At 39.0% G+C, this 60,948-nt stretch overlaps 2 protein-coding genes across 2 annotated transcripts; one reads left to right on the forward strand and one right to left on the reverse strand.

Annotated features, from left to right (window-relative positions):
• Window positions 1–23,832: 23,832 nt before the first annotated feature.
• LOC117328696 (beta-1,3-galactosyltransferase 5-like) lies at window positions 23,833–35,318 on the forward strand. The gene is made up of 2 exons (XM_033886184.1): window positions 23,833–24,121; window positions 33,674–35,318. The coding sequence occupies exon 2, from the start codon at window positions 33,782–33,784 to the stop codon at window positions 34,961–34,963; it is 1,182 nt and encodes a 393-aa protein (XP_033742075.1). The 5' UTR covers window positions 23,833–24,121; window positions 33,674–33,781; the 3' UTR covers window positions 34,964–35,318.
• Window positions 35,319–52,942: 17,624 nt separating this feature from the next.
• Window positions 52,943–60,602, reverse strand: LOC117328697 (microsomal glutathione S-transferase 2-like). Its single transcript, XM_033886185.1, has 5 exons — window positions 60,389–60,602; window positions 59,866–59,965; window positions 56,491–56,561; window positions 53,765–53,846; window positions 52,943–53,435 (listed from the first exon to the last, which is right to left on the reverse strand). Exons 1-5 carry the CDS (start codon window positions 60,459–60,461, stop codon window positions 53,294–53,296), a joined length of 468 nt encoding a protein of 155 aa, XP_033742076.1. The 5' UTR covers window positions 60,462–60,602; the 3' UTR covers window positions 52,943–53,293.
• Window positions 60,603–60,948: the final 346 nt, after the last annotated feature.

The raw sequence follows: 60,948 nt of genomic DNA on the forward strand, positions 1-60,948 counted from the left end.
TTGTAGTTTCAATGTAACATGTGATGTGTTCATGCGATTGTTTGATTTGAAGTAATAAATAATTAATGTTATTTTTCATTTCGATCTTCTGACGAAAAAGAGCGATGTTAACATTGTAAACACATTTGTTAAGTAGATCATGGGCTGTTGATTAATATATTACACTTAGGGTATCACCGTCACGTGAGGTCTTTATCGCTATAAAATCGTTAGGGAAATCACCTGTACATTTAGAAGCCGATATCTACCTGGACTGTCCTTGTAGGCAATACTGAGCAACACATCAGGTATGTATTGTATAACGTCCTGCTACAGAACTACCTACGGTCCTCTAAGGACGACCTCCCTTGTGTGTGAGATACATGTGTGTAGTCAATGTGTATCTTTTAAAAGAAGCACAAATCTTTAAAAGCGGATAGGACCAGGTGTTCCGCAGTGTCAACCGCTTCATCGGTAACACCGACACTGTTAAAGTAATTTTAAATGAAAGCAATGTCATGCTTTAGCAATAACATACAGATCACATACAATATTTCAGCACTTTTCAATATACAATAAATTAGAATGCGCCACAGCTGATTTGTCATTCCAGAACTCGTCAGTAATGCCAAGGGTCTAAACTGTTGACGCTAGCGGGTTAATAAAACCTCATAATTGGTGGACAGAAATGTAAGGTAGATAGAGGACAGTTATGTATGATAGATAGAGGACAGTTATGTATGGTAGATAGAGGATATCTATGTATGGTAGATAGAGGACAGTTATGTATGGTAGATAGAGGACAGTTATGTATGGTAGATAGAGGACATTTATGTATGGTAGATAGAGGACATTTATGTGTGGTAGATAGAGGACATTTATGTATGGTAGATAGAGGACAGTTATGTATGGTAGATAGAGGATATTTATGTATGGTAGATAGAGGACATTTATGTATGGTAGATAGAGGACAGTTATGTATGGTAGATAGAGGACATTATGTATGGTAGATAGAGGACAGTTATGTATGGTAGATAGAGGACCTTTATGTATGGTAGATAGAGGACAGTTATGTATGGTAGATAGAGGACATTTATGTATGGTAGATAGAGGATATTTATGTATGGTAGATAGAGGACATCTATGTATGGTAGATAGAGGACAGCTATGTATGGTTGATAGAGGACAGTTATGTATGGTAGATACAGGACATTATGTATGGTAGATAGAGGACAGTTATGTATGGTAGATAGAGGATATTATGTATGGTAGATAGAGGACAGTTATGTATGGTAGATAAAGGACAGTTATGTATGGTAGATAGAGGATATCTATGTATGGTAGATAGAGGACATTTATGTATGGTAGATAGAGGACAGTTATGTATGGTAGATAAAGGACAGTTATGTATGGTAGATAGAGGATATCTATGTATGGTAGATAGAGGATATTATGTATGGTAGATAAAGGACAGTTATGTATGGTATATAGACGATATCTATGTATGGTAGATAGAGGACCTTTATGTATGATAGATAGAGGACAGTTATGTATGATAGATAGAGGACAGTTATGTATGGTAGATAGAGGACAGTTATGTATGGTAGATAGAGGACAGTTATGTATGGTAGATAGAGGACTGTTATGTATGGTAGATAGAGGATATCTTTGTATGGTAGAAAGAGGACATTTATGTATGGTAGATAGAGGATATTATGTATGGTAGATAGAGGACATTTATGTATGGTAGATAGAGGATATTATGTATGGTAGATACAGGACATTTATGTATGGTAGATAGATGACGTTTTTGTATGGTAGATAGAGGACAGTTATGTATGGTAGATAGAGGACAGTTATGTATGGTAGATAGAGGACAGTTATGTATGGTAGATAGAGGACATTTATGTATGGTAGATAGATGACATCTATGTATGGTCGATAGAGGACAGTTATGTATGGTAGATAGATGACAGTTATGTATGGTAGATAGATGACATCTATGTATGGTAGATAGAGGACCTTTATGTATGGTAGATAGAGGACAGTTATGTATCTCTATCAGTTATGTATGATAGATAGAGGACAGTTATGTATGGTAGATAGAGGACAGTTATGTATGGTAGATAGAGGACAGTTATGTATGGTAGATAGAGGACAGTTATGTATGGTAGATAAAGGACAGTTATATATGGTAGATAGAGGATATTTATATATGGTAGATAGATGACATTTATGTATGGTAGATAGAGGATATCTATGTATGGTAGAGAGAGGACATTTATGTATGGTAGATAGAGGACAGTTATGTATGGTAGATAGATGACATTTATGTATGGTAGATAGAAGATATTTATGTATGGTAGATAGAGGATATCTATGTATGGTAGATAGAGGATATTTATGTATGGTAGATAGATGCCATTTATGTATGGTAGATAGAGGATATTTATGTATTGTAGATAGAGGACAGTTATGTATGGTAGATAGAGGATATTTATGTATGGTAGATAGAGGACATTTATGTATGGTAGATAGAGGACAGTTATGTATGGTAGATAGAGGATATCTATGTATGGTAGATAGAGGACAGTTATGTATGGTAGATAGAGGACAGCTATGTATGGTAGATAGAGGATATCTATGTATGGTAGATAGAGGATATCTATGTATGGTAGATAGAAGATATCTATGTATGGTAGATAGAGGACATTTATGTATGGTAGATAGAGGACAGTTATGTATGGTAGATAGAGGACAGTTATGTATGGTAGATAGAGGACAGTTATGTATGGTAGATAGAAGATATTTATGCATGATATATATAGGATACTTATGTATGGTAAATATAAATACATGTTTATGTATGTCAACAAGATTTGCAGATAATAAACATACCTTATTCTGCGATTATACAACCGCAAGAAATACGACACATAATCTGCTATTTTTCACTTATAAAAGTCGTTTTCTACAGCATAAGTTTGCCAGGGGAAATTGTTTTGTAAAAGAGAAAAGGCAATTTTCAAAGTGAAATGTGAAAATTTGTTCCAACTGGCCAGACTGTGCAGAGATGTTTGAAATAACCATGCAGTATTCAGCCACATTCACGGACGGTAAAGATCATTGAAATATCGCTGCTGTTCGTGCGCTATATTAAAAATAAATGAAGATAGTATTTGGAGCACAAGAAACACCTTCCCTAAGCTAACCTACTTTTCTGCCGCTTCAAAATACATACCCCCGTGTTCCCAGTTCTGAGACCCCGATGTGGAGCTTGGACACGGTGTAAGATGTCAGACGACAGAATGATTTGCCATTTTCTGACATTGTCTGATTCTGATATCAAGGACTCCATTAACGCTGGCAACACAAGGAAGTCAGTAAAGACAGTTGTCCGCCGATATCCTGATGAGATACGTATCCAAACTGACTTCGATACACCTTTCATGAACCGCTTATCGTTATGGTCGTATGGTCGTTTTCCGCTGATAGTTATTCCCACGGTACCAAAATGGATCGTTATGGTCCATTGGCGCGCTGTGCGTTGTGAACGGATTATGTATTATAGGAACCATATGAAATAAAATAAAATTGACATATTAAATCGGAATTTTACACTACACATCGATGTATGCCTCTTGTCGACAATTGTAGTTTGTTTATATTTTACTTTGAATGATATAGGGTAAATCGGTTATTTTAGTCTACTCATTTTTGTTTATCCAATACTCATCTTCGTGATTCGAACTCTGAACCTGCAGGTGCTAGGCGGTGGTTCTACCATATGAGCTATGTCAAAAATTGATTGATTGACTCGAAAGTTGCAAATGGCCCGATGATGCAACTTTACAGTCATTTAATGAAACATTGATTGCAAATAACAGGCACATTTTTCATAAATTAAACTATCTATATGATATAGATTTAGGTTTGTATTCAAAAACTGAGTTTTTAACACTTTTTTTAACGATCAACGTTAGGTCGAAACAGGCCAATATGTGTCATACAACATGTACCTCTTTTCAAGTATCTAAACTAGATTCTACGTACAGTTATTCGTTTTAAAGGTAAGGAATACAAGTAACACAATGTTACTAATCTTTGTCAGTGGAGACGAAACGTTACAGATAGCAGTATAGTAATCGATTACAATATCAGTAGGCCTACTGCTAGGTAATTAATTAAATCATTGAGTCAAATCCTGAACATTATCATATTTTTGGTATCTATACAATATGCGTTAAAATGTTTATTGAAGAAATTGAAGAAAACTACTTGATTATATAACATGTGCCTTGCATTTTATCATGTGTTGAAGACTCTCTATGTTTTCACGACATATAAATTATGACAATATATACCCTAATGATGATACGATTCGAAAATCAATACCGTAGTTCTTTACGATTACAATTAAAACTGGGAAATTCCCCACTAATTACGGGGGATCTCGAATGCGGTGCTCCACTCTCTATATCCAAATGATCCACAGAAAACATATCGTACACGCATGCGCAAACCGGTTTGTTTTGAAAAATGACGGTGGTCAAAGTCACGCATCAGAAGCCCTGAATTGATCAGACGTACTGGTAGGTGCCAGAAGAAAAAGAAAATGAAGGGGTAAAATTGTAATATCATCTACAACTTAAAGCCTCAACGTGAGTGTGTTAGACAAAAAGTACAGATAGGTTGAACGTGAAAAGCCACCATGAATTGGTAATGAATCGTCTCGGTATCAGTAAACATACATTTGTACCCATGCTTTTCTTTTTATCGTCTGGGCGCGCGTAGGATTGGTTCATGTTCTATTTTTTGGTGTCTTTTACATACTTCACTTATGAATTATTGACGTAATCGAGAAGATTTGACGGAAATTTCTTTTGATATAACGGACACATATAGTTGGTTCCTGCGACTTATCATCATCAACTCATATAATGAGTTTATTGTAATTATTGATCTGTTAATGTTTATAGATATCTGTTATCAGGTGGTTTATAAACCAACACGTTGGCTTTTGCTCTCCTACTTCCTGGTCCAATGTGTTTGTCACATAGTGATAAGACAAACTCACTTTTCATGGTCGTGATGTCTACCTGTACCAGCCAAACCGATCCGCATAGTGTTTTAAACATTCCACCAACTGTGTTCACTTTTTGGATTGACAAAACAAGAGGATGACTTTAGATAAATCGCTACTTTATAGGTAAAAACACACAAAACAGAGAAATGAGGGTGATACTGCTGTGTGTTTTATTACTGTTGTCTGTGGAAAGTCAATGTGAAATCCACAAAACGTATTTGTCCAGACAACAAACATGGAACGATGCCTCACGCGAACTTGGGTGTTCAATGTTAGGCCTCGACCTCACAGGAGATGCTGAGAAAGAAATTGGCAATATTAGCAGCACGGTCTTGGGGGCGCATCAGACGGCGTGGATCGGAGCGTACGTTAAACGTGTTTGGATTAATTTCGGGGGCTGCTTTAATGGAACATTTAAACACAATGACAGCGGAATAGCAATGACGTCACCTGGAGACCCGGCTAAGGAATGTTTACGATATTGTAACAATAGCGGGTTTGTCCTGACAGTAGATAGGTGTGTGTGTTACAATGATGTTACAGTCACAACTTCTGGTTGTATTGCGGGGAAATGTTACAACACAAAGTACACTTATTGTGGGAAAGGAACTGCTCCAAATTCAAACAATATATCAAATAATTGTATGTGTCAATTTAGTGTAGAAAACGATTCAAGCTACAAATCTGGTGACGGTAACTGTCTGGCAGTTACTTACAAACCACAACAACAGTTTATTGCCAGGAGCTGTAATGAAAGTTACCAGCCTCTATGTTATAGATCATCACACACTACCAAGGTTGTAGAAATATTGAGTTCGTTTGATTGGTTTCACTCCCTATCGGAATGCTACAAATTCAAATCGCAGTTTGCTTCTACATCCATCAATGTCGGAAAATATAACGACCGTAGTACCTATTGGGTTGGTGGGTTTGCGGTGACATACAAGTTATGGGGCCATCCCCCGAGTACCAATGACAGATGTGTAGCAGTCAACATCACCAACAATCACCTGATACCTGTTGTCTTACCCTGTGGTACTTTACTTCCAGTGTTATGTGTGAACACTTCTCTATCTACACAAACTACTACGGAACTCAGCATCCTAGATACCACATCTATAATTACCACTGACGGTGTGACAGCAAATCAACAAACTACTACGGAACTCAGCATCCTAGGTACCACATCTGTAATTACCACTGACGGTGTGACAGCAAATCAACAAATTACTAACAACATTATTCAGGACACCAACAGTTCTAAGAAGCAAACAACTCGACGTGGACGTGTAGTAACAACTCATAGCGGGCTTTTGACTACATTTAAAGAAAGTGTGAGCAATCTTGATCTGTCTCCATCAACAAGGCCGGAGCAGTCGTCTGTACCAACAGTGGTGGGATCAGTGGTAGGGGGCGTGGCAATGTTAATCATCATAGTCGTTGTTATTTTATTATTACGTCGTCGTGGAGTGTTAAAAAAGCTTACTGCTGCTCAAAATAGCAACATAGCTGACGACATAGAAATGAGAAATCCTGATAAAGTGGATCAGAGCTATTCGGAGGTTATAAGTACACCAGATAATGTTTATAATCACCTCGGGGAACTGAAAACTAAACACATTGTGTCAGGTGAGGATTTGTATGACCATACTGGTGATCAGAGTGAAACATACGGTCAGCTTCACACACACAATAACAAGTATGACGATGATAGCGAGTATGACCATACCTTCAATCATACAGCACGGGACACATACGGACATTTAAACAGTGTGTATCCACGTGACGATGATAGCGAGTATGACCATACCTTTAATCATACAGCACGCGACACATACGGACATTTAAACAGTGTGTATCCACGTGACGATGATAGCGAGTATGACCATACCTTCACTGGTATATCTGATGACACATACGGTCGACTTCATGCTGGTAAACGTCGAGATAGTGACGATGTTTATGACCATACTGGCGAATCAGGCAACACGTATGATCACATAAACATTTCTAAACGTCCACCTGAAGTTGAGAGTGATTACGACCATACACGTCTTTCTTGATAGCGGACAAAAACAACAGGACAACATGACAATATAGGATGATATGGAGGAATATAGAAATAATATAGAAATATAAATTACCTAAAGGTTGAAGTTATCGATTTAAAATAAGTTTGTTTGTGATATGCGATTGTTTGTTTTGAAGTAATAAATAATTAATGTTATTTTTCATTTCGATCTTCTGATGAAAAGGAGCGATGTAACAATGTAAACACATTTGTTCAGTAGATCATATGTTTTTGATTAATATATTGCACTTGGGGTACCACCGTCACGTGAGGTCTTTATCGCTATGAAATCGTTAGGGAAATCACCTGTACATTTAGAAGCCGATATCTACCTGGACTGGCCTTGAAGGCAATACTGAACAACACATCAGGTATGTATTGTAAAATGTCGTCCTACTACAGTACTACCTACGGTCATCTAAGGACGACCTCCCTTGGGTGCGAGATACATGTGTGTAGTCCATGTATATCTTTTATACGAAACACAAATCTTACAAAGTGGATAGGACCAGGTGTTCCGCAGTGTCGACCGCTTCATGGTAACACCTATACTGTTAAAGCAATGTTAAATGAAAGCAATGTCATGCTTTAGCAAGATCATACAAATGACATACACTATTTCAGCACTTTTCAATAGACAATTATTCAAAATGTGCCACACAACTGATTTGTCATTCCATCAATTCCACAATTCAGTAAAGTCAAGGGCCTAAACTGTTGACGCTAGCGGGTGAATAAAACCTCAAAATTGGTCGACAGAAATGTCCAAATGTAGATTGGGGAGGCGAAATAGTCCTTTGATTGTATAAATTTCATCAGTTTTTATTATTGAAAATATTTGAAAAAAGGTACTGACAACAAGAGACCTGCATTCTACGCAATATAAATATTTCAAATTAGGTCCTTACCAAAATTTGAACTAATTTGAACTGCAGTCTTGTCATTTTATCACCGTTACTCAATATCTATATCAACAATAATCAACTGGGATATTTGTGTATTATATAATTATATAGAACATTTAAGTATTGTAAATAGAGGAATTTATGTATGGAAGATAAAGGATATTTATATATTGTAGATACAGGATATTTAGGTACAAAGTATGGTAGATAGAGGATATCTGTGTTTGATATTTTACATTTTACAACCCCAATAAAGATGGCTTTAAGTGTTTGACATGTTTTCTTTTGATAAGGTGATAACATCTACTACTATCGTCTGTCCTTTTTGATAACGGTATTGATTATATAACGACGTACAGAGGAAATATACCTCGGACCGGCCTTCTGTTGTCACGTATACTGTTAGGACTACATGTATTACGGGGGGAAACGCAGGTAAAATGGCATGTTTATCGACAATCAGGTTAATCCAGGCCTTAATACTCGTCTACTCTGGAGCCCATCCTGTTTCGGGAAACTACAGAAAATGCATGTGTGAGGAGGGTAATCCTTTATACTGTTCACAGGTTCGATGTCCAGGAAGTAAATGCGGTGACTTTACTTTCTCGGATAACCTGAACTGTACTTGTAAAACTGTAATGACAACAGCTATCGGCTGTCAGCTACTGAGGATAAATGGATGTGATCTGGAATTTGAGTTCAGGTCTTGTAGTGAACTTCATCCATTTATTTGTTCTGACTCTAACTACAATTTCCAAATCTACCAGGATGAGAAGAAGAACTGGACAGAAGCTGTAAAGACTTGCGAATCCCGTGACTTACAAATTGCCAGGATAAACTTCAGTGTAATTCACAGTTCGAATAACGTCTCATTCTGGACAGGAACGTTTTACGGCTTGGCATCAGAAAACGACACAGATGTATCACATTGTCAGATACTAACACCTGAAATCAATACTACCTCTACAGGTGTCAAATGGAAAATAAAACCCGAGGTGTTCCGAATGACAACAACGTCAACCACTCCATCTCCTAGAACAACAAGTGCGAATGATGTGTCCATATCAACATCCTCGGATGTTATACACACATCTAACACTGTTACCACACATAGAGCTAGTGGTGACGACACTGAGGGAACCACGTGGACGACACCATTGGCATTCACTCACACGTCAACATCCACGGGAAGGTCACGGGACGACAAAGACAGTCACCATGGAAACGTTGCGGCCATAGCTGGAGCCATATCGGCGGTTACAGTGTTGGTTATAGTTGGGGTACTGGTGATTTATGTCAGGAAAATCCGAACAAAGAAAAAATCTAGAAATAACGATATACAACTATCGGATATTGGCTTCGCGGAACACGCCGATCAGTTATCGAGGGGGAGGTCACGTGATAACGGACGATCTCAGTATTACCCGGAGGAACACATCAATACTTATGAACAAAGGTACAAGTTGCAGTAACAGAATCTTGCGAAAATGTGTACGACCATTTTAAAAGAAAAAACACACGGCGGGATGTTGAATCAGGTGTTGACACGTATGGCCATGCAATAGGATGCGCTGCTCAGGTTGCCTTAAAAGACTGATATGGTGTTCTACGTCAGAAAAACGACAGTGACTTGTGAAATGACGTGTACGATCACGTGGGTGGTTTGAATGAAGGAATCTATGGATATCTTAACTTAATGAAATGCACAATATCGTCACAAGCGTGATGACACCAATAATATTTGTGATATCTTATCTCTTTTCAGTCCGATGTAGATACTGTGCAACTATATATCTATCAGATATCATTGTCAAATACAAAAACTTTTTATTCTTTATTTTATTATTTTTATTCCTATTTCTGTACAGACTATTTTTATTGCCCAGGGTATCCATACATATTTAGACAACTTCCAGGGTTGGAACCATGGATCCAGCATTCATACAGATCAGTCCTCTTACAAGACGGCTCTCCCTCAACGTAGATCGCCAACCGATAACCGAACACCGGAAACCCCAATCGTTACCTCCAAAAGGGGAATGAACATACTTTATACAAAATGTGAACATGTTCGTTTGTCCTAATTAGGGGTTAATATCCTTCAAAGATTGTTACAAATAAAAAAAATCTTCTTTTTTTTTTTTTTTTTTTTTGGAAGTGTTGTTAATATTCGTTTTTCTCTTACTCTGGACAGGGATATCCATAATTTTCTCGGTGTAAGATTTTCTTACCTCGCCATAGGTAACACTACGACTGACTTATAAAACAGATCATTTTAGGTCACCTGACCTGAAAGGTCAAGTGGACTTACAGTCATCGTGCTCTGTCCGTTGTCATGCGCCGTCCGCGGTGCGCCGTTCGCCGTTCGCCGTCTGCCGTTAGACTTTTACTTTCAAAACGCTACTCCTCCTTTACCCCAAAGCGGATAACTACCAAATTTGGCGTAAAACATCATTTTGGAAGAACGAGCACATTTCATATAAATGAGGCTAGGGGAAACTGCCAGCGATATTTGTCTATATGTCCTAACTCAAAACATCCCCTGGTGGATTCATCTGCACTGCATTGACGGAAGTCTTCAAGAGCTTAAGGTCTGGGAGGTGAGATTCCCAACCTAAGTTTTGCATTTCCCCAATAGTACTAAGAGAGAAAAACAGGGAGCTATCTGAGTCTCCCTTGAATCAACTCTCTTTGGAAAGAATTATTGAAGATGGAGGATTGGAGTTGCACTTGTAGGTTGTATCCATAGTTGAATGTGTGACCAGGATGATCGATGTATCTTTTGAGGAGGTGGCATTCACAACCTACAGGAATGTGAGGGAATTGTACAGTCTGTGCAGTTGATATATGTCGAGGAAATCATCTGTATTTTATATGTATATATAACATAGTGTTGCTGCTCTGTATATGTGAGTGTACACATGTGTATGTTGTGTATGTAACTGTACTATCACAATGACAATTTTTTTAAATGACTATTGATAATGTGTGTATTAGTGATAACTGAGGACCGCTTCCTGTAAACGGGGTAGGGTGTGGTGAGTCGGTCAGCTAGGCTGCCGACGGTCACTGCCTTTTGGACCTTAATTCCAGTCAGAGTTATTACTACGAAAGTAGAAAGTGTTTATTTGTAAATCTCTGAAATAGCTGTGTCGGTACCCTTGTCTATTTATATATGATAGTACATGTATATGGTAGGTCTCAGATGTTTTATTTCTATAAGCTGATAATAAAATCGGACTGATTTTTTTTTGTTACTTGGATATTTGCGTTGATAACGATATCGAGCATATGATGATAAACATGCACGTTACATATCGTATCGTGGTTTGTTGTCCCATATACTGTTATATGTATTAGTGGGAAACACACATTAAGATGTCATTTTCATCGACAATCACGTTACTCCTAGCCTTGTTACTAGTCTACTCTGGAGTCCATCTTGTTTCGGGAAACTACAGAAACTGCATGTGTGGGGAGGGTAATCCTTTATACTGTTCACAGGTTCGATGTCCAGGAAGTAAATGCGGTGACTTTACTTTCTCGGATAACCTGAACTGTACTTGTAAAACTGTAATGACAACAGCTATCGGCTGTCAGCTACTGAGGATAAATGGATGTGATCTGGAATTTGAGCCCATGTGTTGTAGTGAACTTCATCCATTTATTTGTTCTGACTCTAACCACAATTTCCAAATCTACCAGGATGAGAAGAAGAACTGGACAGAAGCCGTAAAGACTTGCGAATCACGTAACTTACAAATTGCCAGGATAAACTTCAGTGTAATTCACAGTTCGAATAACGTCTCATTCTGGACAGGAACGTTTTACGGCTTGGCATCAGAAAACGACACAGATGTATCACATTGTCAGATACTAACACCTGAAATCAATACTACCTCTACAGGTGTCAAATGTGAAATAAAACCCGAGGTGTTCCGAATGACAACAACGTCAGCCACTCCATCTCCTAGAACAACAAGTGCGAATGATGCGTCCATATCAACTTCCTCGGATGTTATACATACCACACCAAAAGTGTTAACATCCACGGTAAGGCCACTAGAGGACAGAAGTGGTCACCATGGAAACGTTGTGGCCATAGCTGTAGCTGTAGCCATATCTGGTGTTATAGTGTTGTTGATAGTGATAATACTAGTAGTGTGTGTCAGGAAAATCCGATCTAAGAAAAAAACAAACAATAAGGATATCCAACTGTCGGATAATGTTGGCCTCGCGTCACACGCGGATCAGTCACTAAGGGGTAAGTCACGTGATAACGGACGGTTTCAAAATCCTATCTATCTTCAAGAGGAACACACCGCTAAGTTTGATGGAGAACATGGACTTAGTAGTGTGGAGTCTGAGGAGACAAATATGTACGACCATTTTAAACACAGACACAGTGACGTTGAATCAGCGAATGACACGTATGACCACGCACCAAACATGGATATTCAGACCGACGACTATGGTGTTCTACACCAGAAATACGATGATGTGTCGGCCGACGTGTACGATCACGTGGGTGGTTTGAATGAAGGAACTTACGGACATCTCTATCAAACGGACGAAAGGTGTAGGCCCGACTCGGGCTTGTACACGGACGGAAGGTGTAGGCCCGACTCGGGCTTGTACACGGACGAAAGGTGAAGGCCGACTCGGGCTTGTACACGGACGAAAGGTGAAGGCCGACTCGGGCTTGTACACGGACGAAAGGTGAAGGCCGACTCGGGCTTGTACACGAGAGTGATGAAGCAAGGGAATTAATATTGGTTATACATTGTTTTCAATCCGATGTAGATAATGAATAACTGTCGACCTGTCATAATATTATATAATCGAAACGGAAAGTAAAATGTTACCATGTGATGGTTAATTCGGTTTGTCTGAGATTTTCGTCTTTACAACACCTGGTAGTTAATTTGGTGTGATTGAGATATTTCGTCCTCACAACACCTGATAATTAATTTGGTGTGATTGAGATATTTCGTCCTCACAACACCTGATAATTAATTTGGTTTGTTTGAGATATTTCGTCCTCACAACACCTGATAATTAATTTGGTTTGCTTGAGATATTTCGTCCTCACAACACCTGATAGTTAATTTGGTTTGTTTGAGATATTTCGTCCTCACAACACCTTATAGTTAATTTGGTTTGTTTGAGATATTTCGTCCTCACAACACCTTATAGTTAATTTGGTTTGATTGAGATAACTTAGTATAGCTTAGTATATTCTGAACGCAGGCATAATTGCCTCTATGTTTAGATCGTTGTCCATTGATATTCAAACAAAGATATTTTGTATTTATTTTGTGACGTTACTCCAAAATTTGTCCACACGGTTTTTGAAGCTGATTAAATTTGGATCTAGAACTACAGTTTCTGGTAAAGGGTTCCAGCTGTCCACAATTCTTTGAATGAACGTGTATTTCCTCATGTCCAGTCTACTTCTTGATTTTTCAAGGCTGAGTGAATGTATCCGGGTCCTTCTCTCTTGCTTTATTGACAAAAGACCGCGTTAAGCTGTTGACACATACAAAATGTAGCCTCCCTTCAAGATTTTGAAAACTTCAATCATATCGCCCCTGTTACGACGATAAAGTAACGATAGGAGTTTAAGGCGGCGTAATCGTTCTCCATACGAAATATCTTTCATTCCTGGTACATATATTGTAATAAGTTCGTAGCTCGCCTTTGAATGTTTTCAAGCAGATCAATGTCCTGTTGTTTGTATGGTTTCCATATGCATGCTCCATATTCTAAATCGTGTTGAACTAAAGCCTTACACAGTAAGCAGAACGAGTTTTATCCAAGTGTGTGTATGATCTTCTAATGGCTCCATGTATTCGATTCGCTTTGCTTACGGCTGTTTGTAGATTATTTTTAAAGTTTAATTTATTATAGACATTATTCCAAGGCCTTTCTCTTCCGTTTCCTCTGATAAAATTACTATTGTTCTCAGACCATCAACATTCTGATATAAATGTAAATTGTTTGAGCTATTTTTCTTTCCTATTTATTGTTTTGCATTTGTCCTGTTGGAATTTTAGCAGCCAGGTATCCGACCATTCTTGTAAGTTGTCTAGGTCCCACTGAAGATCTATGGTTACCCTGTGGTCTTTCTACATTTTCGTATCGTCAGCAAACAGTAGGGCATTGACATCGACAACATCTGACAGGTCATTGATGTACAAAAAAACACCTAACGATTAATTTGGCTTGTTTAAGATATTTCCTCACAACACCTTATTGCTAATTTGAGTTGCTTGAAATATTCCTCACAACAGCTCATTGTTAATTTTGTTTGTTTGAGATATTTCGTCCTCAAAACAGCTGATGGTTAAATTGGTTTGTTTCAGATATATCGTCCTCACAACAGCGAATGGTTTATTTGGTTTGATAGAGATATTTCGCCCTAACAAACTTACCCATAACATATATAGAGAATATTGAAAGGTTTCAATTTTAATATAACATATATTTCACGAGTATGACAGAATATCGATATTTTCACGAGAATACACCGTCAGACAGGTATCCTATAGTACACAGTGTCAGACAGGTATCCTATAGTACACACCGTCAGACAGGTATCCTATAATACACACCGTCAGACAGGTATCCTATAGTACACACCGTCAGACAGGTATCCTATAATACACACCGTCAGACAGGTATCCTATAATACACACCGTCAGACAGGTATCCTATAGTACACACCGTCAGACAGGTATCCTATAATACACACCGTCAGACAGGTATCCTATAGTACACACCGTCAGACAGGTATCCTATAGTACACACCGTCAGACAGGTATTCAATAGTACACACCGTCAGACAGGTATCCTATAGTACACACCGTCAGACATGTATCCTATAGTACACACCGTCAGACAGGTATCCTATAATACACACCGTCAGACAGGTATCCTATAATACACACCGTCAGACAGGTATCCTATAGTACACACCGTCAGACAGGTATCCTATAATACACACCGTCAGACAGGTATCCTATAGTAAACACCGTTAGACAGGTATCCTATAGTACACACGGTCAGACAGGTATCCTATAGTACACACCGTCAGACAGGTATCCTATAATACACACCGTCAGACAGGTATCCTATAGTACACACCGTCAGACAGGTATCATATAGTACACACCGTCAGACAGGTATCCTATAGTACACACCGTCAGACAGGTATCCTATAGTACACACCGTCAGACAGGTATCCTATAGTACACACCGTCAGACAGGTATCCTATAGTACACACCGTCAGACAGGTATCCTATAGTACACATCGTCAGACAGGTATCCTATAATACACACCGTCAGACAGGTATCCTATAATACACACCGTCAGACAGGTATCCTATAGTACACACCGTCAGACAGGTATCCTATAGTACACACCGTCAGACAGGTATCCTATAGTACACACCGTCAGACAGGTATCCTATAGTACACACCGTCAGACAGGTATTCAATAGTACACACCGTCAGACAGGTATCCTATAGTACACACCGTCAGACATGTATCCTATAGTACACACCGTCAGACAGGTATCCTATAATACACACCGTCAGACAGGTATCCTATAATACACAACGTCAGACAGGTATCCTATAGTACACAACGTCAGACAGGTATCCTATAGTACACACCGTCAGACAGGTATCCTATAGTACATACCCCTATAATACACACCGTCAGACAGGTATCCTATAATACATACCGTCAGACAGGTATCCTATAGTACACACCGTCAGACAGGTATCCTATGATACACACTGTCAGACGATATCCTATAATACACACCGTCAGACAGGTATCCTATGATACACACTGTCAGACAGGTATCCTATAATACACACCGTCAGACAGGTATCCTATAGTACACACCGTCAGACAGGTATCCTATAGTACACAGTGTCAGACAGGTATCCTATAGTACACACCGTCAGACAGGTATCCTATAATACACACTGTCAGATAGGTATCCTATAATACACACCGTCAGACAGGTATCCTATAGTACACACCGTCAGACAGGTATCCTATAATACATACCGTCAGACAGGTATCCTATAGTACACACCGTCAGACAGGTATCCTATAATACACACCGTCAGACAGGTATCCTATAATACACACCGTCAGACAGGTATCCTATAGTACACACCGTCAGACAGGTATCCTATAATACATACCGTCAGACAGGTATCCTATAATACACACCGTCAGACAGGTATCCTATAGTACACACCGTCAGACAGGTATCCTATAATACACACCGTCAGACAGGTATCCTATAGTAAACACCGTTAGACAGGTATCCTATAGTACACACGGTCAGACAGGTATCCTATAGTACACACCGTTAGACAGGTATCCTATAATACACACCGTCAGACAGGTATCCTATAGTACACACCGTCAGACAGGTATCCTATAGTACACACCGTCAGACAGGTATCCTATAGTACACACCGTCAGACAGGTATCCTATAGTACACACCGTCAGACAGGTATCCTATAGTACACACCGTCAGACAGGTATCCTATAGTACACACCGTCAGACAGGTATCCTATAGTACACACTGTCAGACAGGTATCCTATAGTACACACCGTCAGACAGGTATCCTATAATACACACCGTCAGACAGGTATCCTATAGTACACACCGTCAGACAGGTATCTTATAGTACACACCGTCAGACAGGTATCCTATAGTACACAGTGTCAGACAGGTATCCTATAGTACACACCGTCAGACAGGTATCCTATAATACACACCGTCAGACAGGTATCCTATAGTACACACCGTCAGACAGGTATCCTATGATACACACCGTCAGACAGGTATCCTATAATACACACCGTCAGACAGGTATCCTATAATACACACCGTCAGACAGGTATCCTATAATACACACCGTCAGATAGGTATCCTATAGTACACACCGTCAGACAGGTATCCTATAATACACACCGTCAGACATGTATCCTATAATACACACCGTCAGACAAGTATCCTATAATACACACCGTCAGACAGGTATCCTATAGTACACACCGTCAGACAGGTATCCTATAGTACACACCGTCAGACAAGTATCCTATAGTACACACCGTCAGACAGGTATCCTATAGTACACACCGTCAGACAGGTATCCTATAGTACACACCGTCAGACAGGTATCCTATAGTACACAACGTCAGACAGGTATCCTATAGTACACACCGTCAGACAGGTATCCTATAGTACATACCCCTATAATACACACCGTCAGACAGGTATCCTATAATACATACCGTCAGACAGGTATCCTATAGTACACACCGTCAGACAGGTATCCTATGATACACACTGTCAGACGATATCCTATAATACACACCGTCAGACAGGTATCCTATGATACACACTGTCAGACAGGTATCCTATAATACACACCGTCAGACAGGTATCCTATAGTACACACCGTCAGACAGGTATCCTATAGTACACAGTGTCAGACAGGTATCCTATAGTACACACCGTCAGACAGGTATCCTATAATACACACTGTCAGATAGGTATCCTATAATACACACCGTCAGACAGGTATCCTATAGTACACACCGTCAGACAGGTATCCTATAATACATACCGTCAGACAGGTATCCTATAGTACACACCGTCAGACAGGTATCCTATAATACACACCGTCAGACAGGTATCCTATAATACACACCGTCAGACAGGTATCCTATAGTACACACCGTCAGACAGGTATCCTATAATACATACCGTCAGACAGGTATCCTATAATACACACCGTCAGACAGGTATCCTATAGTACACACCGTCAGACAGGTATCCTATAATACACACCGTCAGACAGGTATCCTATAGTAAACAGCGTTAGACAGGTATCCTATAGTACACACGGTCAGACAGGTATCCTATAGTACACACCGTCAGACAGGTATCCTATAATACACACCGTCAGACAGGTATCCTATAGTACACACCGTCAGACAGGTATCCTATAGTACACACCGTCAGACAGGTATCCTATAGTACACACCGTCAGACAGGTATCCTATAGTACACACCGTCAGACAGGTATCCTATAGTACACACCGTCAGACAGGTATCCTATAGTACACACCGTCAGACAGGTATCCTATAGTACACACTGTCAGACAGGTATCCTATAGTACACACCGTCAGACAGGTATCCTATAATACACACCGTCAGACAGGTATCCTATAGTACACACCGTCAGACAGGTATCTTATAGTACACACCGTCAGACAGGTATCCTATAGTACACAGTGTCAGACAGGTATCCTATAGTACACACCGTCAGACAGGTATCCTATAATACACACCGTCAGACAGGTATCCTATAGTACACACCGTCAGACAGGTATCCTATGATACACACCGTCAGACAGGTATCCTATAATACACACCGTCAGACAGGTATCCTATAATACACACCGTCAGACAGGTATCCTATAATACACACCGTCAGATAGGTATCCTATAGTACACACCGTCAGACAGGTATCCTATAATACACACCGTCAGACATGTATCCTATAATACACACCGTCAGACAAGTATCCTATAATACACACCGTCAGACAGGTATCCTATAGTACACACCGTCAGACAGGTATCCTATAGTACACACCGTCAGACAAGTATCCTATAGTACACACCGTCAGACAGGTATCCTATAGTACACACCGTCAGACAGGTATCCTATAGTACACACCGTCAGACAGGTATCCTATAGTACACACTGTCAGACAGGTATCCTATAGTACACACCGTCAGACAGGTATCCTATAATACACACCGTCAGACAGGTATCCTATAGTACACACCGTCAGACAGGTATCCTATAATACACACTGTCAGACAGGTATCCTATAATACACACCGTCAGACAGGTATCCTATAGTACACACCGTCAGACAGGTATCCTATAGTACACACCGTCAGACAGGTATCCTATAGTACACACCGTCAGACAGGTATTCTATAGTACACACCGCCAGACAGGTATCCTATAGTACACACCGTCAGACAGGTATCCTATAGTACATACCCCTATAATACATACCGTCAGACAAGTATCCTATAGTACATACCCCTATAATACATACCGTCAGACAGGTATCCTATAGTACACACCGTCAGACAGGTATCGTATAATACACACCGTCAGACAGGTATCCTATAATACACACCGTCAGACAGGTATCCTATAGTACACACCGTCAGACAGGTATCCTATAATACACACCGTCAGACAGGTATCCTATAGTACACACCGTCAGAAAGGTATCCTATAATACACACCGTCAGACAGGTATCCTATAGTACACACCGTCAGACAGGTATCCTATAGTACACACCGTCAGACAGGTATCCTATAGTACACACCGTCAGACAGGTATCATATAATACACACCGTCAGACAGGTATCCTATAGTACACACTGTCAGACAGGTATCCTATAATACATATCGTCAGACAGGTATCCTATAGTACACACTGTCAGACAGGTATCCTATAGTACACACCGTCAGACAGGTATCCTATAGTACACACCGTCAGACAGGTATCCTATAGTACATACCCCTATAATACATACCGTCAGACAGGTATCTCATAAACACTACGTTAGACAGGAATTCAGTAACCCGTATTGATATTACAATGTTAACAAAACATCATGATATGATGTATATTTATAGGTATTCGTTGGTCGATAAGAATTAACGTTCTTTATCAGAAATATTGTTTCGCGTTCGATTTTTAAATACATTTTTGTATATCAATATATTTACGTGACCGAAAAGTGCATTCGTGTAGTTATATTCAGTCATTGACAAGCGAGTATGGAAAGAAGCTAGAAATGACAATACCAGTTGTATACATGTTTTACACGAGATCGTTATATGGTGAATTTATCACAGAGGTTTTAATAGATAGCTACCCGGAAGTTTATCGCTGACCTTTTGATTTAAGCCAAACCGACAGGAAGTGCAGTGCAGGAAAGGTGAACAAATGCGATAGCGAAAACAACACGCAATAATACTTAGATTCTGAGAGTGAATTCATGAGAGGAGAGGAGAAATGTCTGTTTTCTTCATACACTTTGTTGGGATGCTGTGTTTCTTTGGCATTGTGTACACTGCTCCTGTAGCGCCTTCCTCTATACAGTTATATCAGTCAGCCAGTCCCTATACATGGTCTGGGGCCAACGCCTATTGTTTACTACTCGGGAGTGAACTATCGGGTAGTTTACTGGCTAATACAGTAAATGTTACAAATGTTAGTGATATTAAATCAACTGGATGGATAGGTGCAGATGCTATACCAAACGGGACCGTTCAATTCGCCGGATGTTTCCTTGGTCGTTTAAATTCAGAACCGGGACTGATTTTAAGTACGGCCCACATTCTCCATTGTAACCATTTCTGTTCTGGCTCTGGTTTTATGTTTCACCACAACACATGCTACTGTAGGGGGACTGAAGTCAGTCCCACAGGAGAACCGTGCGCTGGACGACATTATAACGAAACCTCCGTTGTTATGTATGGTATAGCTGAGAGCGGCCAAGAACTCTGTCTGTGCAGGTATAACCAAACGGGAGATACATCTGATAAACAGCTAAATACATTATGTAATATCGAACACACTGTGAATAGTACTCCCTGCTATGACTCTTCCAACTATAACTCGACTACAGATGAAATACTCAATGGTGACCTGAACTTCACTCAAGTACAGTTACAAATTAATGGTACTGAAACAGTTGTGTGGAACGTATCTGTGGCAGACCTGGATTCCAGGTACAGTGTTTACTGGACGGGAGCCGTTAGACGAGACATCTTCGTATGGGGAGGGGCACATCTATCAACTAACAGTAATGAAATGCAAAGTTGTGTTGTACTATTCACAAGCGTCCCAGTCATGATCAATCGCATTAAAAGTTATAAAGACATGTTGTTCCCTGTTAAATCACCGTGTAATCATACTCATCCTGATATATGTGTACGCGGGGCCAAACGTACGACAATGCAACCATCGACAATTTCAGCAAAAGCGTTAAAAACTACGCAGCGTCCTGATACAAAAACATCCAGTTTGACAATTTCCTCAATATACAACGGTACGACTAAACAGCACAGTACCTCCGTGGTAAATACACCTCATTATAACCAGGATACATCCGGTCAGACTGTTTCTCCTCCAGCATACACCAGTCCAATGGGAACGCCTCGTCGTGATCCAGAAACGTCCACCTCTTAAGTTGACGTGAACACTGTTACAGCCAGACAAACTAATTTATCCACAGTAAATAGTGGGTACTCTGGTGGTCCTGTCTCCACCGTAACACATGAATATATTAGTAAAGTTGTACCTACCACTGGTGGAACGGTAAAACACACCTCCTCTCAAGTCACCTCGCCAAATGACATTCCAGGTTTAACTGGGAAACCTGTGTCGGGTTCTTCGTCAGGAGGCAATGCCATCAACTTGTTGGGGCCTGTGATGGGAGGAACAGTATCTGTTGTGGTTTTACTGATCGGTTGTATAACTGTTATAATTTGTCTAAACAAGAGACGAAAGAAGGCAACAAGCAGTAAAAAACAACCAACAATTGGCTTGTATGTTCAAAACTCCGAATTTTTATACGACAACGAAGAGGCCGTGCGGGCCAACAAATACGAGATGCGTCGACCCTTACATAATGAATTTATGCATGTTAGTTGCAGAAATGACAGCGAACATACCGAGGGAATGTATGACTCGGTCTCGGAAAGACATCAGCAGGAGGATGGCCAAAACCATTACGACCACATTGACACCGGAAGTGGTGATGGCTACCATAAAAGGGGAGATAACTGTGTAAAACAAGCAGACGGCCTGTACGATCAGTCGAGAATAACTGACGTCAATTCTGGAGACGTATACGATTCGTTTCAGACAGTAAAGGATATGTTAGAACGTTTTGTAAGTGATAGCGGCAATGGTTTTGGATGTGCCCATCTAAGTAGTGCTAGAGCAGAGGTTGATCTATATGATCACTCACGAGCCAATGATGGCAATACTGGAGAGACATACGACTCCATCCGGGCACCAGAGCACCACGGAGACGGTTATGAGGCTGACTATGGACGTTTACGAACCGGTGCTAATATCGCGGGAATTGACGACGATCTGTATGACCATTCTAGGGTCAATGACGATTTTTACGACACTTTCAAGTCTGGACAAACTCGACGAGACGCATCGGATAACTATGACTATGTCCCTCTTGACGGAAACAAGGCGCGGAAATATTTATTGTAAAAAAAAATCTTGGTTTAGGAAGTGCTCGCTGACTTCCAATTGAATGTTTCCTTCAAAATATAACTTTACGCATATCTAGGAACTATGAGTTGACGAAGTATTAATTCGCTATTGGTCTGGATGTCAGACGATCCTATCTAAGGAAGTGGGAGTATATGAATATAAAAAGTGATGTTGTTTAGAGGTAAGGTTATATATGAGTGAACAAAATATACAGATTTTGATTGAGTTCAAATACGTTGTTATTTCTTCAATTATATATTAGATCACTTATGAAATGTTTGAACTGATACTGAAAATAACGCTTTAGATCATTAGGCTAGAATCTATGGGCATCTTTTATTGTTTCGATCAATACCAATAATTTATAAAGGATGTGATGAAATAAACACACCTAACAGTTATGGTTTTTTTCTCTTTTATTACAAAGTATAGCATTTCCTGTTTTGATAACGGTACCCAAGTTCAGTTAAAATATATCGCCTCTGTTGTAAGGGGAATAACTCTTCCCAGCAGTTACTGTAGGGGTTGGAAAGTCGTGGTATCATTCTGAACAACACTTAATTTTGTTCAGTATTTTATTTAACATTCGTCTACACTGTGGTGGATCCGGGTCGTTCATGTTTATGTACATAATATAGACAAGGCCTTGGGAACCAGGACCGAGAGATCTATATTTATCACAGGGAACATCTAATCATTTCAAAGATTATTCTTATTTCTTATTTCAAAACGAAAGCTTTTTAACTTGCGCTGTCAGCTTTAACTAAGATGACCAGACCTGATAATTACTGATATTTGTGACATATTTATGTTACACGTTGAACTTTTATGATATATATGTTACATGTTTTATGTTTGTGTTAACTTTGTTTAATCGGTGTCCTGTGTTACGTCTTGGATATCGTTTATAATTTTACACCAATTTGATACCTTTAACATACTTGTACTTGGAGATTGAGTCTGGTAAAAACCTGTGGTCAATATATGTAATTTGTGTTCAAGTATATATGTGAATATTATTATTATGTGGAAAGATGGGAAGGAAAACACAATTTACGGAAATGAAACGGGGGCTATTTTAAGCACGTGAAACGATGTATTCATACTGTATTCATAGTGTTTTCATGGTGGAATGGTTGTTATTTTCACTTATAATTAGTATGTTCATATGAAGAATCAACAGTCAGAATGTAAATATATTGATATATTAACTCAACATCATGGCGTGTTAAGTTGACAATGTCGAACTTCAACTTTAGAGGACAGTGAAGAGTAGACAATTGTTTGGCGTTCCATAAGACTGAATGCATGACTGTTACTCTCGTTGGTATTCTGTTACGGAGAGTTTGTTTAGGCCGTCACGCTCGACTTGCCATGGACAGACCTCGAAATCTATAATAGCGTTTACAATTCGGGTTGAATGTCAGTTTCTTAAGGCCCGTGTCGGGGTGTCATACACGATCCGTCTCGGATCCTTAAACATGGCATGGATAGGTTTGTGTACGTATGTGTTTTACTCAAGTCACACTTCCTGAGCAGAGTTAGTGAAGTCAGTGTCCCGTACGGTACACGGGTGTATATCTATATATAATTATATGTTAAGAGAGCGTAGACAGTATTAAGTCTTACACAAAAATTAGAACAGGGTCATTAATATTGGAGAGTTGTGGATATTGGCTGCTACAGACCAGAACGTTGGTAAGTGTAAATGTTTACGTTAATTATCGAATCTGTCTATGTACCCTTAAACACGCCACTACCATATACCGCGTGCTATAGGTGTAAATAGGTGGTTGTTTGCCTAGAATCGACTACAATACCGGGACAAATACGTCTTACAGTGTACCTATCACTTATACTGCAAAATACACCAAGAATCCAGTGGAGACGGTGTCAGCACAACCTGCTACATAAAAACCGTGGTATCAGGTAGTTATAAAGTTAAATAATGATCGTAGACGGGGTCATCAACAAGTTAGCCCGAGACCTCCACCTACAAAGTAATACACGAGAGGATGACTCGTTATACTTCTACAGATAACCATATAGTCTCAGTGGATTGTCATCAAGATAATGTGGCCCACAGGGTGCCTCCATGTATAAAGATAATGTGTCACACAGGGTGCCTCCATGTATAAAGATAATGTGTCACACAGGGTGCCTCCATGTATAAAGATAATGTATCACACAGGGTGCCTCCATGTATAAAGATAATGTGTCACACAGGGTGCCTCCATGTATAAAGATAATGTGTCACACAGGGTACCTCCATATATAAAGATAATGTGTCACACAGGGTACCTCCATATATAAAGATAATGTGTCACACAGGGTACCTCCATATATAAAGATAATGTGTCACACAGGGTACCTCCATGTATAAAGATAATGTATCACACAGGGTGCCTCCATGTATAAAGATAATGTGTCACACAGGGTACCTCCATGTATAAAGATAATGTGTCACACAGGGTGCCTCCATGTATAAAGATAATGTATCACACAGGGTGCCTCCATGTATAAAGATAATGTGTCACACAGGGTACCTCCATGTATAAAGATAATGTATCACACAGGGTGCCTCCATGTATAAAGATAATGTATCACACAGGGTGCCTCCATGTATAAAGATAATGTGTCACACAGGGTACCTCCATGTATAAAGATAATGTGTCACACAGGGTACCTCCGTGTATAAAGATAATGTGTCACACAGAGTACCTCCATGTATAAAGATAATGTGTCACACAGGGTACCTCCGTGTATAAAGCTAATGTGTCACACAGGGTACATCCATGTATAAAGATAATGTATCACACAGGGTACCTCCATGTATAAAGATAATGTGTCACACAGGGTACCTCCATGTATAAAGAAAATGTGTCACACAGAGTACCTCCATGTATAAAGATAATGTGTCACACAGGGTACCTCCATGTATAAAGATAATGTGTCACACAGGGTACCTCCATATATAAAGATAATGTGTCACACAGGGAACCTCTATGTATAAAGATAATGTGTCACACAGAGTACCTCCGTGTATAAAGATAATGTGTCACACAGGGTACCTCCGTGTATAAAGATAATGTGTCACACAGGGTACCTCCATGTATAAAGATAATGTGGTCCACAGAGTACCTCCATGTATAAAGATAATGTGTCACACAGAGTACCTCCATGTATAAAGATAATGTGTCACACAGGGGGTGCCTCCATGTATAAAGATAATGTGTCACACAGGGTACCTCCATGTATAAAGATAATGTGGCCCACTGGGTACCTCCATTTATAAAGATAATGTGTCACACAGGGTACCTCCATATATAAAGATAATGTGGCCCACAGGGTACCTCCATGTATAAAGATAATGTGTCACACAGGGTGCCTCTATATATAAAGATAATGTGTCACACAGGGTACCTCCATTTATAAAGATAATGTGTCACACAGAGTACCTCCATATATAAAGATAATGTGTCACACAGGGTAGCTCCATGTATTAAGATAATGTGTCACACAGGGTGCCTCCGTGTATAAAGATAATGTGTCACACAGGGTACCTCCATGTATAAAGATAATGTGTCACACAGGGTGCCTCCATTTATAAAGATAATGTGTCACACAGGGTGCCTCCATATATAAAGATAATGTGGCCCACAGGGTACCTCCATATATAAAGATAATGTGGCCCACAGGGTACCTCCGTGTATAAAGATAATGTGGCCCACTGGGTACCTCCATTTATAAAGATAATGTGTCACACAGGGTACCTCCATATATAAAGATAATGTGTCACACAGGGTACCTCCATATATAAAGATAATGTGGCCCACAGGGTACCTCCATGTATAAAGATAATGTGTCACACAGGGTGCCTCCATGTATAAAGATAATGTATCACACAGGGTGCCTCCATGTATAAAGATAATGTGTCACACAGGGTGCCTCCGTGTATAAAGATAATGTGTCACACAGGGTACCTCCATATATAAAGATAATGTGTCACACAGGGTACCTCCATGTATAAAGATAATGTGTCACACAGGGTACCTTCATGTATAAAGATAATGTGGCCCACAGAGTACCTCTATGTATAAAGATAATGTGTCACACAGGGTACCTCCGTGTATAAAGATAATGTGTCACACAGGGTGCCTCCATGTATAAAGATAATGTGGCCCACAGGGTGCCTCCATGTATAAAGATAATGTGGCCCACAGGGTACCTCCGTGTATAAAGATAATGTGTCAAACAGGGTACCTCCATGTATAAAGATAATGTGTCACACAGGGTGCCTCCATGTATAAAGATAATGTGGCCCACAGGGTACCTCCGTGTATAAAGATAATGTGTCACACAGGGTGCCTCCATGTATAAAGATAATGTATCACACAGAGTGCCTCCGTGTATAAAGATAATGTGTCACACAGGGTGCCTCCGTGTATAAAGATAATGTGTCACACAGGGTACCTCCATGTATAAAGATAATGTGGCCCACAGGGTGCCTCCATGTATAAAGATAATGTGGCCCACAGGGTACCTCCGTGTATAAAGATAATGTGTCACACAGGGTACCTCCATGTATAAAGATAATGTGTCACACAGGGTGCCTCCATGTATAAAGATAATGTGGCCCACAGGGTACCTCCGTGTATAAAGATAATGTGTCACACAGGGTGCCTCCATGTATAAAGATAATGTATCACACAGAGTGCCTCCGTGTATAAAGATAATGTGTCACACAGAGTACCTCCATGTATAAAGATAATGTGTCACACAGGGTACCTCCGTGTATAAAGCTAATGTGTCACACAGGGTACCTCCATGTATAAAGATAATGTATCACACAGGGTACCTCCATGTATAAAGATAATGTGTCACACAGGGTACCTCCATGTATAAAGAAAATGTGTCACAGAGAGTACCTCCATGTATAAAGATAATGTGTCACACAGGGTACCTCCATGTATAAAGATAATGTGTCACACAGGGTACCTCCATATATAAAGATAATGTGTCACACAGGGTACCTCTATGTATAAAGATAATGTGTCACACAGAGTACCTCCGTGTATAAAGATAATGTGTCACACAGGGTACCTCCGTGTATAAAGATAATGTGTCACACAGGGTACCTCCATGTATAAAGATAATGTGGTCCACAGAGTACCTCCATGTATAAAGATAATGTGTCACACAGAGTACCTCCATGTATAAAGATAATGTGTCACACAGGGGGTGCCTCCATGTATAAAGATAATGTGTCACACAGGGTACCTCCATGTATAAAGATAATGTGGCCCACTGGGTACCTCCATTTATAAAGATAATGTGTCACACAGGGTACCTCCATATATAAAGATAATGTGGCCCACAGGGTACCTCCATGTATAAAGATAATGTGTCACACAGGGTGCCTCTATATATAAAGATAATGTGTCACACTGGGTACCTCCATTTATAAAGATAATGTGTCACACAGAGTACCTCCATATATAAAGATAATGTGTCACACAGGGTACCTCCATGTATAAAGATAATGTGTCACACAGGGTGCCTCCGTGTATAAAGATAATGTGTCACACAGGGTACCTCCATGTATAAAGATAATGTGTCACACAGGGTGCCTCCATTTATAAAGATAATGTGTCACACAGGGTGCCTCCATATATAAAGATAATGTGGCCCACAGGGTACCTCCATATATAAAGATAATGTGGCCCACAGGGTACCTCCGTGTATAAAGATAATGTGGCCCACTGGGTACCTCCATTTATAAAGATAATGTGTCACACAGGGTACCTCCATATATAAAGATAATGTGTCACACAGGGTACCTCCATATATAAAGATAATGTGGCCCACAGGGTACCTCCATGTATAAAGATAATGTGTCACACAGGGTGCCTCCATGTATAAAGATAATGTGTCACACAGGGTGCCTCCATGTATAAAGATATGTGTCACACAGGGTGCCTCCGTGTATAAAGATAATGTGTCACACAGGGTACCTCCATATATAAAGATAATGTGTCACACAGGGTACCTCCATGTATAAAGATAATGTGTCACACAGGGTACCTTCATGTATAAAGATAATGTGGCACACAGAGTACCTCTATGTATAAAGATAATGTGTCACACAGGGTACCTCCGTGTATAAAGATAATGTGTCACACAGGGTGCCTCCATGTATAAAGATAATGTGGCCCACAGGGTGCCTCCATGTATAAAGATAATGTGGCACACAGGGTACCTCCATGTATAAAGATAATGTGTCACACAGGGTACCTCCATGTATAAAGATAATGTGTCACACAGGGTGCCTCCATGTATAAAGATAATGTGGCCCACAGGGTACCTCCGTGTATAAAGATAATGTGTCACACAGGGTGCCTCCATGTATAAAGATAATGTATCACACAGAGTGCCTCCGTGTATAAAGATAATGTGTCACACAGGGTGCCTCCATGTATAAAGATAATGTGTCACACAGGGTACCTCCATGTATAAAGATAATGTGTCACACAGGGTGCCTCCATGTATAAAGATAATGTGTCACACAGGGTACCTCCATGTATAAAGATAATGTGTCACACAGAGTACCTCCATGTATAAAGATAATGTGTCACACAGGGTGCCTCCATGTATAAAGATAATGTGTCACACAGGGTGCCTCCATGTATAAAGATAATGTGTCACACAGGGTGCCTCCATGTATAAAGATAATGTGTCACACAGGGTGCCTCCATGTATAAAGATAATGTGTCACACAGGGTACCTCCATGTATAAAGATAATGTGTCACACAGGGTGCCTCCATGTATAAAGATAATGTGTCACACAGGGTACCTCCATGTATAAAGATAATGTGTCACACAGAGTACCTCCATGTATAAAGATAATGTGTCACACAGGGTACCTCCATGTATAAAGATAATGTGTCACACAGGGTACCTCCATGTATAAAGATAATGTGTCACACAGGGTACCTCCATGTATAAGATAATGTGTCACACAGGGTACCTCCATATATAAAGATAATGTGTCACACAGGGTACCTCCATGTATAAAGATAATGTGTCACACAGGGTACCTCCATGTATAAAGATAATGTGTCACACAGGGTACCTCCATGTATAAAGATAATGTGTCACACAGGGTACCTCCATGTATAAAGATAATGTGTCACACAGGGTACCTCCATGTATAAAGATAATGTGTCACACAGGGTGCCTCCGTGTATAAAGATAATGTGTCACACAGAGTGCCTCCATGTATAAAGATAATGTGTCACACAGGGTGCCTCCATGTATAAAGATAATGTATCACACAGGGTACCTCCATGTATAAAGATAATGTGTCACACAGGGTGCCTCCATGTATAAAGATAATGTGTCACACAGGGTGCCTCCATGTATAAAGATAATGTATCACACAGGGTGCCTCCATGTATAAAGATAATGTGTCACACAGGGTACCTCTATGTATAAAGATAATGTGTCACACAGGGTGCCTCCATGTATAAAGATAATGTGTCACACAGGGTACCTCCATGTATAAAGATAATGTGTCACACAGGGTACCTCCATGTATAAAGATAATGTGTCACACAGGGTACCTCCATGTATAAAGATAATGTGTCACACAGGGTACCTCCATGTATAAAGATAATGTGTCACACAGGGTGCCTCCATGTATAAAGATAATGTGTCACACAGGGTACCTCTATGTATAAAGATAATGTGTCACACAGGGTGCCTCCATGTATAAAGATAATGTGTCACACAGGGTACCTCCATGTATAAAGATAATGTGTCACACAGGGTGCCTCCATGTATAAAGATAATGTGTCACACAGAGTACCTCCATGTATAAAGATAATGTGTCACACAGGGTGCCTCCATGTATAAAGATAATGTGTCACACAGGGTGCCTCCATGTATAAAGATAATGTGTCACACAGAGGTGCCTCCATGTATAAAGATAATGTGTCACACAGGGTGCCTCCATGTATAAAGATAATGTATCACACAGGGTACCTCCATGTATAAAGATAATGTGTCACACAGGGTGCCTCCATGTATAAAGATAATGTATCACACAGGGTGCCTCCATGTATAAAGATAATGTGTCACACAGGGTACCTCTATGTATAAAGATAATGTGTCACACAGGGTGCCTCCGTGTATAAAGATAATGTGTCACACAGGGTGCCTCCATGTATAAAGATAATTTGTCAAACAGAGTACCTCCATGTATAAAGATAATGTGTCACACAGGGTACCTCCATGTATAAAGATAATGTGTCACACAGGGGGTACATCCATGTATAAAGATAATGTGTCACACAGGGTGCCTTCATATATAAAGATAATGTGTCACACAGGGGGTTCCTCCATGTATAAAGATAATGTGTCACACAGGGTACCTCCATGTATAAAGATAATGTGTCACACAGGGTGCCTCCATGTATAAAGATAATGTGTCACACAGAGTACCTCTATGTATAAAGATAATGTGTCACACAGGGGGTACCTCCATGTATAAAGATAATGTGTCACACAGGGTGCCTCCATGTATAAAGATAATGTGTCACACAGGGTGCCTCCATGTATAAAGATAATGTGTCACACACAGGGTAGCCTCCATAGTATAAAGTAAATGTGTCACACAGGGTGCCTCCATTATAAAGATAATGTGTCACCACAGGAGTAGGCCTTCCAGTTATAAAAGATAATGTGTCACAACAAGGGTACTCCATGTATAAAGATAATGTGTCACACAGGGTAGGCCGTCCATGTATAAGAATAATGTGTCATCACAGAGGTAGCCATCCGATGTATAAAGATAATGTGTCACACAGAGGGGACCCTCCATGTATAAAAAGATAAATGTGTCACACAGGGTGCCTCCATAGTATAAAGAGAATGTAGTCACAACAGGGTGCCTCCAGTGTATAAAGATAATGTGTCACACAGGGTGCCAGTCCATGTAATAAAAGATAATAGTTCACACAGGGTACCGACCTCCAGTGTATACAGAGAATGTGTCACACAGGGTTAGCCTCCGATGTATAAAAGATAATGTGTCACACAGGGTGCCTCCATGTATAAAGATAATGTGTCACCAGAGGTACCTCCATGTATAAAGATAATGTGTCACACAGGGGGTGCCTCCATGTATAAAGATAATGTGTCACACAGGGTGCCTCCATGTATAAAGATAATGTGTCACACAGGGTGCCTCCATGTATAAAGATAATGTGTCACACAGGGTGCCTCCATATATAAAGATAATGTGGCCCACAGGGTGCCTCCATATATAAAGATAATGTGTCACACAGGGTACCTCCATATATAAAGATAATGTGTCACACAGGGTGCCTCCATGTATAAAGATAATGTGTAACACAGGGTGCCTCCATGTATAAAGATAATGTGTCACACAGAGTACCTCCATATATAAAGATAATGTGTCACACAGGGTGCCTCCATGTATAAAGATAATGTGTCACACAGGGTGCCTCCATGTATAAAGATAATGTGTCACACAGGGTGCCTCCATATTGAGTTAAATAATGATCAGCGGCTTATCATAGACAGTTTGATAGGTTCAAGTTAACCATTCTCCTTGTGTGCCATAGACGTTTACATCACACAAGTTCACAAACGTAGTCCATAAATATTGTCTTAGCATGGCTATCGTGAATTTTCTACGGGACTCCGGTCTCCTCTCACTATACAATACCCATCCCATTCGTTTCAACCTTGGCCAACAACAGAGACTAAAATTAATGTATAGCTTGTAATATAAAAGGGTAAAGATGGTCATAACAACGTGGTGCTGGGTGGATCAGCTTTAATCAAATAGTTGACTGGTTTCGGCACTTAGGCGTGTCGTCATCGGAACAAATTTAAAATACAGTACAAGCATTCACGTATAAAGAAAAGATTGCGGCCCCTAGCCTACTGACAATAACAACACATTATTATGTTTGACGTAATGCATAGTACACTTAAGTATTGAACTGCTTTCAGCTGGAAGTTATTGTCTGATGAATGCCAACTGGACAAAGAAAAAATAATGAAGCACGCTAGCGCTACCTGTTGAATTCGCCTTTGTCCATTTGGCATTCATCAGCCCATAATTTCCAACTGAAAGCAGTTTCGATGCTTATATTTGCATTTGAAAACGATTTTTAAAGGCTATGTCCAAGAATATCTTTCCAACGATAAATGAACAAATTATTATCGTCGACGGAACAGCCTTTTCAACTGTCATCTTTCGTTATCGCCGACGTGACAATTATGACGTCACAATAATAATGACGTCATAATAAAGGTTTGGAAGTTATGGCCTCGTAACCTTCAAGTGAGCTTGATAAAGTTATAAAGTGAGGCTGCAGTTTAAATGTAAATATAATCAAATGACGTCATGAATAACAGCGAGACCTGGTAGCGGGAAAATTATATTAAGACGTTCTTTATGTGTTACACATAGTTTATATACTAACTGTACTATGCTATAAGATACAGACAATAAATGCTAATCTTGTTTTGAAATAAATAAATGATTAATACATCAAACTATATATGTAGTTTCATAGAGTCCATAGAGTTTAAAGGCTTTCAACCGAATAGAACATCAAATAATTAGTCACATGAATAAGATACCAGTAAATTAGTAGAATACAAAATGTAGTATGGTTAGTGATATCACTCTGAAGATAGGCTTGTATAGGTTCCTAGTATGATGAATATGTTCAACGTCCCGTTTCAGGTAAGATAGAGACATGATGAGTCACATGTTACATTAATATTCGATAAAAAACATACAGTAAATGGAGTTACTAATGCGGCATGTCATGCTATCTTACCTGACACGGGCCGCTGAATATATACATCTGAATGTTTGTATTTCAAATTTGTTCTGATGACAACACGCCTTAATGTCGAAACTAGTCAACTATTTTTTAGGCTGATCTACCAAGCACGACGTTGTTTATATCGCTTATAAATAATAGCTTTCTTAAAAATAGATTTCTTAATGTTATCTTTGAAATCTTTAAAACATTCGTAATCTCATGACACCCCCCCCTGCCCCCCCCCCCCCCCCTCCCTGTTTTTTTTTCTTTGTCAGTCAATACTCCATGAAATAGTTATTCCTGTAGTTTTGTTTTATTGCTATATTCACTGGATATGACACAATTGCTGAAATCTTTGATTTTTTTGTTTTTTTTTTTCAGATGCAGAACATGTTACCATAAGTCCAGTTTAAGGGACCTAAGTCCGTTTTAAGGGATACTATCATTCTGAGAAGTGAAGCGTGAGATTATCCACGAGTCCAGCATCTGATGGTAATGGCGCAGACTAGGAAATCATCACGATCATGTGAAAACGTCTTTGCGGGATTTGTTATATTTGCGTGTGGGATGTCTATAATCATATCCATGCAATCACAAACATTTATAAGAACGAAGAGAGCTTTTAAACTGGCAGGTACCCGAGAGATACAGGAAAACAGGAACACTTTCCTAGCAGCGATCGATCAAGATGAGAAGGACGATGGTGATAGACATGAGCATTCACAAACGTTAAACGACAATGGTAACACGATAAAAGACTGGTTTCGTAAGAGATCGACAGAAAAACACATGCCTACAAAATTCCACCCGATTCTGGTGCGACCAGAGCTGATTTCGAGTTCTGCCTGTAAGAATACTACGGTAGATATCCTGATTTACTCGGTGAGTTTTTGGCGTAATGCTGACCAGCGGGCTGCTATTAGAGGCACGTGGGCTGCAAGAGACACGTTTACCGATATCAAAATACAAACTGTGTTCTTCCTTGGGCGGCCGACCACCGCCGCTGACCAGGCGAAAATTGAATCCGAAAGTCAGAAGTACGGTGATGTAATTCAAGGAGATTTCCTAGATGGGCGGGCTAATATTTCTATGAAGGGTCTACACGCCCTGCAGTGGATCAACAGTAATTGTCTCCACGCTAAATACATCATTAAAGCAGATGACGACATGTTTGTCAACATATTTTACGTCATAGAATTCGGCGTGTCTGAAATCTTTACGCTGAACAAAGTGCTCTTGTGCCACGTGAGGGAGAACAATACTAGTGAAATAATGAGAAACAAGGACAGTAAATGGTACGTCCCAGCCAACATACTGCCTGGCCGGAAATCCTTCCCCGCCATGTGCTTTGCTAATATGGTGTTATTCACGGCGGATCTAGTTCCGGAATTGTACAGAGCCTCGTTTTCAATGCCCTACTGCACGGTTGACGATGCATACATTTTTGGTATGTTAGTTGAACTCGTAAAAGGTGCTGATTTTCAATCTATCGGCGAGACCATCTCCATGGACCAGGACAAAGCATATCAGGATTTGATTTCTCAAAGTCACCCTCAATTTCTTGCAAGTACAATTAGACAAATAGAGTTCTTTAGTAAATTTTGGAATGCCGCCTTGAGAAGAGTTCCTAAATGGGCGAAAGGCCGCTTGAGTAAAACTATCAAACCTTGATTCACAATAGGTATGTTTTCCATTAATAATTCATTTGCGATAAAGCAAATATGTTTATGATGTTATGGTCGACAATAAAGACCTGTCTTATCCTTTCTCGGAATGTATTTGTGCACAGGTATGTCAACCTATTAATTGATGTTTCGGTAAATAAATGGTCTGTTCAATGCGATATTGCAAATTGTATTAAAATTATTCACAAAATACAAGCGATTGAGGGCGACAAACAGAGAACAGTGAAGGTCTTACAAAGATATATACAACATAATCAAGCTTGCTGAGCCTGGTCGCTGTACATCACGCTCAATGTGCCTATACATACACGAAAATAAAATTAAAACCATTGTTTATTGTATGGAATGATTTATTCTTGATGTAGATATATGCAACCTGCTCAGTATATATGCAACTAATATACGAATTTACACGTGTGGTTTATGGAACGTAATCCTTGTAGCTGATCTAATGTTTCAGAAATGTTTGGAAACTAGAGCGACACACTTGTTGAACCGTTATCAGGATCACTCACTACTGTACAATTGGAATAATAAATACACACTTCAAATGAACACATCTATACATGTTCCCTTCCTTAAGTCCCGGAGATGTAAAGAAAAATATTGATTATATATTCATGCTTTTTAACAGGATACAGGAAAGTTAACCAGGATTTGACCTAGATTTGTATTGCGGGTGATGAAGCCCGGATTTGACCTAGATTTGTATGGCGGGTGATGAAGCCCGGATTTGACCTAGATTTGTATGGCGGATGATGAAGCCCGGATTTGACCTAGATTTGTATGGCGGATGATGAAGCCCGGATTTGACCTAGATTTGTATGGCGGGTGATGAAGCCCGGATTTGACCTAGATTTGTATGGCGGATGATGAAGCCCGGATTTGACCTAGATTTGTATGGTGGATGATGAAGCCCGGATTTGACCTAGATGTGTATGGCGGGTGATGAAGACGCTTTGTCCGTCGGAATACCTGGTCTTATTACCTTTTCCAGAAGTCTACATATAAATCTATAGCTATGTTTACATATCGACTCGTTTAATTGATTTTGACTAACAAGTCCACTTTCTTATTCATAACAAAGCTGTCCTTTGAATCCCTTATAACGATTTTTCAATCAATAAAGACCTGAACAAGCGAAATGGAATCATAGCATTTTCAATATCAAAAGAGGTATATCTCAGGGATAATAAGTTTATAACTTCAATAATAACCAAACATGATCTTTTATGTTGGTGATACACGTGTAGTACCACAAGAACAGCGACTCGACTGTTAATACACAATCACACCCGGAGGTATCTTATCCTCTTCACGCTATGGCATACATGAGTTACAGCTAATGATACGTCACAAACTAACAAAATAGCTGGAAAACAGGGGAGGCAGTATTTTCATATGAAATGTTATCGTTTCGGTAGGTAGACAGATTTCGTTTACTGTTCTGGGAGACGAGGAGTGAGGTTATAGTTTCGGTAGGTAGACAGATCTCGTTTACTGTCCTGGGAGACGGAGAGTGAGGTTATAGTTTCGGTAGGTAGACAGATCTCGTTTACTGTCCTGGGGGACGGAGAGTGAGGTTATAGTTTCGGTAGGTAGACAGATCTCGTTTACTGTCCTGGGAGACGAAGTGTGAGGTTATAGTTTCGGTAGGTAGACAGATCTCGTTTACTGTCCTGGGGGACGGAGAGTGAGGTTATAGTTTCGGTAGGTAGACAGATCTCGTTTACTGTCCTGGGGGACGGAGAGTGAGGTTATAGTTTCGGTAGGTAGACAGAGCTCGTTTACTGTCCTGGGGGACGGAGAGTGAGGTTATAGTTTCGGTAGGTAGACAGATCTCGTTTACTGTCCTGGTAGGCGAAGTTTGAGGTTATAGTTTCGGTAGGTAGACAGATCTCGTTTACTGTCCTGGGAGACGAAGTGTGAGGTTATAGTTTCGGTAGGTAGACAGAGATCTCGTTTACTGTCCTGGGAGACGAAGTGTGAGGTTATAGTTTCGGTAGGTAGACAGATCTCGCTTATTCTCCTGGTAGGCGAAGTGTGACGTTTGAATATTATGTATATGTATTTGTATGTAAATGTTTTGTATTTTTATAACCAAACACCATTCAACATACCTACATTAAGACCTTTAAAGCTATGTAATCACACATCAACATCAGTCGCCAACTCAAGGCTTCAATTTCTTATATTTAGATATCCCTCCCTGGTGTTTATAGATCTTCGTAAAGCTTTTGATACAGTTTACCATAGCGTTCTGTTGCATAAGCTCAATGCATATGGTTATCTACTTCAGCCATTAACTTCTTTAAATCTTACCTCACTGGAAGAACACAAGCTGTCAGTTTCTCCGGTGTTTTATCAGACTTTCTCCCAATTAATATTGGGGTACCTCAAGGTTCTTTTTTAGGACCTCTACTTTTCATTTTAAACATTAATGATTACCCTAAGTGTTTAAAACACTCATCAGCTATGATATATGCAGATGATACATCGCAGAGTGTGTGGGGGGAAAACAGTAGATGATCTAGAATCAAACATGTCTGACGATATTTTAAATACAGTAAAATGGATGAGAGACAATAAGTTAAGTCTAAACTGTACTAAAACCCAGTGTATGATGATAGGGTCCTCTCAGAAGCTTGCTAGATGTCTGCAGCTGTCTTTGAAAGTTGGGGGTCTCACGATTGAAACTGTAAACTGTGCTAAGTTACTGGGTGTTTTATTGATAGTTGTCCCTCATGGAAAGAGCACATAGAGTATATTTCGAAGAAACTATCTAAAAAGGTTGGTGTTTTAAGAAGGCTAAGTTCTTTTATGTCAAGTGATGTTTTAAAATCTGTGTTTAACAGTGTTGTGTTTCCACATTTTATGTATTGTTCAACTGTCTGGAGTGAGCCTAGCAATGAAGCACATTTAAATAAGATTTTGAAATTACAGAAAGAGAGCTGCAAGAATTTCGTTGAATGTCAGAGATGTCCTTACTCCCTTCCAGAATACTCTTTGAAAAATTAAAATGGATGCCATTATCAGACTTTTACATTTTTAGAAAAATGGTTCTCTGTTTTAAAATTTGACAGTGTGAATCACCTAATACTCTTACAAATATATTTTGATATGTAAGTAATGTTAATATAAGAACAACAAGAGCTTCTGTTTCCAACAAATTATATATTCTAACAACAGGAACAAAGTATGCCAAACGTTCCTTCGTATATACTTGTTCAGTCCAGTGGAACGAAGCAAGCAATGCCATAAGAGACTCTAGTAGTGTTAGAGTTTTTAAAAGCAGATATCTGCAGGATTATTTCGCTCAATCTTAACCTGTACAAGGTATACACCAGTATTTTATATTCTATATGTAATTTTAGTCGAAAAGGGCCTGTTGCCAGTAATGTTAATTCTCCATAGGAGCCTGCCCCCGTATAATTTCTTATCTAGCGCAACTAGTTTTTTTCTTTTGCGAAGAATGATTTTACACCTTTCCGACACCCATATTTCATAATGTCAGTGAAAATGTATTTTTATAAAGTTTAATTTGATTAGATTTTCATTAATATTCTACATAACATGCACATTTTATCAACACTTAGACAGCTTCTGAAAGGTACAACTTTGAGGAGCCATAAAAAACAAACCAAGTGACATAAATCTTTATACTTTATAGATTTGTGACCACAACGGCATGGGCAATGCACCACCAACAGGAAATTTGAATCAGAGAAGGGGCCATTTTGGAAACAGGCCCTTTCCAATCCAAACTTTTATAGAACTGACTTCATTGTCCCTTGTTAATACACACTATACTAGTGTATATCTGGTCAATTTTTACCATGTGCTATATTAGCATTGTATGTATATTCCACTATAATAGTGATTTAACCATGTTAATTAGTTACACTTGTGTGATATACAAGTATTCACTATTTAAGTTTTACAATATGCTAAATTTTAAGTTTCATTAACTGTGATAATTGCTTACATTATTATATTGTTATCTTAAATTGTATTATGTTTGTACATATATAGGATGCAGGGCCATGTTGTAAACTAGACATTGTCTAAATATGTAACCCTGGATAAATAAAAGATATGTATTATGTTTGTACATATATAGGATGCAGGGCCATGTTGTAAACTAGACATTGTCTAAATATGTAACCCTGGATAAATAAAAGATATGATTATTATTTATTATAATTACCTCCACTACCTACGGTATCTACATGGCCCGGTGAGTCGGTATAGTTGTTGTGGAAGTCAATTCAATTCAATTTTATTCCAGGGGCCTTACAGCCCAAAGGTTTACATAGTTAATTGACATTAATGAACATGTTGTAATAAACATAATTTCACATTTGGAGAGTGATCGATTGCGACGTAAACACAATTTTAAATATATGTTCTTATTAAATGTTTGTTCTTATTAATTATTCAAGTATTATGTATACTTTGCATATAGATAGATATTTATGTGTACAGTCTGCAGTACTTGTTGTTCCGATTGGAATAAACATTACATCAATACATCTCAATAGAAATGAAATATACTATTTGAAACGAACACAACAAGTATTTACTTATCATGCTTCTGACCTTCGTTTATATGCAAAATGAATAAATTTTCCAAGATTACTTAACTCTTTGACATTTTTCACACTCATGAGTTGAATAAGTTTAAAAACGCTAGGTCTACGATTATAGTATGGTTTCAAATATTTAGTACGTAAGTCTATGTAAAAAGAACATTTTAAAATAAAATGGAACTCATCCTCAATATCAATATTATTGCATAATGTACATCTCCTATTTGCTCTTGTTACATTCCTGTATCTTCCACTCTCTATATTTAGCTGATGTGACGATAATCTAATTTTTGATATGCACTTCTTGTATCGGTGATCGATAGGTTTCCTTAAATAAAATTGCAAGCCAAAATTGTCTATCAAATGTTGATATAAATAACCTTTTGGAGAATTTCGAATATTACATAGCAGTTCTTGAATATGAATTTCTTGGAATTTGCTTTCGATTAATTTGTAAGTAATTTTACTATCAAGAATGCTGTTCCATAAATACCCTAATCCTAGTTTTTCTAGTTCTAGTTTAATATTCACTATCCACTCATCATTATTTAGTAACCTGTGTTCATAGCATGCTCTCAACACACAGTTATCAGTATCTTTAATTTTAGTCCAGTATTTCAAAATTTTCAATTTTCTAACTATATACATAGGTAATCTGCTTAGTTCAAAATAAACTAAATCGTGACTAGTACTTTTCGAAACACCTAGACTTTTTTTTACAAAACAGTGAGTGTACTTTTTCAACCTCGGTAGCTTTCATTTTATTCATAAGTCTGAAATACGTCTTTCTCCCCTTTTCTGCGGCATGTTGCTGTGTTTTATTGAATTTGCCATTATAGTTAAAAAGTATACCAAGTTAAATTCGTTAACAACTTCAATTTCTACCTTATTATAAAACCATTTCTCATCTTCTTTTAAGCGTCCACCATTCCGAAATATTACAATTTTTGTTTTCTGAACATTAAGTTTGAGTTTCCATTTATCATTATATGTAAACATTGCATCGAGCATTGATTGCAAAGCGCTCGGTGATTCTGCAATTAGAACCGAGTCATCGGCGTACATTAATAAAAATATAGATATCATACCCAATTCAATAGATGGACAGTTTTCATTAATGAAGTTGGTTTCACAATCATTTACGAAAAGACTATACAAAATTAGCGATACAATTTCCCCTTGAAAGAGACCGATTCTGTTAGGGAAATACTCTGAAATGCGGCCATTATATTTTACACGAGATTTGACATTATCATACAATGATTTTATTATCTTTAGTAACTTCCCTTGGATTCCTTGTCTAATTAACTTACTCCATAAGCTGCTTCTATCTATGAGGCCAAAGGCTTTTTTATAATCAACAAAACAACAATATAATCTCCGCTTATTTTTTAAAGCTCTACTAATTAATGACTGGAGTGCAAATATTGCATCTATAGTTGTAAAACCCTCTTTGAAGGCGAATTGAGCGTCAGAAATAACATTATTGTCTTTATCCCATTTCATAAGTCTTCTATTAAGAACAGGTGTAAATAATTTACCTATACAACTGACCAAAGTTATGCCTTTATAATTACCTGTGTCATTAACATCACCTTTTTTATAGATTGGAATTATACAACCACGTGACCACATTTCTGGGGAAAATCCGGAATCAAACAATTTCACGATGTGTTATGTAAGTAAAGTCGATGGTGACAATGAGATAGTATGTATACACGTTTACACTTTATAGTGAGAATCATATTGAACATATAGATACACACATCATAAGGCCTTCGTGAAATCAACGCTGAAATTCAACAAGGTTTTCCTGTAGAATAAGTTAAGTACAGTTGAGGAGTTATGTCGATGGAAACAAATATATTTGATATATTTGATGCGAGATTAATAACATATTCGACCAACAACAAACGTTCCTTGGGATTTATACCGGACGTACGTAAGATAAAGTACAATATAGAGGTATTCTTTTGATTATATAACTCTGATGATGACATTCCATTAAAAGGTTCGTTGAGAGAATCATTTGCAGGAAAGATTGGTTTACGAATTTTAACAGTGTCCATGTTAAACTAGATATACATCCCTTTTGGACATTATCTAAACTTCATGTTAGATAAACATGGCAGTTGGACGAATCAATACAGCTGTTATTTGTTTCGGAAGCCGATCCCGTTGTCTGGTAGCTATGTGGTACGTATAACGGTAACTGACATTATAGTTTATTTCCTTATCGAATATCATATTCTCTTTGCAGAAAGGGACTTAGTCCTGGTTACCGACTACGTAAAGTTCACAGAGACATGTGAAAAAGATCAAACAAAATTTATTCTCATCTGAAACTGATGAGCGAAGAGAGAAATGATAAAAAACATAGCAAAAATGATACCCAAAATGTACTTTAAAATTGACGCAACGTTATAAGAGATGATTAAAACACGAACCAACCCAACACTGAACAGTTAAATCAACCTTATTTGAATCTCAAATGATGATATCAGTAAAACTTGTATGTCACCTATGTAATTTTCTATACTGCACCATATCTTTTTGTTTGTAATCTCATGAAAATGGGGAAAATAATATAATCTACAGATACACATACACAGGAGGAACAGTAGTAGGAAATGATAACAATATATTTACAACTACAATGTACCTTCTCACTGTGGTAAACAACATACATGTATATATACAACTACAATGTACCTTCTCACTGTGGTATTAAACAACACATATACAACTACAATGTACCTTCTCACTGTGGTAAACAACATATATATATACAACTACAATGTACCTTCTCACTGTGGTATTAAAACAACATATATATATACAACTACAATGTACCTTCTCACTGTGGTAAACAACATATATATACAACTACAATGTACCTTCTCACTGTGGTAAACAACATATATATACAACTACAACATACCTTCTCACTGGTAAACAACATATATATACAACTACATTGTACCTTCTCACTGGTAAACAACATATATATACAACTACAATGTACCTTCTCACTGTGGTAAACAACATATATATACAACTACAACGTACCTTCTCACTGTGGTAAACAACATATATATACAACTACATTGTACCTTCTCACTGGTAAACAACATATATATACAACTACAATGTACCTTCTCACTTTGGTAAACAACATATATACACATATGTAAACTGTTTATGTGTATAGCCCACTATATAAATTGCTAAATCACACCAATACGGTTCACAGTACATTATCATATTATAGGTGATAATATATACATAAAGCCAGTGTGACAGTTTAAAAAAACGAACATCAACAGGTGAGATTTAACCTCTATGAATTTACCAATGGTTTCGATTTCCTGGTAGCAGATGATAAGTTATTTATTCCTTAAGGCTAACCTTTCCGACGTACCGGGTACTATACATCACAGTACGAGAGGTTTGGAACGCATAACGAAGATTGTGTCTCTGACCTTTATGATTTTTACGGCTGGTAGACGGTGACAAAGCCCTGGGTATACTGATAAAGCCATGTTTTGCCTTCCTGTGCAATAAAACACTGGTGTGATGTGCTCCCGTTTACGAGTACAGGTACCCAGCTGGACTAGGCCTATAATATAAAATTTTATTTCCTGAGTTTTAACATTTGTTATCGGGTATTTATATTTTTGTTATTTGTCGAGTCTCGAAGTTGCTAATTAATGTATCAGATACACCAAAGAAAAAGGCATTACCATGATCTTTACAAGAAGTAAATATCAGTAGTAATTACTAAGGCATACAGCCTTTCTGATTTAGTGATAGAGAGTTTGTCTCCACGAGCTATCAAAGTGTACAGATAGGTTCTTTTATAATACAATGTAATTACAGCATGTCTTGTACATCTCATTAGTATTGATGGTAATATTGTCCTCCGCCATCTTATGATTGTCTATGTCATGATAACTACGAAAATGTTTGTACTGTTCCATATATGCTTGTTTTGCATTTGGATGAAATAAAAACTAAACTTACACCTCTCATTGCATCAATAGGTTGGACACCAACGTTTAGCTCTATACCTTTAGTGTGCTGACACTTATGGACAAAGACCGTTAGTTCAGTTCTGTCTGTTCCCGATAAAGCTTGAGCATGTAGGAGTTTATCCAGGTACTGTTATCATGACGACAGGCTTCTAGACTGGCTGTCATTGTGTCCCAGTTGTCTTGTGGTCCGAGAACCATGTATCGACGTCGGCATAACAATGATTCTAAAGGCCAAGATGATGACAAATATATCCCCGATCGGTTTATAAGGCCATGACGATGTATCCCCGATCGGTTTATAAGGCCATGACGATGACAAATATATCCCCGATCGGTTTATAAGGCCATGACGATGTATCCCCGATCGGTTTATAAGGCCATGACGATGACAAATACATCCCCGATCGGTTTATAAGGCTATGACGATGACAAATACATCCCCGATCGGTTTATAAGGCCATGACGATGACAAATATATCCCCGATCGGTTTATAAGGCCATGACGATGTATCCCCGATCGGTTTATAAGGCCATGACGATGACAAATACACCCCCGATCGGTTTATAAGGCCATGACGATGTATCCCCGATCGGTTTATAAGGCGATGACGATGACAAATATATCCCCGATCGGTTTATAAGGCCATGACGATGACAAATATATCCCCGATCGGTTTATAAGAAAGACAGCATTTTCTTTGTACCAGTAGGGACTTTGAGAAACTTCTAAGGTCTAGGTTTTCTCGTCTGAGACAGTTGATCCCGAAAATAGGATTGTGTATCCCAGTCACCCGATCAGAGTGCTCTAGACGTTTGAATAGTATGACATGGCGCCGAATGCAGTGGACAGAATCTCCGTGATCCATTAAAAAACGATATCATCGTTTGTGTGTTATGAAGGATCATACAGTCGCGAGAGTCGGCAAGAGTTCATAGGGATGGACCCGTAAGTAACCATACGACGTCCTCGCTCTACCGACTTCAGTAATGATCCAATTATCCTGAAACTTCCTACACTCACAACCGTCATCTCTTGTACTTCTGTACTCACTATATTAATTTCAATTTATTTATTCCAAATGCAACACAGCATATAGGATAACACAATATTCATATATATGTATACATATTGCAACTTGTATGACAAGATGGCGGAGGGCACAACACAAGCAATATACTTACGACACATAATAATGAATAACATAATGATTTTGAAAACATGTAACTGATGCATAACAATTCAGCATTTATGTATTGCATGCCTATGACGTCATGACAGTATGACGACATATGGCGACATAATTTAACTATTCAATATAAGTAACATATTTTCTAAATATACACAAGAACACTATATATGAAAACTGTGATCTTAATTTCCAAAACACATTTAATTTAATTACTTACGAGGAGAGTTTTTCTTTCTGCAGTGGTATGTAACAAAAAATTACCCAATCTATTCAAAGTTTTAACACTTTTACTGGAAAATAATTCTATCAGTTTATAAACACTTGGACGAGATTTCCATCGTCCTCGCTCTGCCAAAATTATTTAATTATCGGATATATATAGGTATATTACGTCAAGTTATTAACCACAACTATCATCTCTTTTTATGATATGTGGTAGGTTTTTTCCTGGACGTCATAGTGATCAGACAATTCTTACCATCTTTAGTTGGGTATTGATCAATGTTTAATAGCGGGGGGATTCATTTCTCCCGGCGGGGGGATTAATTTCTCCCGAGATGTCTTGCTTATATTTCGCCACAATTGAGGCTGCATTTTTATTTTGGGGAAATAGATATGTCTTTTTACGACTGATTAACCAGGGGAGATATTCGATTTCAATCAAATATGGAATGTTTATCAACTGGCCTTAGTATACCGTTTAATAATAAACATTGTCATCTACGAAATAATTTCTCTGATTTAGTAAATTCGCTGATAGCATTATATTGATTTTTTTCTGAAATGAATTGGAAGCTTGTTAAAAATAACGTTTTTAAGCTAGTAAATAACATGGACAAGATGAGTAGAACCAGAGGTCACGATAAGAAAATATTCAAAAAGCGATGTCGTCTTGATGGAAGGAAACATTTTTTCAGTTACCGAGTTATTGATTTATGGAATAGCTTGCCACAAATTGTTGTCAATGCTGATTCTGTCATATAATTTGAAATAATGTTAGATGATCATTGGAAAAATAAACGTTTTTATTCATGAATGTACAGGAACTAATATAAAGGCATTAATTACACAGGAAATATTTATATTATACTATGTATTGATATTGATATGGATATAGAGGCTACAAGCCTGCGTCCATTATTTATGCTAATAAATGCTAATAAAAATGAACGATATAATTTTGATAGAAAGGAAAATTACTCAATTTGCATAACTATTAAGTGTCAATATTTCTATTTTATCAAATACACCTGTATGTCGGATCACGTGATATTGTCATTTACATGTAAACACCTGTATGTATTGTCAGTGAAGCCATTGTTGGAAATGGAGACATGTGGCTCTCCAACACTCCTGGCCTCTGTCAGCCGACAGAGAATAACGGACAGATATTTCAGTCTCGTGTATAACCTTGAATATTTCATTATTATACCAAGGCTAATTAATGATCGAAATCAATATTTAACGTATAGTGAAGTGTTTTATTGAACAGAAGATTATTTAGTTAGCCAGCCCAATTGACGCATTATAACAGGACACACGACACTACAATATGTCAGTACCTTACATAGCAATACAGAACAGATTACAAAACAAAGGCAAAGATGGCTATGTGTAAAGTTTTTGTATAATGAGTGTTTCTTGTTCATGTCGTGTTTACATAATAATCATTTCACCAGCGTCTGTACAAACCATGTCTATACGGTTACTCTATCGACGTAGCTTTACTGGACGCCTCAGTAAACACACAACGGAGGTTGGGGATAAAAACTATATGTACAATTATATTTAATCAGTTCATCTCCACTTCACGTCTCTGTATACGTCTTATTAATACTTAATCGTTCAGTAATGTTGTAGTATAACTTACTGTAAACATTTTTTTAAACAATTGCGAAACAAGTTATATTTTACCATGTTTAGTGCTATATACATGAAGCGCATGTTTTACAACAAATATTGTAAATACAAAAATAATGAAAACTTGGACAACTGTAGGAAACAAGGAATTTTGTAAACAAAATGAAGAAATTGTCTATGACAGAATATTTTAATGAAAAATTAGTGATGGTCCTAAGGTAAAATATTTTTGGCCCTCCATCAAGTCTTTATTGCCCAAAAAATCAGCCAAAGGTGAGTGTGATATTTTACTTTATGAAAATGGTAGAGCTGTGGCTGATCGAAAAGAAGTATGTAAAACTTTTAATACTTACTTCAGCAATGTAGCTGACAACAAAGGTCAAATAACTTGAATCTTGACACTCATAGTAGATCTAGTGTTATTGATATAGAAAACCATTTAGATTATCCTGTATTTTTTTCTTTCTCGCCTGTTGGTCATAGTGATGTAGCAAATATAGTGAAAAAATCCCCCCCCCCCCCCAAAAAAATAAAATAAAAAATAAAAGCCACAAGTGTCGACGGAATATCCACTCGAATTGTGAAGTCAAGTTCCGACACAATTAGTCCAGTTCTTACGAATCTACTAAATTTGTTAATTAGTAAATGTATTTTTTCCTGTTCGTTTGAAGTACGAGTATGCACAAGTGACCATCTCGATAAAAGCAATGTCAGACCAGTAAGCACACTTCCTAGCATTTCAAAGATTTTTGAAAGAATTCTGCATGACCAGTTGTCAAATTTTTTTTACAAAATTTTTAATCCTTTTTTGGCAGCTTATAGAACAGGTTTTGGGTGTCAGATCACCTTGCTGCGCATGTTGGAGGATTGGTGACAGGCTTTGGATGGTCACAATCACGTTGGAGGATTGGCGACAGGCCTTGGATGGTCACAATCATGTTGGAGGATTGGCGACAGGCCTTGGATGGTCACAATCATGTTGGAGGATTGGCGACAGGCCTTGGATGGTCACAATCATGTTGGAGGATTGGCGACAGGCCTTGGATGGTCACAATCATGTTGGAGGATTTGGTGACAGACCTTGGATGGTCACAATCGTGTTGGAGGATTGGCGACAGGCCTTGGATGGTCACAATCATGTTGGAGGATTGGCGACAGACCTTGGATGGTCACAATCATGTTTGAGGATTGACGACAGGCCTTGGAGGGTCACAATCATGTTGGCGGATTGGTGACAGGCCTTGGATGGTCACAATCGTGTTGGAGGATTGGCGACAGGCCTTGGATGGTCACAATCATGTTGGAGGATTGGCGACAGGCCTTTGGATGGTCACAATCATGTTGGAGGATTGGCGACAGGCCTTGGATGGTCACAATCATGTTGGAGGAGATTGGCGACAGGCCTTGGATGGTCACAATCATGTTGGAGGATTGGCGACAGGCTTTGGATGGTCACAATCATGTTGAGGGTTGGCGACAGGCCTTGGATGGTCACAATCATGTTGGAGGATTGGCGACAGGCCTTGAATGGTCACAATCATGTTGGAGGATTGCTGACAGACCTTGGATGGTCACAATCATGTTGGAGGATTGGCGACAGACCTTGGATGGTCACAATCATGTTGGAGGAATGGCGACAGACTTTGGATGGTCACAATCATGTTGGAGGATTGGTGACAGGCCTTGGATGGTCACAATCATGTTTGAAGATTGGCGACAGGCCTTGGATGGTCACAATCATGTTGGAGGATTGGCGACAGACCTTGGATGGTCACAATCATGTTGGAGGATTGGTGACAGGCCTTGGATGGTCACAATCATGTTTGAGGATTGACGACAGACCTTGGATGGTCACAATCATGTTGGAGGATTGGCGACAGACCTTGGATGGTCACAATCATGTTGGAGGATTGGCGACAGACCTTGGATGGTCACAATCATGTTGGAGGATTGGCGACAGGCTTTGGATGGTCATAATCATGTTGGAGGATTGGCGACAGGCTTTGGATGGTCATAATCATGTTGGAGGATTGGTGACAGGCCTTGGATGGTCATAATCATGTTGGAGGATTGGTGACAGGCCTTGGATGGTCACAATCATGTTGGAGGATTGGCGACAGGCTTTGGATGGTCATAATCATGTTGGAGGATTGGCGACAGGCCTTGGATGGTCACAATCATGTTTGAGGATTGGCGACAGACCTTGGATGGTCACAATCATGTTGGAGGATTGGCGACAGACCTTGGATGGTCACAATCATGTTGGAGGATTGGCGACAGGCTTTGGATGGTCACAATCATGTTGAGGGTTGGCGACAGGCCTTGGATGGTCACAATCATGTTGGAGGATTGGCGACAGGCCTTGAATGGTCACAATCATGTTGGAGGATTGCTGACAGACCTTGGATGGTCACAATCATGTTGGAGGATTGGCGACAGGACCTTGGATGGTCACAATCATGTTGGAGGAATTGGCGACAGACTTTGGATGGTCACAATCATGTTGGAGGATTGGTGACAGGCCTTGGATGGTCACAATCATGTTTGAGGATTGGCGACAGGCCTTGGATGGTCACAATCATGTTGGAGGATTGGCGACAGACCTTGGATGGTCACAATCATGTTGGAGGATTGGTGACAGGCCTTGGATGGTCACAATCATGTTTGAGGATTGGCGACAGACCTTGGATGGTCACAATCATGTTGGAGGATTGGCGACAGACCTTGGATGGTCACAATCATGTTGGAGGATTGGCGACAGACCTTGGATGGTCACAATCATGTTGGAGGATTGGCGACAGGCTTTGGATGGTCATAATCATGTTGGAGGATTGGCGACAGGCTTTGGATGGTCATAATCATGTTGGAGGATTGGTGACAGGCTTTGGATGGTCATTATCATGTTGGAGGATTGGTGACAGGCCTTGGATGGTCACAATCATGTTGGAGGATTGGCGACAGGCTTTGGATGGTCATAATCATGTTGGAGGATTGGCGACAGGCCTTGGATGGTCACAATCATGTTGGAGGATTGGCGACAGGCTTTGGATGGTCACAATCATGTTTGAGGGTTGGCGACAGGCCATGGATGGTCACAATCATGTTGGAGGATTGGTGACAGGCCTTGGATGGTCACAATCATGTTGGAGGATTGCTGACAGACCTTGGATGGTCACAATCATGTTGGAGGATTGCTGACAGACCTTGGATGGTCACAATCATGTTGGAGGATTGACGACAGGCTTTGGATGGTCACAATCATGTTGGAGGATTGCTGACAGGCCTTGGATGGTCACAATCATGTTTGAGGATTGGCGACAGACTTTGGATGGTCACAATCATGTTGGAGGATTGGTGACAGGCCTTGGATGGTCACAATCATGTTGGAGTTTGGTGACAGACCTTGGATGGTCAAAATCGTGTTGGAGGATTGGTGACAGGCCTTGGGTGGTCACAATCATGTTGGAGTTTGGTGACAGACCTTGGATGGTCAAAATCGTGTTGGAGGATTGGCGACAGACCTTGGATGTGGTCACAATCATGTTTGAGGATTGACGACAGGCCTTGGATGGTCACAATCATGTTGGCGGATTGGCGACAGGCCTTGGATGGTCACAATCATGTTGGAGGATTGGCGAAAGGCCTTGGATGGTCACAATCATGTTGGAGGATTGGCGACAGGCCTTGGATGGTCACAATCATGTTTGAGGATTGGCGACAGGCCTTGGATGGTCACAATCATGTTGGAGGAGATTGGCGACAGGCCTTGGATGGTCACAATCATGTTGGAGGATTGGCGACAGGCTTTGGATGGTCACAAACATGTTTGAGGGTTGGCGACAGGCCTTGGATGGTCACAATCATGTTGGAGGATTGCTGACAGGCCTTGGATGGTCACAATCATGTTGGAGTTTGGTGACAGACCTTGGATGGTCAAAATCGTGTTGGAGGATTGGTGACAGGCCTTGGATGGTCACAATCATGTTGGAGAATTGGTGACAGGCCTTGGATGGTCACAATCATGTTGGAGGATTGGCGACAGGCCTTGGATGGTCACAATCATGTTGGAGGATTGGCGACAGGCCTTGGATGGTCACAATCATGTTGGAGGATTGGCGACAGGCCTTGGATGGTCACAATCATGTTGGAGAATTGGTGACAGGCCTTGGATGGTCACAATCATGTTGGAGGATTGGCGACAGGCCTTGGATGGTCACAATCATGTTCGAGGTTTGGTGACAGACCTTGGGTGGTCACAATCATGTTGGAGGATTGGCGACAGGCTTTGGATGGTCACAATCATGTTAGAGGATTGGTGACAGACCTTGGATGGTCACAATCGTGTTGGAGGATTGGTGACAGGCCTTGGATGGTCACAATCATGTTGGAGGATTGGCGACAGGCCTTGGATGGTCACAATCATGTTGGAGGTTTGGTGACAGGCCTTGGATGGTCACAATCATGTTGGAGAATTGGTGACAGGCCTTGGATGGTCACAATCATGTTGGAGGATTGGCGACAGACCTTGGATGGTCACAATCATGTTGGAGGATTCGTGATAGGCCTTGGATGGTCACAATCATGTTGGAGGATTGGCGACAGGCTTTGGATGGTCACAATCATGTTGAAGGATTGGCGACAGGCTTTGGATGGTCACAATCATGTTGGAGGATTGGGGACAGACCTTGGATGGTCACAATCATGTTGGAGGATAGGCGACAGGCCTTGGATGGTCACAATCATGTTTGAGGATTGGCGACAGGCTTTGGATGGTCACAATCATGTTGGAGGATTGGCGACAGGCCTTGGATGGTCACAATCATGTTTGAGGATTTTCGACATGCCTTGGATGGTCACAATCATGTTAGAGGATTGGCGACAGGCTTTGGATGATCACATTAAATTTAACAAACTAGTGAATATAACTTATGTTAAAAAACTAATGAAAATGTGTATTTTTATCAGATTAATTAATAACATAATTTGTCCTTCTTGATAAAAATGAAACTGTTTTGTTGTGAAACCGTGCCGTGTATCAACTACGAACACTACTTTTATTGTATATATTATATTGTAAATATGTTTTTCCCTATACATCATGTCAATATGTGAAAAGAGAATAAAATGAATTTGAATTGATTGTGTGACAAAAGAGTCGGTAAGTCTCCTGAGTAGCTATACCCGGGGAACAGGAAGTGGTACAATACCAGCGAGTGGTACAATACCAGCGAGTGGTACAATACCAGTGAGTGGTACAATACCAGTGAGTGGATATGTCTAGTCAAAGGGGTACCCCAGGGATCATTCCTCGGTCCGCTGATTTTTAATATATTCATCAATGACATTTTTTTTTTTACTGTATTCAAGAATCAAAACTCTATAACTACGCTGACGATAACACTCTGGGTTATTTCAATAAAAATGTACATACTTTGTAGGACGTTAGAGAAGGAGAGGCTACACTCTCATTTGAATGTTTCAGTATTCAGTATGCAAGCAAACTCAGAACAAATTTAGGCTGTCTGTTTTGGTAAGAAAGGCCTTGATGATTTCAACATTGCAAACTTAGAAATCAAGTGTCAAACGTTTAGGTGTTGAAGTAGATTTTTATTGAAATTTTACACAATTTTATCTGTAATATGTTCCAGATTTGATCTAATGTTGTACCATGTTATATAGAACAGGTACGGCAGTGACTATATCGCCTCGAAACGTTTTGTTTGTTTGTGGGTTTTTTTCTTGTCAAACGAAATTGTTTTTACGAATGATGAGCGTAAAGTAATTAAATCAGAAGGTTTCTTAAAGATCGATAAACTATCAGAAACATCAGTATCAATGTAAATTGAAGTCCATATGAGATTTGTCAGGAGACATGATAGTTGGAGTAACTCCCCTTTAGGTGTAAAACTGTAAAAACATACAAACTTATTAACTCAAGATTACTTTCTGTAACGGATTCCTTCTTACTACGCAGCTCCTCTCGTCATTGAAAATCGACGTTGCAAATAACCAAACTATAATATTATGGGATGTGAACATATGTAGCGGAACAGGCTGACCTGAAAGTCGCTAGCCAGGTAGCTCTAATGGTTAGGACGTCCGTCTAGAGTTCGGAGTACCCGCGCGTTCGAGACCCGGTCTGTTGTTGTATTTTCCCTCTCCTGTTATATTTGACACCCAAACCAGATAACTACGCTGGTGGTATAGGGTCTCGTATGGGTCTCCGGGGACGAAGATTTTGGAGGGAGGAATGTAAGAAAACTGTATAACACTATGGACAAAACAACCAAGGTTTACCTATAACTGTTTATTGTGTCATATTCTATCAAAATCACTTTGATATAAAATCATATAAAAATATACATAATAATGTCAAAAACGTTATATCAAACAAAAAACGGCAAGACACGATCAGTGAAGAAATGCATGATACTGTGTATTACTGGGAACTCGTTGATGACATTTATGATAAAGATAAACTTTATCTAGAAATTACAAAGGCGATTCTGCTGTCTATACCTCCAATAGACGTTACAATGCAGAAACAGAATCGTATTATCTGACAATTTTATTCATCAATTATCCGTTTCCTGAGGAACATGGTTTGAGACTTCCGTCGTCAAGCTTTTGTACTTGGTAGGCATTAAAACTTCAGGTATTGTTGTAGATACTGCCCGTACACATCGATCCCGGCATACTGCTTCAGTAGGGTGTGGCCCAGTCCAGCTATCCCCATACCCCAGAGGGCCATCAGGCATCGGACGCTCCACCGGAACCCTGGCATTCTGTAAACAAACATGTCAGACTTACATGTCTTCCGAGATAGTAACTAAATTGTATTAGGTAATGTGGTCTGGAATGTGACGAGATATCCACGTGTTTTTAACCTACCAGATGGGATGAAGAGAGACAGGCGGACAAATCGGCGTGAAGCTGGGTGTAGCAACAAGACGGGGAGGCGAGGAGAATCGAAAGAGGTATAACATGGTATTCAACATTCAAACAGGCTACGGGATAGGCTAAGTGGAGGTGAAAACGTCCATCGTACACTTACTGTAAATACGAAGTCTTATTATCATATAAGTCTGTTTATCAGTAACTTATCATTCCTTACCTTCCTTCTGCACTTTTAGAGTAGCCAGTGAAGTATCGCTCACGTGCGTAGAGGTAAACAACCCCGACCAGAAAGGTAGGTACTGAAATATACATTGTCAAAACATAACATAACAGTATATACATATAACATACATACATGTATAACGTGCCTTAATCGTTATATACCACAACTCACATTTGTACATAATACGTCTTTATCGTTATATACCATAACTTACATGTATACGAGGGCTGATTGATATGTTGTGAGCCTCATATTGAAGGATTTGAATTTTGCCGGACACATTGTAATATTTTTCAACATAATCCCCATCAGTATCTATACACTTTTGCCAGCGGAGTTTAAGGGCTTCAATGCCACTTTTATAGAACTTCTTTTATTGGCTGTTCAGAAAGTCATCCACTGCATGCATGACGTCATTATCGGACTGAAAGTAGGTGCCTGAAATAGCTGTTTTCAGTTTTGGAAATAGATAAAAGTCTGATGGAGCGAGATCAGGTGAATAAAGCGGTTGCTCAATCAATTTAAAGCCACAATCGTGAATGACAGTCATGGCAATGTCAGAGTTGTGAACGGGAGCATCCTCAAGGCTCTGTCGGCCGCATTTAAATTCCGCCACCCACCTTTTCACTATAGCATATGAAGGGGCATCTGTTTCTAGTGTTGCTACCATATCATTATGGATATCCTTTGGTGTTAAACCTTTTTTATGCCAATATTGGATCACTGCTCTTTCACCGATTTTGTCGATTTTGCAAAAGCCGTTTATCTTATTTACTTTAGAGTGCAACCTTGTCGATATAAACTAACCAAATGAGACCAGTCCTTGGGTACACGGCCCTATAGAGTCAGCCTTAAAAAGGACATCCTTCAATATCTCCTTCAATAAGAGGCTCACGACATATCAATCATCCCTTGTATAACATAACACGTTCTTTATCGTTATATACCATAACTTACATTTATAACATAATATTTACAATTGGCACCACGGTTTTCCATTGCCTCAATGCTAATCTGGGTTGCATCTATGAGCGTATAGCTGCAGTCAAGAATATATGACATATTTATTAAGTCATTTTGACCAATGTCATGGAAACGCTTTGCAATGCGCTGCGAATGAATCAAACGTAGCGAGGATAATGCTTGAGAACAAAGCCGTTATTATGAGGTCATTTTGGCGTTACGTTGATCATCGTCACGGCAAGGCTTTGTATTGTATGTCAGATTGATTTAAAAAAAAAATCACAGAGAGGAATTTGATTTAAATATGCTATCCTTTCAAATGAGCATACAAGGATATGGATGGAATAAACAATGCATTTATTTATTAGATTGCATTATTATTGACAAAAATGCAATCTTCCACCAAGTTAAATGTAAATATAACAATTAAACGCTTGTTAGATTATAAATGCAATCTGGGTGACAGGCTGACAGCACAACAATAATACAATCTAACAAGAGTTTAATTGCTTAATATGTCTTTATCGTTATTTCGGTATACCATAACTGACACGTATACAAGGTGGAATGTTTTCTGAGTAAAACGAGTCAATGTAACAGGGAATACCAACATCAGTACTGACACACAAACCGAAGGCTACGAATACAAATATAGATTTGCATTTAAGATCGTTGAAAAAAAAAAGTAAAAAAAAAAAAAAGAAAAAAAAGAAAGAAGATAAATATGTAAAAGAGCTCTTCCGGGTAAGTGTTACTATCTAGGAAATCCTCACCCTTAACATACAGCTTAGTTGTAAACTACCCCTGTACTGGTTACATACAAAATGTAAGTAAAGATCGAGGTGAACGGCGGATGTATACATCCATAATATACATGTAACATACACATTGAATACATAATTTATTGTATCTCATAAACAATCAAACAAGAGGCGACGATCACACGATGTTGTCGTGGTGTTTTGAAATACTCACGATGCCCAGAATGGCGACAGGATATATTTTTACCTACATGGAGGAATAGGTCTGATGTCAACAATGGCGACAGTATATATTTTTACCTACGTGGAGGAATAGGTCTGATGTCAACAATGGCGACAGTATATATTTTTACCTACATGGAGGAATAGGTCTGATGTCAACAATGGCGACAGTATATATTTTTACCTACATGGAGGAATAGGTCTGACTGATGTCAACAATGGCGACAGTATATATGTTTACCTACATGGAGGAATAGGTCTGATGTCAACAATGGCGACAGTATATATTTTACCTACATGGAGGAATAGGTCTGATGTCAACAATGGCGACAGTATATATTTTTACCTACATGGAGGAATAGGTCTGATGTCAACAATGGCGACAGTATATATTTTTACCTACATGGAGGAATAGGTCTGATGTCAACAATGGCGACAGTATATATTTTTACCTACATGGAGGAATAGGTCTGATGTCAACAATGGCGACAGTATATATTTTTACCTACATGGAGGAATAGGTCTGATGTCAACAATGGCGACAGTATATATTTTTACCTACATGGAGGAATAGGTCTGATGTCAACAATGGCGACAGTATATATTTTTACCTACACGGAGGAATAGGTCTGATGTCAAGAATGCATGGCGACAGTATATATTTTTACCTACATGGAGGAATAGGTCTGACTGATGTCAACAATGGCGACAGACTATATGCACCTGGATGAAAGAATTGAGACAGATGTCAAAATTCCAAAAAGTTATATTCACCTGAATTGAAAAACAAGCCAGATGTCCAGAACGCTGACATAAAGATTGGGTAGAATTCTAAACAGTTCTGTCTGAAAATAAACAAATAAAGCCGTGAATCGCTATTATACAACAATAATTATATATTATTGTAATCGTATTGTAAATTGTGAGCACGGACAAAATCAAAGTACTGTAGCGCTAAAACTCTTGTGCAATTTTATCAGTTGACAGTATTTTACACGTTTTTTTTTCAGTTGGAATTGTATCACAAACAGGATTTCCCTTATTTTTGAGCAAGTCGATATTCAGTTCTTCAATTGGTTCATTACCGTAATTTGACAGATAACACGTTTGGACCTGACCAAACTCACATGTCCATTGTATTCATTTTAGTTAGCCAAAAGCCGTTTGAAAGTGTTAACACAGTTGTTTCATTGAATATGGTTGATGTTAACTTATTCCAACACATGTTGTTGACTTCTATTACATGAACACACAAGTCAAATGTAACTAATTTAGGGCCTTTTGATTTTGTGAAGCAGTGTCAAGGTAAAAATGAATGTCAGACGGACACTGCAACATTTTGAAGCGTTTTACCCTGGTCATTGTATTGAGAAGATTTAGTGAAAAGACTATTCCGACTCGCAACGCTATCAGATTAATTAAATCTTAAAGAATGAAGAATTTGGTCGGACTCTACTAAGTTTAAGGAAACCCGCCATATTCTGATTCAGTCATTGCATGGAAAGGGTAGATGGTATATCTTATCAATAAACGGGCCACAAATCCACCGATTGCAAAAGTGGCAATCGAACATGGCCGAACTGTTAAGGCATGTCAACCTGTTACTAAGTTTGATGGAAATCTCTCGGACTACACATACTCCCAAACAACCTAAAATTCTACTTGCACACATGTATTAATGGCAACCCAAGATCACATATATATGGCTTGGTCGATGCCTCCATAATATTTATATCTGTTTTCTATGTCAATGCCATTAAATTGCGAAAAAAATGGGGCAATACGACTTTCAACATATTTCAACTATACAAATTACTCCATCCTACCCAATACATTCACAGTTATGGAAGTAATTTCTACCATATATGAAGATTAATTTCTCACACCTGGGAAGATTTATAAGTTGACATATCTGTGTATCTCTAACCGGCCAGTGTATTGAAAGATTTCCTGAGGCTATACCTGAACTGTCCAGGTAATCAAAGGGTGTCACACCTGTATCAGCAGGGTGAGGAGAGGAGGGAGGAGGGAGGGGGGAAGGGGTGGGGGTGGGGGTGTTACCCTATAGACCTCCATTTTTCACCTGCGAGATATACCCAGAATTTCCTAAGACTGTCTTTATGATAACTCTAACTAGATGTAAATCATCTTTGACTGAAGGTTTAAAGATACAGTATAATTTATCGTTTTGTATCGGATTAGAAAACTCTACTGAGCTAGATCTAGTTACACTTCTTTTGTATTAAAACATGTGTACTTCTGCAATTAATATAATAATTAGAATAAGACCATCAAATGTTAGATGGCTATAAAAATTCAAAATTTACACGGTGCAGATATGATTAAAAAGTGGTTACATTCCAATTTAAATATATAAAGTCAATTTCGGATCAATATTAAAACGATTTCAGGTGAAGATAGACGACAGAGTTTTTACAATAATGTATTTAATATTTCTGTTTTTCTTTTATACTCAGAACATTTTAAACACACAGTTATTACTGTTACATTTATGTACATAACTTAAGTATATATACGTCCCTGTCGTTTTTTTTTTTTATAAAAAATCATGTTTATAAGTTTCGTTTGAAAAAAAAAGAAAAAAGAGAGATTTTGCCGATTTTTGTGAGAGAATGGCTGCAGTTCAGTCTCAATATTCGTAATTCAATAGAAATATACTGTTTCTTAGCAAATATATCTAGGTTGTAAATAACATAATTTCACTTCAGGTAAAGTTGTTAATTGGAGAATTCACTGACCCAATTTGGCGACAGTCGGAGTGTTTCACGGTTGGCTGACTCTTGTAATTAACCCCTTGGGCTCAATTAGTGTCACTGACCATAGCTAACCTACACTTTGGTGAGTCTGTATATAGGACAACACAAAAGAACTTACATGCAGCACTAGTGTTAGTCAAAATTTGAAGCGTCAAATTGACGAGCGGCTCAAATTATTTTCTGCGTCAATGCACTGATTTAAGATATTGAAATTATTATAAAATTATATTTGCAAATGAGCTAAGAAAATTAATTACAAAACTAATGTTTTCTTGTTTCAGAGTCACCTGACATAAAAATGACATTAATCAACATTTATCAGAGTATTCAGGGGTATTAGACATGGTAAGAGTAACAGTCAAACCTACTGTGATGTCAATACATCACGTGACATTTTCGGTAACAGTCAAACCTACTGTGATGTCAATACATCACGTGACACTTTCGGTAACAGTCAAACCTACTGTGATGTCAATACATCACGTGACACTTTCGGTAACAGTCAAACCTACTGTGATGTCAGTACATCACGTGACACTTTCGGTAACAGTCAAACCTACTGTGATGTCAGTACATCACGTGACACTTTCGGCAACAGTCAAACCTACTCTGATGTCAGTACATCACGTGACACTTTCGGTAACAGTCAAACCTACTGTGATGTCAGTACATCACGTGACACTTTCGGTAACAGTCAAATCTACTCTGATGTCAGTACATCACGTGACACCTTCGGTAACAGTCAAACCTACTGTGATGTCAGTATATCACGTGACACTTTCGGTAACAGTCAAACCTACTGTAATGTCAGTACATCATGTGACACTTTCGGTAACAGTCAAACCTACTCTGATGTCAGTACATCATGTGACACTTTCGGCAACAGTCAAACCTACTCTGATGTCAGTACATCACGTGACACATTCGGTAACAGTCAAACCTACTCTGATGTCAGTACATCACGTGACACTTTCGGTAACAGTCAAACCTACTGTGATGTCAGTACATCACGTGACACTTTCGGCAACAGTCAAACCTACTCTGATATCAGTACATCACGTGACACTTTCGGTAACAGTCAAACCTACTGTGATGTCAGTACATCACGTGACACTTTCGGTAACAGTCAAACCTACTCTGATGTCAGTACATCACGTGACACTTTCGGTAACAGTCAAACCTACTGTGATGTCAGTACATCACGTGACACTTTCGGTAACAGTCAAACCTACTCTGATGTCAGTACATCACGTGACACTTTCGGTAACAGTCAAACCTACTCTGATGTCAGTACATCACGTGCCACTTTGGATGATAGTCAAACCTACTGTGATGTCAGTACATCACGTGACACAGTCCGGTAAGTACTTACTGGGCTCTGTAGATCAACTCAAAGTCAGGATGACCAGTAACAGCGGGGTAGGCTAGTTTCACCTGGTACCTCTTCCTCCCAACTCGCTTGGCGAAACTTCCTAAAATATGTAGGTCACAATAAAATAACAAATAATTGTACAGGAATGTACTATACATACTACCTTTATATGAACTCTCATGAGGTAGTGTGTTTGGGCACTAATTCAGAATTATATCTCTATATCTATTATATGGGTGTACATGTATGCACGTCCCTGACATTATACTGTTCTTGATTAGACATCAACCTACACATGCATTTATGATATTCCTAATAAAGTTTAATTCAATCTAACGACCAGTTGAGTTCTAAGCTAGTGAGTTGTTTATTATACAGACATCATGCAGTCCTCGTTATCTGTCCCATAGGGAGTGACTGGTACATGTGTCCTTGGCTGGCCCGGCTAGAGACCGGCTGATTTAGCTTTATAGAATATTCCTCACATGAATGAATGACAATAGCTATATAGGTGTATACGTACCAAGTTGATACCCTCCTGCCAGTGTAACTACCCCGAGTAAAGCGACATTCTCCACGCTAATGACAGTGCTCATCTTTATAGGTTACGATCGCCACCACCTACAACTAACTGTAAACTCAACGACGTCCTGTTAATGAACTTTGAACTACCAAAGGTCAACATGGTTCACAGCTCGCCGCGCTATCTGATGGTCGACCACTGCCTGGTATACACCACTCGTAAACATTTACATCACAGCATGGGATAGTCGACGTGTAAAAAGGAAATAATGTGTAATCTAGGTGAACTAATATTGATACGCCGTCTGAAGACAAATTAAAGAAAATGCAAATGACCTGGATTGGAAATAAGAAATATATAGTGATGTTATAAGAGACTTGCATCTCATACCAATATATTTACATTCTGAGTGTTGATTAATTAAATGAACATACCAAGTGAAAACAACAAACATCTGACCATGAAAGCACTATAAATACAGTATGAAAACATAGTTTCAAGCGCTGATTTTCCACTCAATACATCCGTTAAATATCAATACGCCAGAAAAAAAGTCCCTG

This window comes from Pecten maximus, chromosome 6, assembly GCF_902652985.1.
Source record: "Pecten maximus chromosome 6, xPecMax1.1, whole genome shotgun sequence".
Taxonomy (NCBI): domain Eukaryota; kingdom Metazoa; phylum Mollusca; class Bivalvia; order Pectinida; family Pectinidae; genus Pecten; species Pecten maximus.

What these genes read in the sequence shown, in the direction of transcription:
- LOC117328696 (XM_033886184.1), top strand. Translation starts at nt 33,782, where the DNA reads ATGGTAATGGCGCAGACTAGGAAATCATCACGATCATGTGAAAACGTC.
- LOC117328697 (XM_033886185.1), bottom strand. Translation starts at nt 60,461, where the DNA reads ATGAGCACTGTCATTAGCGTGGAGAATGTCGCTTTACTCGGGGTAGTT. An exon ending in GGCAGGAGGGTATCAACTTG is followed by an intron (nt 59,966 to 60,388) that starts GTACGTATACAC and finishes TACATATTTTAG; the next exon opens with GAAGTTTCGCCAAGCGAGTT. An exon ending in TGGCTTGTTTTTCAATTCAG is followed by an intron (nt 53,847 to 56,490) that starts GTGAATATAACT and finishes TGTATATTTCAG; the next exon opens with TACCTACCTTTCTGGTCGGG.